We start from the raw sequence: 67,127 nt of genomic DNA on the forward strand, positions 1-67,127 counted from the left end.
GGCAGCAGCCATGGAAACTCCGAGACATTTTCACTTCACCATAGTACCAGGTACACTACATCGGGGCAGATCTAGCAGGTCACGGACTTCACGGACTTCTGCCACATTCAGTCACCGAGCCCTTCAGCGCGACCCGCTCTGCGGCCGGTGTTTGTCTATAGAGATGGCCGTCTGTGCGATTCATTTTATACACCTGTGAGCAATGAGTGCGGCTGAAACACCTGAAGCCAATCACTAGGAGGGGCGTCCACATACTACAAGCGCCCGCCGTCCGTGTGAGGGAAGGAGAACGTCCTTCCTGTCTGTAAGAATTTGAAATATACTCTGGGGCTTGGAATCTTGAGTTTTATTGCAGTCACCAATAAATCCTCTTCTTCGTGGCCATTTTAATTAATTAAAACACCTTACGACTGCTGTCACGAAACACGCCAAGCACACATTGCAGCAAATAGCTCATGCGTGATGTAGGCAAGGCTGGATCCAGACACAGATCTGCTCCCACATCCGAAACATGGCATGTATTTTAGGTAACATTTTATTTATTAACCCATTCCCTGCTGTTTCTATACACATTATCGGGGCTTTTAGGGGCCGTAGAACCCTGCAATACCCTCATACCCAGCAAACATTCCAAGTGCCTAGAAAAGAGGGACATCAGGGGAGGAAAGAGGAGGCATCAGGGGAGGAGAGGGGGTGTAGAGTTATTGACTGCTCGTTCTAACGAGACACTTGGTAGCTATGGTATTGCAGTATTATGTGAAACAAATAACGTGTGCAGTTACGCAATACCCTGAGGCCGATACATAAATAGGAAGGAATTCCACGCAGAGCTTCATACTCAGCAACATGCCGGTCGCTCAGCCCGCCAGCTCGTGGTCTGGTGAGTAATCCGTTATTAAATACTCATTATCTATATACTTATTATATATTATATATTAGTGTGCATGTTTTATTATATGTATTATTATTGACGCATTATATATGGTGAATTCCTTTATGTCGTTTGCCAGCAACATAGAAGAATAATTGCAGTCTATTCTCTAGTTACAAATCAGTTCAGTTAAAAAGTATTTAATAACCACGTTTTAAGATTTCTCTTTTATTTATAAGCATTCCGGGCGATATAAAGGGCAGTATACAGCAGTTCTATACGCTCATCGTGATATTCAGGTTTATTTTGTTTGTTGACGTCAACATGTGATGTTTAGAGAGGTTATTGGGGACAAACGGTGCTGAAGTCCCTCAATTTATCTTATATCTACATTGTGCAAGACACGGCGACAGCATTTATACCATATATATACACCATATATACCATATATATTTATACCATATATATTTATACCATATATTTATACCACATATAATTATACCACAAATATATACCATATATTAATACTATATATTTATACCATATATTAATACCATATATACCATATATATTTATACCATATTTTAATACTATATATTTATACCATATATTTATACCATATATACCATATATATTTATACCATATATTTTTATACCATATATTTATACCATTTATACCATATATATATTTATACCATATATTTATACCATATATATTTATACCATATATTAATACTATATAATTTATACCATATATTTATAGTATATATGTATAACATATATTTTGGGTTCAGTCCCTTCCTATATCTAACATCCAAATGGAAAATATGGATATTGTGGATATTTTGAATAGTAATTCTTGTACATTTGGGCAAAATCACACTTAAATGTTGGAACCTCGTATGTACTCGCCCCTTTTGCGAGGGCCTGTAGCATCGAGCGAGGGTTTTCTGGCGATCCGGCAGAACGGATAATTTATGCTCAGCATCTGTTGTTTCAGGTCAGGGGAGATTAGGTAATTTTTACCTATACGTTCTGCTCATCGCCTACAGCTGTATTGGCCCTCATGTGGAAGGTAAGGAGGTCCACTACAGAGGCCCCCTACTAATCCTCGCCCTCACTCGGGAAATGGTTTCCATACCATGACCGAGTTTAAAGAAAAAGTCCCGACAACCAGGCTCGGGAATTGTCTCACTTTTTCGGGACCCCTGGCATCTTCGCGTGGCTGAGATGTGACGGAAACAGCATGTTCCATGGGGATAATATCCTGTAACCATACATGGGAACTCTACAGGGTTCGCCTCTACCACTGCTGCTGGAAGGCTGTTTCACTTATCTACCACCCACTCAGTAAAGAAAAACTTCCTTTTTTTGCCATCTAAACATCTGACCCTCTATTTTTAGATGATGGCCGCTAACCTTTCTCCTTCTTTGAACACAGCGTAGATGTTCAAGCAGATCAGAAAGAGGACATTGAATTATTCTTGATATCAGGTGCTGCCTGGCAATATCTAAAACTCACACACAGTATTAATGTAACCAAACAAGGCAATTCCTTGTATTCATGAATAAACCGGGGCAGGCAGTCTTTCTGAATGATCTACCCATGCCAATAAACAAGTATGCGTGAAGCCTACCCTAAAGGCCGAAGCCTAATCTAGGAGACTAAACTCCACTTTGGAAAATAAACAGTGGAACTTCCTCTTTAACTTTGGTAACTGAGGGTAGAGCGCTCACAGATGTAGTAGATACAAAGAATGGATTTCTTGCTGTTCCGTGCAAAGTTTAGTTGCCTAACACTTGCAGATTCATCTATTCCTGAGCAGAGTGGAAGTTGTGTCCTCTGGGTGGGCAAATCATGGTTAAAATGTGTGATTTAAGAAAAATTTGCTAATAAAAAAAGACAATTTTGTTTAACCACTGTGGGACATGGGATTTTTTCCATCACTTTGCTGAAATTATTTTTATCAGACTTCCTTTTGGGGGTTTTAGTGGCAGATGGGGTGCTGCGGAGCGTGGCTGAATACGCTATGTGAGCATAAAAAACATAGCTTGCGCCCGCTGGCCTTAAAGTGCCAAGGCCACTCTTTCATTGCCAGTCCAGCCCCGGTACAATACTTTTTAAAAACAAAATGGCTAAAATATATGTTTTTTAGGGCAGAGCACAACTTGATACTTAATTTTTTTTCTCTTTCAGCTCTCAAGGACCAACCTAAAATTCTTTACCCCGAAAACCATACAACGATCACCGTAGACAGAGGTAAAATATTTTTAATCACGTGGAACTTTGTGAAGATTTATGATTGTTATTATACTGGTTACAGTTAACACAACCTCTAAAGTAAACAAAAATTGGAATGCACTAAAATATATATAAAAAAAATATATGGCAAATGTGGCCCACCCTATCAATCAGGACTTCGTAACCCCCCCCCCTTTTGGAAGTGTTTTCAGCTCTTGCAGAACGGTGCATTCTAAAAACCCTTTTTACCCCCTTACCACTCGTATTTGCAGGAAGCATACAGGGGAATGCTTCCTGGTTTCGATAGAGGCAGTTGGGGGCGGAGTTAAATGAGACAAAAGCCTCACTTTCTAACCCCAATAACTAAAGAATGCCTCCGTCGATTTGCATGCAATAAAATCCACTGGAGTCCGCGCTAAAAGGGGCTCCGACGTGCATAAAATATATAAAATAATTCGGGATTCTAGACTAGACCTTTGATAATCCCGTCGCCAGAGTCATTTGTAACAAACAAAAATGTTTCCGCACGATGGGGGAAGCTCTTGTGATTTGCAACGAGTGCAAAGAAGAGCGACTTCCCTTTCTGTAGTGGGGATTTTTGCCCTCGCATTAATTTAACCCCTTAAGGACAATGGGCGGTCCTTAAACCCATTGAAAACAATGCATTTTGAGCCCGTACATGTACAGGCTTTGTCATTAAGGGGCTAATACACAAATAGAGGAACAAGCTTTTATTTCCTATCAGAACAACCCGTCTCGGGGTAATAAAAACCGTTCCACGGCATTGTTAGGTTAGAAAGGGGTTCCAAATAATTAGATTTTTGTGCAAAGGCAATATATAATATTTTAGTTCATTATTTTACATTTTTATCTTCATTATTTTTAAGTCCAAGCATCCCCAACTACGTTAAAGCAGCTCTTTAAGATATTAGCCAATACCCAGCATTGATATTTGCGGCCGGTCCAAATCGGGATACTTGGCAGCTATGGTATATACGCAAAGCTTTTGTATAAAAGCACCCATAGCCCTGAAATTGATAATCCCTCGTTAGACGAGATGACGGATGAAACAGACGGCGGCGATGGAACCTCTCAGACAATACGGTGATCTCTTAATCGATACAGAATATGATTTTTCTTTTTCCTTCCCGATAGAGAAAGATTTCAAGCTGTCTTGCATCGCCGAGAGCACGTGGCCTCGCTTCAACATCGTCTACTGGTTGGCAGATAACAACTTCATAGAGAACGCGTTCCCTGATGAGAGAGTCCGAGAAGTCCCTGAAACGTGAGCACCATGCATAGTCTTTGTAATCTAAAAGAGAGAGGGCTACACCCGAAACACAATAGAGACCGTAGATCATCGGTGACCCTGATCTCTTAGCTGATCCCAATAGGAAGAGGGTATAAGCCAGCCCCCCCCACACACACACTCTGGGACCCTAAATCTGGGGTCGGATCGCTTAATAGCGCACAATAGTCACCTCCTGGCTTCGCACAGAGATCCGCCGCCGTCAGTCTTGCCAGATGTTTTACGATTCATTAAAGGGACGGGTTTTTTCCCTTGGCTACGTTGTATCCGTACAATAATTCCAGCTCGCTACAATTTCCTATACGTAACACCACAAGCTGCGCTTGAACGGGAAGCTGCTAATGGTGTTAACGGCAGAGACGGGGTCCAATCTGCCGCCCTCCAGCTGCTGCAGGACTACATCTCCCACAATGCTAAGGGGCTGGCTGAGGAGTATGGGAGATGTAGTCCTGCAGCAGCTGGACGGCCGCAGGTTGGACACCCCTGACTTGGATGGATGCAGAGATAAAGATGGGGGGCATTTAATATGAATCGGCGGATACTCATACAAAAATAAAAATAGATTCCTGTACCTTTAAGATAACAGAACCATTAACCCCCGAGAGATCCCCTTACTGGCATTTTTGGACAATGAAACAGCAAATCGTTTGCAATAAATATTTGTCCCCAATAGTTTTTAAATTAATTACGGTAGTAAGGAACAGGCTAATTTTTTTATTTTTAACCATTTGTTATCCGTAGCTATGATATTATGTAGAATAATAGTAGGTTGTGACTTGTGTTGTGTAGAAAGTGCTAACAGAGTGTGTTGCTTTCCCAGGAGAAACAATTCGCACAGCACTACGGCCCGCGTGGCCACCAGCCTCGTCTTCTCAGAAATCAAACCGGCGGATCTGAACACAAACTTTACCTGCGTCATCGCGGACCCGTCCGGCGTGGATATAACGCACGTTACTTTAAAGAAACCATGTCCGGCAGAGGAGGTCGCCGAATGAACCGGTGTGACCCGAGCAACGGTACCAGCAACGCTGCTGTTTGAACGAGTATGACTTAGTAGACAATGGCCCGATTTACCCAAACGGAAAAGGGGCTACATTCACATCGTAGCCTCGCAGCAGAGGTGTTAAGGCGTAAGACTCACTTTTAGGAGGACACTCTGCGATTAGGACTCTAGCGGCAATGGGACATTTACTCTAAATCAGCCTGATCACCACGGCTAACGGCTGTAGACGCAGCGAAGACCATCAGGACCTCGGACAGACCTTACAGTTCCAACACACACGTTTCTGGAAGACGCAGATAATTGTGTAAGGTGGATCACACATTCGCGGTTGCTTCTTTCTATGTGGATAAACATTTATGTGTGGGTGCCGTTCAATATGTAGTTTTTTGCCCCATAATATAATGTTATCCTTATCATAGCGGCTGTGGGGAACAACCGAATGGCTCGGTCTTAATCACCCAGACACTCAAAATAAAAGTCTATGAAGAAACACACAATTGGCATTTATCCACATTAATTATCAATCCACATTCTTATAACTTTTCCCATTCCTGATTTTTTTTTTTTTTATGGGAAGTGATGGGCGATATAAACCCGGGAAGAGGAAATTCACTTTATTTAACCTCCACGCTTGCCTTGCATTCCCGTTCACCCTCAGTTTGTTTTATAGGATCCATCATTTAGAAACCTGCTTATTTCATGTACTGACGCATATTATATTGCAGATATCTATAGGTTGACAGGCAGCGCATGCCCTAGTAGCAGGATTCAAGATATATGAATATATAATAAACATTACAACGGCACCGTATTCCTTAAAAAAGCAGATTTAAAAGGGGGAAGAGACACTGAACTCCAGATACAATGTAAACCCTCATAGAGACTAATAGGGGGGGCGAAAAGAGAAGATTTTGAGACCATGATGTTTTTCGGGAAGGTAGCAGCGACAATGCGTATTTTTTTAATGCACAGAATATCGAATAATCCCCAGTTCTAGCCCCATAAATCCAGAGCATCCTCACGCCTTTCAGAGGTCTTTTCCCCAGCGGCTGTCGGAAAAGAAGTTCGTTATCCCAGATCGAATCCAATGCGTGGGTCGTAAAACCCAGCATTGAGAGAGAAAAAGGTTAAATCACCTAAATTATCAGATCAAAACTTTCAAACACCGTCACAAACGTAATCATTTGGAAAGACAATAGTCCGGCTGTCACAACATGCCTTTCATTTATTTAAAAACAACGTATTCACTGAGCAGCGGCTATGGATTGCACAAAGATCTCCTCCGCAACATGCGGTCGCTGACAGCTTCAACATTAACACTAAAATAAAAATGTAAAAAAAAAAAAAAACCTTAACCCTTTCCTGTTTGCGGAACCCTGTATAGACTTATATTCTTTCCAATGCCTGTGAACGAATAAAGAGATTTTCAAAAACTTAACCCTTAGTGCACCTAATAGTTAAAGCATACGCTTCAGAGCGATACTATATCGTTAACACGAGCCAAGAACTATCGCCCTCGGGACACTCATTTTCTTTCAGTAGCGATGGGTTTAATTACACACCAAAAACCGGTAGACGTGGGATTATTTGGGACAGTAAATTGCCGTTTTGCTTATCGCTATCGCCTGCACAATAATGTACAATTCTTCTGGTTAAACCAATACCTCGATGGGATAAATATCTTTTTTTCAGCGTTAACTATAACTATATACCAGTAAATAGCGCATGGAGAGCAATCACTGCGCCATCTAGTGGCTGCTTAATAAACTACAACTGAACAAACATCAGGGAATTGCCAGTTCACCGTTACATAGATAATGCCCTTTAGACAAAAGCCGGGCCGGTTTTTGGTAATTAGCCTAATATTACAATAAGATGACCCAATTGATTGGTACGAGAGGATAACTTTATTTACAAAGCAGGAGAGAGACAGCTTTACACATTCAGTTTATTTTACAGAAGGATGAAACAACGTCTGAGGGTTCGTAGCAGGGCGCCGAGTAAATGTACATTCCAAGGTACGCGGTAACCGACGGCCGGCTACTCCATAACGCCAAGCTGTTGGGTACGATGAGAGACGGGCGGCCGGCGGTTTAGCAAAACGGGGGGGGGTTGGAATGAAGTTAACGATCAGATGCAAACAGCATTAGGAGAACGGCAAATGTTTACATGACGATGCGGCTGAAAATGAATGCATATGATGTAACGCTTATAATAAAGAGATTAGCAGCGGTCCGTCCCGTTGCCTTATGGGTATTTCCTGCACAGAAAAAAATGGTTTCATTTTTGGGGGGACTTAGTGAATTTACCAGTAAACCGGAAGTCCGTTTCTTTCTAGTATTTCACATAATATGATATAGGAAGCAGGAGAGCTGCATTTCTCTCAGATCAGGTCCTGTAAAAACCAACGACCCGGATCCCGCCAGTTACTGTAAGTGGAGTGCAGACAGGTTTTAGGAGTACAGCGCGTACGGAGATGAAGAGCAGTGTTTAAAATATAAGATCAACGTAAAGACGCAATAAAAACGAATATAGGAGAAAAAGACGGTAAAAACAAGGCATGGAGCGGAGGCGCGGGGGAGAGATTAAAGAGTAACCTCACACGCATGCGCGAGGATAAAAAAAAAAACAAAAACACAAAAAACAATCGATAGTATTTGGGTCTAAACTATGGGCCAGACGGCATCAGAATGCACAAAAGCTTTAGATGCTAAACGGCTGTGAAAAAAAATTAAGAGGGAGGTTTTGGTGCGAGGAGGAAAAAAGCCCGAGACTGAAAAAGAAAAGTGAGTTTAAGCCGGGATGGGCAAAGTCCGGTGCACCAGAGATTTGTGGACTACGTATCCCATCATCCGCCATAGCTGGTTTATGGCAATGAGAGGGGAAGCCTCCATAGCTTCCACTAACTGGAGTGAGGAATCCTATCTCAGAGCGTGACGGGGTATGAAAGCGAAATCGATCGGGGAATTAAACGAACACGGATCGTGTGTGTGTGACGTGCGGTGTTGGGGGGGTTATTAAAAGAACATGGATTAAAAGGGCGCAGCATGAGGAATACACGGCGAGGGTAGATTACCACACTGTACTGAGAGGGGCTGTTAGTGGGGGGTATTGACACATTCGCACGGACAATATTGAAGTCCTGACCATTGAATATCAGTTGCTTTTGCAGATGGGACGGATTCCCTGGGGAGCGAGATTAGCAAGAAGGACCCAAGACGCCGCCGCGTGGCCTTACAGGTGCCCCGGCACAGACTAGCAAGCATTGGAAAAAATTGGGAGAATATCCAAAAGGCAGAGTTATTGTGAAATAATCGGTTTACCTTTTATGACATTACACCAGAGCTCCTTCGCAGCGATTACTCCGAGGAACAGAACCCGAGGCAGAGGCCAAGAGGAGCCAGAATTCTGCTACAGATACAGAGCGTGGGAACGGGTATGATTTTTAATAAATAAAAGGCTGCCACACTGGTATCGCCACATCAATAAGGCACTAAAAGAGTTAGCGGACTATCAGGCAAACAAAAAAACACAATCAAAACAACTTTAAACATGTCAGGCAGGCATGAAATGCAGTTGGCGGCTACAAGTTTTGAGGACAGACTGTCCGACTCTTCCTCCCCATAAAATTCAGCTTGTGCAGTTCATATTTTCTCCTTAAACTTTAAAACCTTGCTTGTATTATCGTTTGCGGTTGTTTAAACCCATACTTCTCACACACTGTCAGGCAGAATGAAGAAAAAATATTTAAAAAAAAAAACAAAAAAACAATCGGTTCCCGGAGATCAGTCACATCGACTGTGAAGCTCGCCGACGATTCACCATTCGAAAGGCAGAATAATACGAAATTAAATTTGGAAAATTTACAAAGTTTTCAAAAATTTCTGCGGGTTTTGCCACCATCTGGCTTTTTAAGCTTGGTTAACTCTGTGGCAGCAAACATGTTAAACTGGTATAAAAAGCAGTCCCATACATGGAAAAAAAAATGGATCGGGATCCCCGTTATTTATTCCTGGTCTGCTTGCGTTCGAAAAACTGCAAGAAAAAAAAAAAAGAAAAAAAAAGTCAATATATTATGATTTAGAAAAAGCTATAGTCAGGACAAACGCCAAAGCAAGCATTATGATCAGCAGCTGACTTTTTCTTACTATCCATTTAAACACCGATTTCAGAATAAATCATATTTCAGAGGTAAACTAGACAGCGATTCATCACTCCCAGAACCAGAAAGCCCAATTATGAGTGATTTGTGCAAAAGCCTGGGCCAAGTGTGATAATTTGTGATTCACACCCATAAACGCAATCCAGTTACCTGCGAATGGTCATCCTGCCCCGCCTGGTCAAAAGAGAAGCCATGTAAAAAATCATTTCATCAGAAACAGTAAAAAGAAAATAAAAATAAAAAAAGATTCACACCAACAACTCAATTATTCTACAAAACTGTTGTATTACGACGGCATTGAGGGATAAGAAGTAGATCATCAAAGATCCTGTTTACTAAACCAGACCTCTTGAGGTTACGATGTCCGTATAGTCGTAGGATTTCAACATAAAGGAGGATAATTTACACGATCGCCCGTGATCAACTCCACAAGAACACATTGACACACACGGAGAAGTGCAGAAATCACAGAACGCGTGCTCTGCTACCCACCTTGCTTGACGTGCGGGGGGATTTTGTTTTGGAGACCCTGGGCGACTTCCTGCTTGGCGATTTGCGGATAGTATGAAGAGGGGATTTGGTAGAAGTGCTGCCGGTGTTCCCCCTGCCCCCCTGCGCGCGGGGACTGTTCTTGGGTGTTGGAGTCTTCTTGCCAAGACCCCTTCTTAGCAGGCTGCTTCCCAGCTTTTTCGGCGTGTTGAGAATATTAAAGGACATGGTCTGTCGCCGGCTGGACTGCGTCAGCTGGGAGGGAGAAGGAAGAAGTCGGCGAGGAGTTATCAGAGGTTCAGGGAAATTTTTATTTCAGGACATACTTCTCATCTCTCCGTTATAAACAGTCTAGAAAGTCTAACGTTCAGCACACGCGGCAGCGACCCACCTGCGGGTTGACATTTGATTTGCTTTCAGCCGTGGACAGTTTCCGTGCGTCATGTTTGTCCTTGGGGGTCATGGGTCGTGGAAAGCAGCTGGCGGACTTTTTAGACTGCAAAAGAAAGGGAATTTGCAATATAATAATTTCTAAAATAAAGTCTCCGTGCAGCTCCCTGCGACCAAGAGGGAGAACTGGATCTCAATCGCTTGTGAAAAATAGCACAAAAACGAAAGGTTTAATCAAAACGTAGACTAAACACTTGTATCCAAACCCCCCTATAAACCTAGTGACAGCGCTGCTGTGTTGTCCTCTCACCTCCGGTGTGTCCGGCCCCTGATGGGATTCCTCGGACACTCTCTTTCTTTGCTGCTGTCTAGTGAGGACATTGCTTCCCCACGAATGGTCGATCCCCGAGGAAGCCAAGGTCATCCTGCGCGTCGTGGACTCCTGGATCTGTGACGGCAGCAGGGTAGCCCGCCGTAAAGTCTCCTTCGGGTCTCCCATCTTCACCTCGTCATCCGTGATTGTGGCAGAAAGCAGCGACGGCTGTTGGGGAAGATTCAGCAGATTCAATGGAAGAACTACATTTTCGTTACACGAGTTGCCGTTGCATGCGTAATATAACCGATGTAGAGAGGGATCTTTGTCTCCTGAAAGTCTATGGTATAATTATCGTATCTGACCCACTGACCTGACGCCACTTTTAAACAGGCGCTCCGTATACACGAACACAACATCTGCAATATAGCACTCTACGCACATTTTAATATCTAACTTAATTACCCCAAATCCATTGTTTCCCAAAAGGTATGGAAAGATTTGGGGAACAAAAGGAAAATGAAACCTTAGACCTGAACCGAGGCGCAGCACATGAGACCAAATTATACGGGTGGAAGGAACCTGCAATTCACCAATACTTTTCTTTATAATAAAGCATACAAAAGGTCAAATTTAGACAGTCAGGGCCACAACCGGCACCAAACCTAAGCTTAAGCCTCTGACCCTCTAGTCTTAGACTGACCTCTTATTCTAATATTTCTCCTCCTTTGAAATAAACTTCCCCCCAGCATTTGCTAAATGTATAAAGTATTTAAAGGTTTCTATCAAATCTTCCCTCTCTTACCCGAGACTCGAGCGGGTAGGAGGTCTTGAGGTGCGGAGGACAAGCCCGGTTCCTTAACTGCAGCTCTGCTATCCGGTTCCAGTCTTCTTGGGGGTCTGGCTCATCCTGGCACGTACCCATGTAGAAGCTGTTCCGTCCTGAAAAACAAAGATCGTAGGGTCTTGGAAATGGTCTATTAGGGACATCAAGGTGACAGCAGGGGCCTTCAAAAGTGTTAACCGAACAATCCTGCAAATGCATTTTATTCTAAATCAAGGGGCTCCTTTAAACTGAAGTAGAACGCTTGGCAGGGGGAAGCAGTGGGTATTACACTAGTTCACCATTGTATACCTAGATTTGAAGTTGTACACACACACACAGCGCCAGGTTTTATTTACCTCCGGCCTGAGAGAGCCGCGTGGAGCTTCGCGTCGTCGGGCGATACCCCGGGAGGTTCATTAACACAGAGTTATTGAGGCTATCATCCGAGGACGTGTGTTCGGGCCGCAGCAGTGACTCCTGGGACGGGAGGCTGGAGAGCGCCGGCGCAGAGACCGCGGGCTGCGGCCGGCCGCTCCGCTGCAGCTTCTCCGGATGCAGGCTCTGATGAGAGAGAGCCGAGCGCAGGCTGTAGAAAGAGGTGTTGGCGCTCTCTGGTTCCTCTTTCGTTTTCTACGGAGGGAGACACGTTTAAAAACATTAATTTCTGTAACACGCGGTGAAGGATCTGCCGAGGGGGTTCACAAATACACAATTGTAAAAGGGCCGGCTTAAGTGTGAAGCATTCGTATCCCTAACACGGCAGGGCTGGAAACATTTTGTCGTACCGGTAACAGCCAAAGCGCCCCGGTAGCGGAGGATATTCCACGTTCGCCTACCTTTGTCATGGTTATGTTGATGATCTGGGTGGTACGTCGACGAGCAGATCGAGTCTTCTTGCTGGAATCCAAGGACAAGTCGCCAATAGAGCCAATGCTGCTGTCTAGCTTAGACTGAGCCCGAGTAGGGATCGGGGTGAAGTAAAGACTCTCAAGAGACTCCACTTTCCGTGGCAGGCGACCGGAAGCCAGAGATTCCAGACTTCCCGAGGATGCCGCGGGTCCTTGGTGGGAACGACCATTCTTTCTGAGACGTAAAGCACATAGTGGGGATCAAATATAACGCATGCTTAAAAAGCGATCCATGGATAACGTGTGGGATTATTAATAGATACAACAGGACCAAGATATTTTACAACGCAAGTAACCCAGTCATGAATTTAATCCAGTTTCTTTGCTATATTGAATGGAAGACAATATTTCCAAAAAAAAAGCAAGATGGTGCATCTTGTGCCATTATGTGTGCCTTATTGCCACAAACCTCAGTCACAAAACAGCCTAACAGGAGATGCCAAGATAAATCTCTACAACGAGAGAAAACATTTAATCTCCCAAAAACATCTATGCATTATTATTATTGCACCAACGTGGCAACGTGTCTACTGTGAGAATTTGCGTTGACTCTCGAGGGAGCGTTGCAATAAGTCTTATGCAAGACACCTAAGCTCTCACTGTTTAGTGAGTAAGCCCCTACGTACTGCACAGAAAGCGGGAACTGTTGGCATGATGTACAGATAAAGGGGTCTTTCCAAATGCAGAATAAAGGCAAGAGACCTCTATGGCTTCCCGAACACGGAGACTTCATACCCTGTGGAGTTCATTGGATGCTCCTCCTCATCACTCATGTCCAGGCTGTCTATGCTGACATCCGCGTGGCTTTGCCGTATTACCCGCGAGGGGCAAAGGGTTTCTCGGCTTTTCATAGCATCTGTGGCTACCTGGAACTTGCCCAGCTCTCTAAGCTGCCTGTCTGCATACTCCACCTGAAGAAAAGAATAGGTTGATATCAGAAGCGGCCACTTTGAGATCAGAACGGCTATACGCAGTGCAAAATACATTTTCCTAGCATCCAGACATCTTGTTGTAAGTTGAGTCAGAATACTGGAGTAGACACTCGCCTGGGCCTCCAAAGTCCTCACTTGAGCGGTCAGGTTCTTACAGCTCTGTTCCGTCTCCTTGTTCTGGAGCAGAGAATGCTGCAGCTCCTTGCCGAGGCGCTCACACTCCGTCTTGAGCTCCGCATGCTCTTTCCGAAGCGGTTCCTGCTCCCTGAGGACTTTCTGAAGCTCATCACTCAATTCTTGGTTCTGTGCTTTCTTGGCATCGTAGTGAACCCGGGCCTTCTCCATCTGATGGTGCGAGACACACGGTCAGTTAAACCCTACTTTGGTTTTATGGTTTGGAAGCCCAAAGATACCTGGAAGCCTGGGTGGTTTACCATCAAGACTTCAAACCTTCCATACAAAAAGAGGTTCAACCAAGCCATAATTCCAACTGTGAAATATTACTCTATGGCATAATTAGATTCCCCGTCTATTTAAAAGGTGACAGTGTTCCAAAACATTTTAAATAGAATATTTTAATTTAATAGACTGATTTGAAACAGCTTCAATGCTTTGGGCACGTCAGAGCCGAACACACAACACAACCACGGGGTAACGACGGCGAGTCCTACCTGGGATTTATAATGCTCCACAGCTTGCATCTGCTGCTCCAGCTGAGTCTCCAGCTCTGCAACCCTCTTCTGCTTCCCGTCGACCTCTTCACGAACTTCGCTTTCTCTTAGCTGTACAGAGACAAGAACGCAATGTCAAAAGAGGAACATGCGCGCTATAACCAGGGAAACTAAATGAAGTGGGGGGGGAGACTATTGGGGGGGGCAGAAGCTTGCTGGGTTAGACTGAAAGATTATAGAACCAAAGAAAAAAAAAAGTGGCACGGTCCAGCGTCATGACTTGAAGGCACACCAGAAGATGTACAGTGACGAGTATCCACACGGTGTGCACATACAGTCAAACTTATATAAAGCTAACTGGTATCCAACTTCTTACTGCATATAGACAGCACGGCTTGCGCATTGGTCTTAAAATAATAGTTATCGTAAAATATCTGGCGTTACGCGTCCGATTCACTCCATTTTCAACACTACTGAAAAGGGGGGTTTATTACACCAGATTACAAAAATGTATTAATGCTGGCCAAGCACTCGCATGGAGCGATCATGCAGCATAAATCCTTTATGTTGCGGTCCGTTCCATTCAGCAGCTTATGAGCCCTTCCCCTCCCAGAGACAGGGGTCACGCAGGTCATAAGGTTTAAAACATTTTTATTATTTCTAATTTTTTATAACAAAACAGATTACTATCTGACCATTGATTATTGTTCCGGATTCTAAATAGGATTAAATGATCATGGTCAGTGGCCAAAAAGCGTAATTTACAAGTGATCTGGTTAAATATTGAAAAAATAAAAAAATAAAATGTAAACAGCATTTAACATAATTTATCTGATCAGAGACTAAGGCACTGATCAGTAACACAGATCGTCAGGCACCGATCCTACAGATGTGCCTAACTTTTTCCTACAAAATTTCCTACAAAATTGAGTGCGTATTATACACACGTATCTATTATACCCGAGAACCATGTTAACCATTTCTAATCTGACAGCCCAGTCACTGGCAATGGACAATGGAGCAGAGTCTTGGGCCGGCTCTGCCGACAACCTTTTGTTTTCAAGCTGGTTACTGTAGAGAAATCTCTCCGGCTTTGCGACTTTAGGAACCCAGTGTGGTTTTGGAGAGTGGAACTTAATTAGCCGTTCTGCCAAACTTTAACTATATCGTCCCGCGAGATGTTCAGACCAACGTTCGGTGAAGGAGCAGAGTAAGGATGCAGCGGTCACCCTCTCTATAGCGCCAGGTACCTTGAGCTTCTGCTGCTGAGTTCTTATGGTCTTCTCCTGCTGATTCAGCTTTTGGCTCAACTCCTGTACCTGGAAAACAGTGCAGCACAGCATATGTGGGAACCCGCAATAGTCCTTCAACGTCCGCATAACAATATATTCACAACGCTACTAAATGTATGTTGCCCAAGAAGGAAGATGCATGGATACGATTATATTACCCCCGATGTAAAAAAAAATCTAGAGATTCTTTCAATTACATGACGACACCACGCACAGGGGGCACACCGGCAGGTATTTTACGTTTTAGGGGAGAGGCTGCATGGGCTACAGATACTAAAAGGCTTCATGGAAAACATACATTTACAAGCAGGAGTCGGAAGAGCATGCGGAAAACGTAGGTAATAAACATGCGGTCAAAGATCACATGCAAAGCATGCCCAGAGCAGGCATCCGCGTTGATTGTCGCTGTGTATATCGGTGTATAAGGCATCAAGCCAGTTAGTAATCCGAAAATATATTCTCAGAGAACCAATTTATACCCACGTAGGCGATGAATTACATTAAAAAAGGTATCACCCCTATGCCAGTGCCAACGGCTTCCCCCTAGCGGCATGGTAGGTTGCGGTGTTCATTGGAAACTGTTTGCCTTAAACTAGAAAGGAATGGCGGATTAAAAGATCGCTGCTGCGTCTGAAGGCTCAATTAATTCAACTCAGAAATGTGTGAAAAAAATTAACGAAGCCACCTTCCCAAGACACTTTCACGATGATCAATCACTCTCTGGGCTGTCGTAGTTTACCAAAAGTCAACGAGGAGGGCTTGGTGCATGGCTTGGCCTTAAAAGAAATCTCTCTAAAGGAAGCATTCCTAGGCATGGATTAAACATTATTCTGTGCGCAAGCCGAGTGCCGGAGCAGCGCCGCACAGGAACAAATTAGGAGGAATCACAGGGAGAGCTTAACATCGGATGGTTTGGTTGGAAGCAGAGGATGCCAAACGAGTAAAAAGTCTAACCTGCGTGGAGGCCGTAAAGGGACATGGGTCCGCTCAGAGCCGAAGCTACCACCCTAATGGCGTACGAAGGAACCCAAGCTCCGAGCGCGTTTGGAACGGAAAGCGCACGTCCGAGATCCCGCATGCTGACGCTTCCCTTTTTTTTTTTGCAAACAGTTCTCAACGAAAACCAGAGACGGCGTTGTACATAGAAGATGTGTTAGCAGCATGCACCATCACCGTTTAAGAAGCTGCAGCCGAGTGTTGGTTATGCTCGTTACCTGCTCGGATTGGTCCTTCTTAGCCGTCTCCAACTGTTCCACCTGTTTGATGGAAAAAAAACCCCCCAAAGATTACACATAATAAAACAATGACTTCATTTCCCCTAAAAACTGGACCCCTCAGCTTTACTTGGACCTTAACAGGACTTCCGATAGAAGCATAGATTTCACAAAAGTGAGGAGCGGAGCTTAAAAAGCGATGAAGGATTTGCTACAAATCTAAGAGGTGAATTTAAATATCAGAATCTACAGACTGTTCTTACCTGAAGCAGTAACTTCTGCTTCTCTTCTTGAAACTTCTGTCTTTCATCCAGGACTCTGGTCTTCGCGTGGTCATACTTGCTGGTCACAGCTTGCAGTTTCTGGCCGAGCTCTTGAGCTTCTTCTTTGCCTTCGCTGATCGCTTTCTCATACTGCCGGCGCAGAGCCTGGACCTCTTGGGTATGCTGGTTTGTGATTTTGGAAAGCTCGGCTTCGAGTTTCTTTGCCCCCTGATCCGAGAGATGGGACAAAGCGCCGTTTGCCTGCTGGAGCTCGGCGATCTGCGTCAGATAGCCAGCCTTCTCCGCCTGCAGGGTCTGTAATAGCAGCTCTCGCCGCCCCAAAGTGTCTTTCAGCTCCATGAGCTCAGAGATTTCTCCTTTAGCCTTTTCAAGCTCAGCCCGTAAACACTCTGCCCTCTTCTGGTGTTCCTCAAGCTCTTCGCCGTGTTTCTCTTCCATGACAAGCCGCTGCGCTTTGAGCTCCTGGTAACTGTTTTTAAGAGAGGCCAGCTCCTCCAGGACATTCTGGGAGCCGCTAAGCTGGTTTTGGAGACGAGACATCTGCTCTTCTCTCTGGTCAAATTTTTCCTTCCAAGCTCGAATTTCGCTCTCAAGACCCTCTTTCACTTCGTTCTGAGAAGTCAGTTTCTTTTGCAGTTCCTCTACAGAAACGCTTTGCTTTTCAGCGGTCTCCTTGAAGCTCAGCGCTTCAGACTGCACACGTTGTAAAGCACCTTGCTTCTCAGCCAGTTCTTTAGAGGAGGCGTCCAACTGTGCCTGGAGCTTCTTCAGACCGTCCTCCAACATCGCGCTTTTATTTCTCTCGCTCGCAAGCTGGTCTTTGAACTCCACGCAAGACTTCTCGTTCGAGGCTAGTCTTTCCGTTAAGCTCTTCACTTCTGCTTGCAAGACGGACATCTCTCCGGTCTTCCTTTCGATCTCCGCGCGACAGACGGCTATTTGCTCTTCAGCTTCCGTTAAAGATTTACCTTTCTGCTGAGTTTCGGACAGCGCCGAGGACAGCTCCCGGCTAGAATCGTTCAGAGCTTTCTGACTTTGTTCCAATTCCTGCACTTTGTGAAACAATTCTTTCTTCAAGGCCTCCAGAGACGACTCCCTCTCGGTTTCGCACGATCTAGAATCCTCAAGCTGCTTCAGCAGCTCGCGCGTCTTCTGCTGTTCTTGCTGGATTTTTGCCTCCAAACCCTCGATGCCCTCTCTCTGCCGCTCTGAAACCGAAGCCTTCTCTGAAGCCAGGGCCTTTGCGTCGGCGGCTTCTTTATGCGCGAGAACTATCAATTCATCCTGTTCGCTGCACTTCTTCATAAGATCTGCTACGCTGGGCCGAAGAGCTTGCACCTCACCTAGCGCGGTCTGGTACTGCTCTCTGATGGAAGAGTTCTCTCTCTCTTTGACCGCGAGATCATTCTGCGAACGCTCAACTTCTCTCTCTTTTTCACAAATGGACGTCTTTAGAGCCGTTATCTCGACCTCCATGGATTTAACGTTTTGCGTGTACCGTTTGATTTCTTCTTCTTGCGTGGAAGATTTTACTTCCAATGCCTTCAACGCAGTAACTTCATTGGCGAGTACGGACACTTTTTGCTGCTGCTGCTGTAGTTGGTCTTCCCTCAAAGAGACTTCCTTTGCGAGTCTCTCCAACTCGCTCTCTTTCACAGCAATGAGGTCAAGAGAACGAGACAATTCATTTTGCAGGGAGGTGAACTCGCTTTTGTGAGTATCCAGAGATTTCTGCAGCTGAGCCTCCACTTCAGCTTTTGCAGCTTTCTCCGCGGCGAGATCTCCCGCGGCTCTCTCCCTCTCCTCCTCCCGCTGCTTGATTACTTTATTCCTCTCGTTTAGTTCCTCCTGGTGTTTAAGGCGAGACTCCTCCAGCTGTTTCTTCAACAAACTCACCTCTTCGGAGAGCTTCCGGGCTTCACTTTCCCGCTCTCTGACGGCTGCCTGTACGGACGTCATTTCAGATTCTAGGGCTGCCGTTTTTTCAGATTTCTGATCTTCCAATTGCTTCACTTTGGCCTCCAGCTCCAGTTTCCTGTTCTTCTCTTCCGACAGTTCACGTGAAATCCTCTGCAGGTCTTGCGCTGAATTGCTTAAAGATGACTCCATGTGTGAAATCCTCTCCGTCGCCTCTTGCTGGGACAGCTTGAGCTTTTCCTCGGCAGACTGAATCGCACGGAGCAGCTTCTGTTCCTCGACTTCTTTCTCTTTGACGCAATTAAGAGCAGCGGACAGTTCTGTTTTCAGCTTGGACACGGCCTCCGAATGAGCGCTGGTGGCATTCGCTAGCTGGGCTTCCAGCTCTGACGCACGAGTCCTTTCCTTTTCTAGCTGCTGAGAAACCTCAGTGTAGTCTTTCTTCACCGTTTCAATCTGTTCCTCCATCATGCAGGAGCTTTGAGCAATGCCCTGTTTGGTCTCTTCATAAATGCCCTTCCATTTGTTCACTTCGAGCGCCAGCTCCTCTTGCTTTGCATGCTGCTGTTCTATTCCTGCAGTGGTTTCCGTGAGCTTGGCCTGAAAGCTTTCAACCCCTACCCGGTATTCCTCCTCCAAGTCCCTGAGCCGAGACTCTAGTCTTCTGCCGTTTGCTTTTTCCTCCTGGAGCTCTACGAGTGCTTGATCTCTGCTCTCACTGAGTTTCTTAAGGTCTTCTTCTAGTTTAGAAGTCGTCTTTCCCTCTCTTTCCACAGAGGTGGCATATTTAGCTCTCTCATTTTCTAAATGGCCTTTTAAGACTCTCACCGTGTCTTCCAGAGATGCCAGCTGCTCTTTAAGCAGGGTGTTCTCTTCGGTCACAGACCCCATCAAGGCCACCTTCTGCTCATAAACCCTAAGCTGGCTCTCTTGCTCGATGAGTTGAGACTTGAGAGCCTCTAAGGCACTTGCATGGGCCTTACTCTGAGTATCGTTCTCAGCGTCTAGGTTTTGACATTTCGCAATCAGATCCAGAATGGTCGCATCGAGCTCTTGGACTTTCACAGACAGCTCTGTCTTCTCCCGCTTCAGCTCTTCGATCGTTGCCACGTTTGTTTGGAGATTTTGCTCTAAAGCATGGACCGTGTTGTTTAAACTCTCTAGCTCTTCCACTTTAGCAGACTTGTACTCGTTGAACATAGTTAAGGTGGAGTCTCTTTCGTTTACATGTTTCTTGCATTCTTCTTGGAAACGAGCCATCTGCTGGGCTTCGGCCTCCAGTCTTTGCGTAAGCTCCACCACTTTGCCCTCAGACTGTTTTAATACGCTGCCAAGATGGTCCACTTGGTCGCCGAGAGCCTTCATGCTTTGTTTTGAGGACTCCTCTTGCTTTTTTAGCGTTTCCATCAGCTCTCCTTTCTGCCGTCTCTCGAGTTCGACTTCACGATGAAGCCCCAGAAGCTGCTCCTCTTTCTGCATCAGGGTCGTTTTCATCTTGGAGATTTCCAGCTTCAGGGTGGTGATCTGACACATCAGCTTCTCCTCCTGAGCTCTGGCCTCCTGATCTTGCCGCTCCTTCTGGAAAGTGATCTCAGAGAGCGAGGTTTGCAGGTTGGTCACGATTTCTTGGAGCTGAAGTTTCTCAGATTCGAATTGGGATCTCTGGAACTCGAACTCCTCGGTGGCTGCTCTCTTTTCCTCTTGTAACTGGCTGATCTGAGCTTGGAGTTCAACTAACTTTGCTGTAAGTGTTACTACCTCCTGCTGAAGGCTTTCCAACTAAATAGAGAGAGAAAACATATTAGAAGTGACATTACAGACAAAAATGTTAGTGTATTTGGCATTCATTTACATTTTTTAGTTATGCTTTTTTTCTGGATCTGCCGTTTATAGGCTCTGGACACATGCAACATCTCAGCCTCACATGGTTCACACCATTTTGTTTCAGTTATACTATCATTCCTTCAGAGACCATGCAACACAAGCCTTTTTCTCAGAGTCCCGAAAGCATCTGGAGATTCTTCCTCTGGGAAGAGGTTGAGCGCGCTCTGCGATACCTTCAGGATGTCACCCATGCTCTCCCCTTTCTCCAATGAATGGCTCTCCCCAAGCTTCTTCAGCTGCTCTTCAAGCATTGAAATCTTGCCCTGAAGAATTAAGATCTGCTCCTCGAGGTATTTCTAAAAGGACAAACAAGATAAAAATTAACAGTCGCCAAAAAAATAGACACATAATTTATAGTTCATATCAAAACATCAACTAAAGTGTTGCGGTATACATGATAAAAAATAAAAATGTCTCCCGTGGCACATGTTGGGAGGCTCGTCAGTCACACATCCAGTAAAGTCACTGGTGGTTGTGTAAAACCTTCCCCGTATCTTAGCCCTAAAAAAAAAAAAAAAACGGCGGCTCTACCTTTTCGTTAATGGCCACGTTGAGCTCGTTTTCCAGCAGGCTCTGTCTCTGCTGCCAGGCGGCCAGGGACAGTTCGTGCTCCTCCGATGTTTCGTTCAACGCTTCCTGCAGCTGCACCAGGCGACTCGACAAGTCCCGCACCTGGATAGACGAGGGAACGCGGGCACGAGCCCAAACGGAATTTACGTTAGTGTGATTGTGAATCAGGTAGCGCTTTTTGGCTGAGCTCTGATCTTTTGAAAGCTCTAAGTGAGCAAAGCATGGTAACTCTTAAGCATAATTAAGCTTTCTGTAATTGTATTACCTAACATTTCCTATAAGCCAGGAACATGGCATACTGGAATACAGGTGGAGTTAGGTTAGAGTACCTTGTAGGAGAGGTCCCCGTTTTCCTCAGACAGCTGGTCATTCTTCCTCTCTAATTGCGTTTTGTCAGTCTTCATGTCCTGGCACTGTTTGAGGGTGTCCCGAAGTCGTATCATCAGACTATAAAGTTTAATGGTGAGAGATGGGGGGAAAAAAAACATTAATAGGAGGTCAGAAACAGTGTTGCCTGCATTACACAGCTGACACCCTATTAATCTGAAAACAGTCTGCTTTGGCACACAGTACAGCTAAAATTGCAAGAATATTTACACCCTGAAACTAGGTAAGTGTTTTGATGGCGTCTTCGGTGATACTATCAAAGCTGAACCATTTAGATGTAATGTAAAAGTTTTACTTTACAGAGGGGGTAGTAGAGGAACAGCCCAACAGCAGAAGTGGTAGATCTTACTACAGCGAGGGGATTTAAACATGCATGGGATAGGCGTATGGCTTCTGAATCTAAGACGAGACCAACGACGGATTAAGGTTAAGGGCCTTTAGCGCATGGGGGGGGGGGAATATGGTTCTGCATCCTTAGTAATAAAAGTTGAGTAATAGAGAGTATTAAGGGCCGGTCACAGATCTCTTGCTGCTCTTCTGAAACGGTACCTCTCGTTTTTCTCTCTCAGCTCCTCCAGCTCTTTGGGCTCCTGCTGCTCAGCCTGCTTCTCATTCAGCACCACGAGACGCTCAATACGCTGCTGCATCAAGAACAGCTGTGCGTCTGCAACACAAAGCGGGGGTCAACGAGGGCCACATTCAGTCTGCCTCACCCCAAATGGGCAACGTAACATTCTATTCACAAGGGTATTAAAAACAAAATATTTAAAAAGGACTACCTCTTGTATTTAAAGTACAGCTCAAACTTTTAGGCAAATGTGCTAGATAAACATGGTGATGCCGTGTTGCTGCTTTGTTGTACACTGAGTTCCTGAAAGCCTTTTTCTCTATGCCGGCCCAAGATATCGCATCTAATAAAGTCTCCATTTTAGACACTGAATAAAGCAGCTATAATGAGAACGCCCTTAAGGTTTTATAACTTCGTGGGGACGTTATATTTATCATTTTTACTATAATACATACGAGGGCTGAATGTTAATCTCACGGATCGTGGCAACTTTGTTACCACAATCTTATTTTTATGAAAATGTAAACAAAACAAAAAAAAATTCACATTATCTCCTCAGCAGAACCTAACTTTGTCCCAGTGCAGTCCTGATGCTGCCAAGAAAGTCAGCAAGAAAGACCGCTCAGATGTACAAGCGTGCAGCAAACCATTGTACTCATTTCAAGAAACTTAAGGCAGACTTGAGCTCAGGGGGGTCCCAGCAACATGGGCCTCAGCACCGAAGAAAACCTGGCTGGAAACGCGCATGCTCGCTTCCACGATATCCTAAACGTGACGGCCAAGTATTCCTTTGTCTCACCTTTCTCGGCGAGACGTTTCTTGTTCTCGGAGAGCTCCAGTTCCAGCTCATCCCTGAACTCTCTCTCCTCCGTTAGCTGCTTCTTCAGACGCCTCATTTGGAACTGAGGCATGTGCAAGACTTCAATCATCGGGGACGAGGGAGCATCTGCTAAGCTGCCGGAAGACAGAACACACTAGGGATAGGCGATCTTAACCACAAAGGCTTTGTAACATCATATATACTGTGGCGCTGTGTTATTCTATATAGTGAAATGTTTGTACTCGGATCATTATGTGAATGTTCCCTTTAGCCGTTCATTCATCAGCACATGCAAACCTGCTGTGTACAGAAGCCAAACCTTGGAGTGTATTTTTTTGTTTTCTGGATCATTTCTATTTGTAGTTTTATTTAGTTTTATATACTGCTTTTTTTTCTTGTATAATTAGATTTTTTTTTCAATCCTTTTGCTTGTTACATTGCCAAAATGTAGATTATATAGAAATAAATCGTGTGCTTCTCTTTTCACGGGTTGCTTTGGGAGTAAAATGGCTTACGGTTTATCAGGTCCGGAAGGTACCCATGCCTGCTATGTCTGCTACACAGCAGGCGTATTCTGTAGGTTACACCAATGGACAGCAATGGTTTCCAATACAACCCCCTGCATGTACCTTTTCATGGCCGACGAGGAAGCCACACGATGCAGCTCCAGAAAGCGCACCTCTGTCCTCCTCTTTGTGGGCACGTTAGGAGACATGGATTCATCGGAGCTAGAAGCAAGGTCACTGGAGGACGGAAAGCGAGCTGCAGCGGAGGAAAACAGATTGCCGGAGACGAGCTTAGAACACCAATACCCACCATTTGTATAAAGGCCACACAATGCTAGCGTAGATGTGTGTTTAACACGTACCGTTCGGCGTGCGGGTTTCAGCCGTACCTTTCCTCTGCAAGAAGTGGATGAGCTTGTCATTCTGAGACAGATCTTCTTCATTGTCCAGAACAAATCTAAGGATCGAGGCCAACTCTGTCTGCACAAATAAAAGCGAGGAGAGCGTTGTGGGACATGTACTGAAAATGTTACAGGAAAAAGACAGATCTAAACATATGCCTCACCTGAGTCTTGTGGTCAAAATCGTCAAGCTCTTTGAGATTTCTGGATTTCATGTTGGAATAATATAAAAGTAGGACAATAACCTAGGAAAAAACAAACAAGATGTACATACGCACACATAGAATTCTCAGGTAACGCCTTCGGATGGTTTTGAACGAAATATTTGCATAAATTATGATTGCAAAGACATTGATACAAAGACTTTTATATGGAGCAATCAGACTGTGGAGCAAAACATCCTTAACTTATGTTATTCCAGGTTTTCTATCCGCCCCCCCCAAGAGAAAATTAATATGTTTAGGAGGTAAAAATGTTTACATTTTTTATTATTACCTTTATTGGCAGTTTTTAATTGGTTTACATAGCAGAACATTTAACCATCACATTTAAAGTGGCACCTATGGCACTGTTTGTGGTTGGGGGAGCCTTTACATTAAGGGCATCTTCAAATATCTGATACAATATACTCTGGACACAGCGCCCACGAGTCAATATAGTAAGCCGACACAGAATATATATATAGTGTAAATGTATTTGCCATAATACAAGCCACCAGTTCACCTAAACCCAGACAGTGTGTGTGGTCCCCATGGTCGCTTTTATGACAAAAAAAACATGCATAGATGCTTGTAAGCGGGACATGAACTGTGCCAATAAGCTTGAGAACAGAGAGGATTTCGTGGGGTAACTATAACTCTACCTTGGAAATTTCCACCTCCACATTCTCTCCGTGAAGAATCTTCTGCCACTGAACCAGGTTCTCCGCAGAGGAGCCATACCGACAATATCCTGCAGGTGGAGACAGAGAGGCTGGAGGGTTAGTATCACTCCACGACACCCAAATCCCACCAAAGCAAGAAGAGAAATGAGATATATCTAGATCTATATCAAACAATATATATAGCTCCTTGGGCTTGACCTTACTTTGTAAGAAGTTGCAGAGAAACTTAAGTCTGTCTTCTAGAGGTTGCTGAAGAACTCGGGTGGTTTCCTCTGCATTTCCATTACTAGGAGAGAAAACAAGAGATCATCACACAATATACACACATGAAACATGCAAGCCGTGTTACACTGTAGCTCTCCAGCCAGAAAAAATATATATATATATGATAAGCGATGTGTCTGAAGCATGGTAAATAGGCATCTACGGTTCTACAGCGCTTAACTCCGTAAAGAGTTAAAGTGGAATGAATATAGACGTGGCCACGTGATAATGCAAGCATTCAAAGTCTACGATCACGTAAACCTGCCTTTTGGCTTTATCTGGGTTTGTGAGCATTGTGATCGCTTGCCCTGGACAGACGATGGAGGGTGAATGTTTTCTAGATGTGAAGCGGGCGATTGCTGCGTCAGGAGCAGAAGCCCCGACAGGCCAGTCCTAGCCTCGACGGCTACATCGGGGTCTAGCGGAAAACACCTTATAGCACATGTCCCAATCAATGCACTTAAGCTTGCGGAGTCTTAGCGTACCCCATAACGCAGGGGTAGAGAAGGTGGGACCCCCCCCCATAAATCTGAGACGTGATGGTTAATGGATAGGAAAAAAAAGATAGTTCTAGTTTTGTCATGACCTTTGAATGCGTCTAATGTAAGAAACGCTGCGCCTTATAAATACATTTAAAAAAAGTACACAAAAAAAAAAAATACACGCACACACAAACAGATATAAAATGAAGTCATGCCCGGCGTTCGAGGATTTTTACCTCTTGCTGCGGTTTCTATATTTCCCTGGTAAATATACATGTCTGTGATGTAAAAGACACAAAGTTACTTCTTATTTTTCACAGCAGTTTGTAGAGATTTAAAAAGGAAACGGCACTAGAGATCGGGGCCGAAGAGCTAACCATCTACGGGAGGACGGGATGCAGAAGGGGTCACAAAGGAAGGCGATGAAGCAGGGAATACAAGGAAGCCACAAGAAAAAACAGTTAGCACCCAACACTCGGGGTGACAAAGCGCTAATAAAAAATTAAAATAATACAACCTAAAGAAAATGAAGGATAAAAAGGCTGGAGGGTAACGCTCAGTACTAATAAACTAGTATGGGATAAGGAAGATCGCTTGTATGCTCGTTACCAAGAACGGTTAAACCCCCCTCCCCGAGAATGCCCCAATAATCCCGCCCCGTTATGCAGCTATATGAACAGCGTTACGCGTATGGACGCTATGAAGTGGAAAAAAGGGCCCTATGAACTAAACGAGATGGGGGGGGAGCATGGAATACTTTAAAATCTAACCTAGTCTGTAGAAGACCGAGGATCTCTAAATGACATTTAAGAAGTATTATGTCTGTGCTGCTCATGCTAATGGTTTATTATTTACATTTATGATTTTTAGTAATATACATTTATTGTAATGAACGAGCCTGCAAGTAATTCATAATTTATTAATTATGTGTTTTATATAACGCCACCAAATTCCGCAGGGCTGTACAGAGGGTATCAATGCCAACCCCAGCTTTTGCTGACAGTAGAAAAATCTGAGGATCACTAGTAGCTAATAAATCAAATAAAATGCTAATCCAACACTCTTAATACAGGACAGAATGGAGGAGGGACAACCATTACAAGCCGTGTTAACAGTGAGAAAGGCGGATAAAAAGCATGAGCAGGTTTACAGCTAGAAGCTGGATTAAGATGACCGAGCCCTACCTGCCCCCAAACCTTAATAACAGCAACATACTAAAAAGGCGTGTAAATAATAACACAACATGTTTTAAGCGATAGGTTTCTGGACAATGTGCGGACAGCTGCCCTTCTGAGGAAATCGGCATGCATGGGGGCGAACATCACACCAAAGACGAAGCAGGCAATTTGTTGCGGTGACATTGAGCTCGGTGACTTGGCTTCATGCCTATTGCCAATAAACGGCCCGGCGGTAGCCCCTCCGCGCCGCAGAGCCGTTGTGGTTGTTACTCACAGTTTAGAGACAACTTTAATCAAAATGCTGAGATCCTGAAGCTGAGATAACCTCTCCACGGGCTCATCGACCTTCAGGCTGTTCACCTACAGATACAGAGGATTGGCATTAGAGCAGAGACCGCGCATGTGCAAGGATATTCAATAATCTCTCCCCAAGCCCCACAAGATGAGTTAGCATGCCTTCCCATGTGATTATCCCATTAAAGCAACCTTTCGCTGCAATGGCTGTGTTCTGGCATCCATGTGGATACAGCAGGGGTGAGAGTCTGGGATTATCGGAAGACTTTCTGCTAAATATATTTCATGTATAAATAAATAGGTGCCATTTCTAAACCCAGAACGCATATATCTGCAGTTTTTGTATTAGAATCACGTCTGGACTTTCGTCTGCAGCATTTCAGACGAAGTCACTGGAGCCCAGAGGACCCAACTCCAAACCGGTCCATCGATGGTAGCTTGTCAAACTGAATTATTCAGATCCAATATGACGCAAAGCAGCCAAATTCTGTTAGGGGCGAGTGAAGCACGTGAGCTGCCTGTACCAGTAACGTCCGGGGGAAACCAGCAGCCAGCTCTGTTAGAACAATATAATAACTGGAAAGTACTGCGAGATAAGTGAATGGGGACGGACCAGGCGGGCGCCCAGGGCTCACAGGTACTTTACACGACAGCTGAGCAAAATCTTGGCATTAATATGTTTGCATGCCGGTGCATAGAGGGAGTTCTTTATCCCTCCCCATGTATCACCTGTGCAGGAGTGCGCATGCACAGAATACGTACTGCCCGCCAGCTCCAGTACTCGTGCAAGAGTTCCGGAGGGTCTTATGAGAGCCCTGGTGGCTATGATTTTCGTACTTTTACAAGCATCGATGAATCGTGAGGTGGTTTGTGGTATCAACGTCCTTTTAACAGGAAATCTGCCAGGTTTCTGAGTAAGTTTATCTGAATTTGCTAGAACTTTAGCCTCGCTGCACAGATGGCTCCAGGTTGCGTTGTAAATGTAAAAGCCGGTCTCCGATACGACAGAGTAGCCGGTACTTTAAACCTCATCCCCAGCAGCCATTTACCCAGGAGAGAAGAGCGTCCATAGTGCTGCCGTGTAGCGCCATTCCTGCCGCCTTCCCCGCTACTCACACAGCATGCAGGCTCCTAGAATGTAAAACACAGATATGTCATATTAAACCAAGAATATATATACACTCATATATAATATATATATATATACATATATAAACATATACATACACACACGTGTGAAGCTAAAGCAGATATAGCTTAAAGAAGGTTATAAACACACAAGCCAATTTCCACTAATCCTTATACATACAGCCTGCGGAATGACAGCGGCCAGCACGGTATTTTGGCGATGAAGCCGTTGTATAGCGTTACATTGTATGACCAGTACCAGGCATAAACCAATACCAAAAGCACACAATAACCACGGCCTGAAGTCTTCAGCCATTCAGCGGCCCCCCTGACCACTTACAGACTATTAATGCCATTCCTTTAACGCAGGTGATAGCTGCCTGGCCGCGGCGCGGTAAAAGACAAGAGGAAAGCCTACTGATAATTCTATGAGATGAAGAATATGAACGGAGCGAAGCGATGTATCAGAATGTTGTGTTAAAGAACTGACTAACCCGGCGAGACAGGCGACTGCCGGCTTGTGTTACTTTAAGACACAGCCGCTAGCAGGACGCAAGTCATTTATTTGGTTATTCATTGCGCAAGTCAAACCGACTCCAGAAGAATAAACTACTTACACACCAAATACCTCTGGGCTGCTGACACTAAACTAAAGGGACACCCCAGTATCCCAGGAAGCCGCGGCAACACAGAACGCTTATTAAACTAAGTCTTTTAATACTCCGCGGTCCTGCTTCTGCACCACTGATTGGCTGCATAGAGCACCCAATCAGCGGGAGGATAGAAAAGAGGCAAATTCATACAGGGGGGGGATTCTGCCGAATGTCTTAATGCGTTTGCAGAGCCGACCACACGGAAATTTAAAGGGGGCAACTCGGAGGTCATTAGCATCAATGTGATGCGCACGATGGCTTCAGGGATCCTTTAGGAATCGCAGCAAGGACCTTCTGGTCTCTTCATGTTCTAGCGGTGTTTTAGGGGTTTAACTACATAGACCATGTCAAAAAAAAGGAGCTTGAGGGAGAGGGGAATAACATATTTTATAATTCTATTATAATATAGGCATGTATTTAGAAGACAAAAAAGCAAGATGCTATTGGCTACCCTCAGAGCATATTCAGAAGGCACTTTGTTACCAAGCTGGTGGAACAAAAACAGAACGTCACGTGGCTTCAAATCAATACAAAAAAGCAAGCAGACGCGATCGACGGGTTTAGTTATTCAACCAATATTTAGAATCGGGGAAAACATGCGACCTAAGCGAGGTATTTTAGAACGCATTTCTTGTGTACATTTCAGATAGCTGGGGCATTTTTTGAGGGGTGGGGCAAATAGTTTTCCAAAGAATCAGGTGTATTATGCACAGACCGGACGTGTTATTTGCTACAGTAACAGAAGCTGGCGTCTGCTACCAGGACGTCACCGGTAAAGGCACAGACCGGGAACGCTGTACACGATAGGACACGAGCCTCCCTACGGTCACCGGCAGGTCTCGGAGACAGTCAGGACACAGCGAGCGTCGCACATTCCCAGCTCCTCGGAGCTCACAAACATTTACCCTGCCACAAGCCAAACTAAACTACTTCTGATAGGTTATTAAGCAATTCAAAGCAAATACTCCACCTTGTATTAAAGATGTCGTCCACTGCTGAATTCAACACGTATATAAACAGATCATAGAGCATACCTGCTACCTGGTGCAAACCCCCCCAACAAACCGTAAGACTTACAAGAATCGGGGGGCTCATCTGACAAAATAAGCAAGCGATGCAAGCTTACAGAATGATATAAACACATCCTGCTTTAGAATTATTCGACATGACCGATACCCTCACCAGAACCAATTGTGCGTATGACCCGCTAACATGCTCCGAGCCACAGCGTAATTTGTCCTCCGAAGTAATAAAACTCTGAAGTATATAACAATACAGAGCCGGAGAAAGTCTGGTCACCATGGCCGCCACGTTCCCGGTGATCGGTAGACAAGCTGCCTGAGACTTAAGACCACAGGGTATCCCTGCAACAGACGGCGGTGACAGGAGGACAGAGGCTGCCCTCAGCCGTACAGACAGGGCCGTGCCCGACATCCAGAGTCCCACAAACGGTTCATGAAGCAAACCATTCATTTTATTAGCACAAGCAGTTTCACACGGGGGGGGGGGACATAATTTTAGAATAGCATGGCCAAACCTAAACATCTTTACATGGCTCCGGTCCAGTTACACATCACGAGGGTCCAAATATAAAAGGACGGAGCAGAACGCAGCTGGGTAAATATCGCCATTGTGTAAGTGTATAAACTCCTTAAGAAGCTGCATACAAGGGGCCGCGCAAGAAGCAGGTGAGTTTTCAATTCAATAACCCGCTAGGTAACTTAGTGACATCACAAGCTTAAAAGAACAGTTTACTGCCCATCGCAATCAGAGCGGGAAAAGCCACCTTACAGAGAAGCTGCAGCTCACCACCCTCTCCATTGTACTGTTTTCCCAATTTTGGTGGCTTTAATGTTTTTTGGGAGGGCCAGAGATATTTTCATGCTAGTAGCGGTAAGTATACAGCATATGCGTGTGAATAAATACATCCCACGCAAGCCAGGTGCATTTGAAGGGTGGAGAGTCCCTTTAAAGAATGACACAGGTATCTATGCCAACGCCAAAGGCAAGTATACCATCAGCAGCTTGTATGCAAGGCACATGAATGGCAGGGCTACTACCTATCACCGGACTCATCGCAGCCAGAGGCACATGCATACACAACACCGATAGATCTAAAAAGGCTTAGGAGCCATGGCAACCTGGGGTTCATCAACTCCTGGCCTAGCAGTTATTGAACAAAAAAAAAAAAAACTACTTCCTGTCTGGTGTGTAAGCAGGGAGTGCTTCCTGTGACAGGCTTCTCATAGGCCTTAGAGAGAGGAGCGCTTCCTGCGACAGGCTTCTCATAGGCCTTACAGAGAGGAGCGCTTCCTGTGACAGGCTTCCCATAGGCCTTACAGAGAGGAGCGCTTCCTGTGACAGGCTTCCCATAGGCCTTACAGAGAGGAGCGCTTCCTGTGACAGGCTTCCCATAGGCCTTACAGAGAGGAGCGCTTCCTGTGACAGGCCTCTCATAGGCCTTACAGAGAGGAGCGCTTCCTGTGACAGGCTTCCCATAGGCCTTACAGAGAGGAGCGCTTCCTGTGACAGGCTTCCCATAGGCCTTACAGAGAGGAGCGCTTCCTGTGACAGGCTTCCCATAGGCCTTACAGAGAGGAGCGCTTCCTGTGATAGGCTTCTCATAGGCCTTACAGCGAGGAGCGCTTCCTGTGACAGGCCTCTCATAGGCCTTAGAGAGACTGTACGGAAAAAGAAAAAAGTTGGTATTGTCAATGATGATGTCATTACCCTGTTTGCTAAAGTAAATAAATCTGTAGATAATTAAAAACAAGTAAAGCTTTAACGGCTATTTTCTGTGTTTGCGAGAATTAGTACTGCGACTCCACAGAAAATGCACTAATTACAAAAAAAAGGGGTTAAAAACAGACAGATATCCTTTCTACGCAGGTGCAGACACCGCATGCATTACTGTAACATTTAGTGAACTTCAGCCACAGCGTACGAAATATCGCACTTCGACGCTGACTTTCTGGCTCAGCGTGCCACGGACACAGCCACGGTCCTCGTAACAAGCAGACGGGGATTCCAGCCCACGTTTTATTAACAGCAGAGATAGCCGGGGGCACCGGAGTACAAAAAGTTACAATGTGTTCTCCGGAAGAGTCCCGAAAAGCAGAAATGGTTAAAAGTGATTTTTGGAAGCGGACCCCTGGTGGGTGGGTGGGGGGGGGGATACGAGAGTCTCCTCGCTCCACAGTGTTTATTTACATCCCACCCCTAAGGCAGAGCAGGACATCCGGAAGTCAGAATCCAGGCCCCTGATTAACCCATTGAAGAACAAATTGCCACATTATTATCCCTAACGAGCTGTATTATTCCAGCGCTTTATCACCATAGCAACCGACAGAATGATCCGATAAGCAGAAACAAAATGCCCTTTTGACACATGGGGGGGGGGTGTAGTCTATAGTCCGCTTTGCCGGGCAATCATTTGCTCCCTGAAACCTCATGTGCGGAATCAGAACCCTTTACGGTCCGGGATCTTATGGGACCGACATCAAAGACCACGGAGGCAACCGCTTCACACCCGCAGCCATGGCAGCAATCCAGCCGTTACCAAACTGCAAAGCTCACTAATCTCAGACACGGAGGCTGTAAAGGGCGCTTTCCAATCTCAGAGGGAAGCGTTCAGTTATATCGCATGCAGTGGGGTTTATAGAACTGTATAAAGTATAACCATCAGAGCAAGGCCAGTGTTACACACAGAACAGGGAAGGAATAAGTGAACCACTACCATAGTAACAGATGCTGAAGCTTCCTTCTCACCTGTATAAGCCTCCGTACATTACCCCATTTGCCCTGTTTCAGTAACGCCCAGACTACAAGCCAAACCTGCGCTTCTATAGTCAACCTGCAACTCTCCCTTCAGATTGATGGGAGTTGTAGTCCTGCATATAGGAAGCAAGCTCGTTCTACAAAACCCTTTACTGCCCCGATCAAAACGAAATACCTACGCAAACAAATATGTTGATTTATAAAAGATACCCAGCTCCTGTTAAGGGGAGATCCTAAAATACAAACATGCCCCCCCCCCAAAAAAAGTAAACCTTGACAGGGTTTGCCTGTCACCAAAAGGGTTAATTTGTCAGCTCATTTAATACCCAAAGCATTTTCCCAGGAATTCTGCACATGGCGGGCATAAGGATTAACGAGACGCAGGCGGCAGATGGATAATAAAGGCTGCCAAACCCGAACCGCTGCAGGGAAAGGTTATAAGTGGTCGTCCGCCAGGCAGCCAGTAAACACGGATCCCACCACAAACTTTCGGGACCCCCTGCCCAGTATCCCACCTCCTGCTTACACGGGAACGCTGGGCTCCTCACTTTAATAATCATTCCTCAGCGACGACAAGAAGTCACGAAAAATCAATATTTACATGGGGGGGGTCACAAAAACGAGCTGAAAGTTTTCATCCGTAAAAAGCCAGCAATCCCACCCGGTGACGGGGAGGGAACATTTACCACCGAATGCAAACGAGAACCCAGCCGAGTTCAGCCCGCTAGGTGTGCGGGGCTCTGACATCGAAGGGCTCGCTGAGCTCCCGGGGCTGCTTCCATAGCACTTCGGCTTGTATTTGCATGCCAATTCCCACAGTGCTCCGGGGCCGTGACGTAGCAGTGACGTGGCCGCGACGAGCCAATGCACGGAGGAGGAGGAAGCAGGCCGTTTGGTCGCGCTGCGAGAGGACAGATAAGGTCTGTTCACACCGAGCTACAAGGACACGGACTTCTGCGGACTCCATGCACAGAAGCATGCGAGCGATCGCTGGGCGCACGGCCGGGGCCCCGCAGCAAAGCCTCGGGAGGAACAGTCACGTGATCTGCAAACGGGATAACGTTAACTCTTCGAGTACCAGAGTGTCAAGTGACAGCCTGCATGCGCTCACATTCTTCCAAACTGCTAAATAGCCAGGGAACGGCAAATTAATGTAACTCGCAGAGAATATCGACAGAGAACACAACACACAAACACACGATGTGCATTAGAGGGCATCGGTCACCATAATTCTCTATGAGCTCATCTGAAAGAACATGCTTTAATCTAAATCCAGCAGGAGTTTGGAGGATTATGGGATTTGTAGTTTGTAAACACAGACATCTGTAGGTTGGCACTTGCTTTATGCAAGACACTCCTCTTTTGGTGAAAAGAGCACCCCTGCCCCCCAGCCCAATGGCACAAACCGGTGGCCACCGGATTCAGTCCTATACAAAGCCGCCGGTGGAACACATGTTGTTACCCCGATTGACAGGGTTCACTTATCAAACTAAGGGAGCATTTCTCCGGAGACGCTGCTCGGCTCCGCCAGGATTAGGTTATTAAGCGAGCCGGGAGTCTGCGGATAAATCCAGATGAAAACATTTAAACCCACGACACTGTATGCAGGGTCAGCGCCAGCATCATGTGGCCCCTATGTGATGTGCATCTAGAACATTTTAATCAAAATTATTTCCCCCAAGACCCATCCGGCGCATCCAGTCTGCCCATATTGCCTGGTGTGGAGACTCGGCCCTTGATCGTACCAATTTATATGCCTATCCCATACATGTGAAAGCTCCGTGACTGCATTGGGCTCTTAAACTTCTGATGGGAGGCTGTTCCATGTATCTACCACCCAAAGATACCAGGTTATGAGATCATATAAATGAGTTGGCCCAAGTAATGAGAAGAGAAGTCGAGCAAGTCGGTACAGGTGGGGGTACACGGTGTTCTTTAATCCCAAACAGCTGGTGACCCGGTTATCCAACACTATATTCACCAGCTGGCAGAATCACTGAATTCTACCCGCGCTATTAGAAGCTTCACGCAGCGCTGTCACATGACCTTCAGGTCTCTCATTCTCTGCCCCTTAGGACCAAAAATGACACCCGTTTAGAAAGTCCAGCGGATCCATTACTTTCTTAATTCCTTGATACACAATACATCTCGAGACTTTGTTTGACCAAAAAATAACAGTTTAAAGCCCTAGACCCGGCCACAGTCTCACCTAGAGCTCTTTCCTACAAAACTAGCCTGGCCACTGACTCTGAACAAACACATTGCCCACTAAAAATATACACATTGACACCTTTGTCACGGCGGCAAATATTTCACATCTGCCAGAAATTAGTAAAAAACGGTCTATATATAAAAACATTCACGCCGACTACTGTGCAGATCGCACGGGAAGACGGCGCAAACGAAATACACTGGCAAGCGGCTCCCATGTGCTTTCAACACACTTGGCTGGCACTTGGGAGCTCGAGATCAGTTGAAGTAGCTTAGCAGACCAGCGATTATCCAGAGACAGAAGTCATCATGGCGGAACTCGCCCAAGGCGAACATTACCCCGAGTCAACTAGATGTTTACTCAATTACAAAAATTACTACCGGGCTCGGGGAATATTATAATAAAATTGAAGTAATAATCGTTAAGGTGGTCTGTATGAAAACTCAACAACTTCAATATTGAAAAATTCGTGTATAAAGCTGCATGATGAGATAACAGGTAGCAGATTCAGATTCCAAGGCATCCCGCCAGCCACAGACACTGTATAAATGACACAACACCTTAACTGCACACCGTGGGGCTTATTCACTAAATGGACGGCTGTTACGGGGGCTTTGGTTTTAACGCTTGCTTCACTATCACTGGCAAGTTTCTCCAACTTCCATGGCATAGCTGGCCCTGAATAATGTACATCAGTGATTTAACGATACATTATACAGGGCCAGACAAGCTCTTCTAGCAGCAGTTCACTGGGTATTCATAATGCATGGCGAAGTCAAGGAGCTGAAAGACAACTGCCTTTAGTAAATAAAGCCCGGTATCGGCTATACATTATACGTGTAGATATATATAGATATATATATTTATACATATATATATATATCGTAAATATATTTTTCCTTAAAACAAGTAATTCGACCACTTTCACAATTTATATGGACGGGAAAAGCCAGTCAGCTAACAGAGAAACTAAAAATCAAAGCGAGATATTCGCAACTGCAAGTTTTGGTTTTTTTTTTTAAGTATATATTTAGTCACTGCTATAAACAAAAAGAATTAAAATAAGCCTACATTGTTGGATGTTATTAGCATTGATTTTTAATGCCTCCAGTAGTTATGTTACATACTAATAACCCGTTGTACAGCACCACGGAATACGACGGCGATATATGAAACAAATCCATCCCATGTAAGAGCGTCTGTATTTTTTTTTTTTTTTTTTATGCACTTTAGAGGATACCGCAGCTCACCATACATACCATGGGCCGGCCACTAGTGTACTCCTCACCTACCTTGTTGGCCAACCCCCGCTAAGACTACTCCAACAAATCACCCTGTCAAACCAACAATCTCTTTTATTATACCCAGCAAGTGGTAAAAACACCCAGTATCCTCAGCCACTTCCCAGTCGTAAAGCTGACAGCATCAGACAACTAATCCCAACAACACTAAAGCAGAGTCCAGGAGCAACTCCCTCAGCCAGCGCCTCCTCAGAATAAAATCTCATTACCCTCAGCCAGCCCCTCATACCGCAGGTTACATAAAACCCAAATGCAGCCATTCACCATTGCCTCAAGAACCCCCCACTCCGTTTAGTACTGCGACTCCCAGAACCCCCAGGCAGCCTTTAGGCCTCTAGCAGCAACTAAAGCCTGCAGCCATATTTTAGTAATCACACCCACCGTCAGCACGCTAGGTGGAACAGGGCAACGCCACCTTGATCCAAATTACCCGGGAGAAAACACTTGCCTTCCCACGGCCCGCCCCTCACCTCTCCCCCAATACCTTAGCCCCCGGCACGGCACTCACCGGACACCCGGACCTCTCCTTTACACTCTCTCGCCCGCTCCCGCGCTCTCCTCTGCAAATAAATCCACCTAAAAATCCGACCTGGGAACTATTCAAACTCCAGAACCACCCGCGGGCCCGGCCGCCATTGGCTGCCGTAAATCTGCGCGGGTCCGGCCAGCGCCTGTGTCGTCAGATGGACCGCAACCTTGCGTTCCAAGCCTCTCACTGAAGCCACACGCCCACGATATTTTCTTATTGGTCTACACTACACAGGACAGCCAATAGCAGCCTGTTACTCCGTCCGGAGTGGCAGAATTGACTTCGCGGTCGGCCATTTGTTTGGAGTCCCCAGAACAGCAGAATCCGTTTTCAACAGGCTCCAAAAAAATGGCTCCCATGTCTTTTACCTTTGTGTGTACATTCCTTACACGGTTCTAAACACAAGAGATTTACAAGAACTAAACATCATCCTCTTTTTCACCAGCTCTTAGCACACTGGACTTAGTTATTGTGTTACCGAAAAATGTGTATGCAAAAAGATGTTACATAAGCTTAGGCACCTTTTGCGGCGCTGGCCCAATAAAATGTATCCACTTCGTTGAAAGACTCCATCTTTGTTGGTTCAATACCCATAAACCATTTACTATAATTAAGGGTACTTTATTCTCCAAGTGTGTCATTGTAGAGCTGCCACGCAAGATGTAGGCTGGGTTTGCCTTGTGTTGCCAATCAGACAGGCCAGAGCTGCAGAACTCCAGTCCTTGGGGGCCACAAATCATGCAGGAATTTTATGAATCCTCTTAAGACACATAGTTTACCTAAAAATTGTGGCCCTCGAGTACTGATGTTGTGCAGCCTCGGGATAGACTCTGAAATTCTGTCGACTCAGGGCTGTACGCGCCTGATTTGTCCGAGGACCTCCATGTACAGGGACATTGTATGTTTTCTGCATGGGTGACACCTGGCAGCTGTCCCAAAATACTGTTGATGGCTGTAGGTGGTCATGCTATAATAATATATGAGGACTTTCCGGGTTCGGCCCGGAGACTCCTGGGGAAGAGGCTCTTCTGCGGGTCACTACGCCGCACTCCCCAACAATAGCATGTCTCCCCCTCGCTCCGCATGACCTCCTACCCGCATCCCAAAAGTTTCCAGGAATGGCCATAATGTGTCAGGCACATCATTCACAAAAAAGGACATTATTTGACACACAATGGCATTATAGTCTGCTTTCTGTTAAAAAAGCACCGTGTTAACGGACAAAAACAGCCCACCGTGGCCTGCTTGCTGCCTTCCCTGAAGGGCACAGAGCGACTACACCTTAACCCCAAACCTGTTCATCCCATGACCCCAAAACGTTATTCGCTGCCATCACCAAGTTCTCTTTAAGGTTCTGCAAATACCTAAGGAGGCTCCAGTAATCCGCTGAACTGTTCACAATCCAAATTCATTGAAAAAGATAAAAATGTTTAAATCAGAAAAACTGCAATGTGATAACACAGGCTTTCCCCCCAAAAACATCAGAGCACAAAACGGAACTGATTCATTCATATTTAATCACAGAAACAGTCACAGTGCTTACACAAAAATAATGGTATAAAAGGCATACAAAACAGTATAAACATTAAAAAGTATCAAACACAGAAAAAGAAAACAAAATAATCTTTGGGAATCTCCGGATGGTAAGCTACCATTTCTGAATGAAGTTACAGGAAATTCAAAGTTTTGCATTCTTATGGGAATCTTCTTTCTTTGTCTCTGGGACACGCCCACTTGCTGTCACATGGGGCAGGGACCATGTAGCCAGGCGCTTTATGACACCTTTAATCAGTTAGGTTGTAAAACTCCTGCCTGAGTTTTGAAATGTCACATTTTGTTATTATGGTCCATTGTACGTTTATAACTCCGGGCTGATCACGTCCTCAATGTTATTACAAACCAAACATCCCCTTGTCTGGCGGATTGCTAGATGACCCATTGTTATTTCTGAGTCCCTGTTGAACCCCCTCTTGCAGTTATTATTATTTATTTACAAAGCACCATTATATTCCACAGCTCTGTATCATGAGTATACAGGCTGAGTATCACCCAGTGTAAACACTACATGAATAGATAATATTACTGGACGAAAGTGCAGCCCTACTGCGGGACACGAATCGGAAAATGTGAGCTACAGGTAGGTATCGGTTAGGCTTCCATAAAGAAGGGATTTTGTGAAGGACCAAAGAAGCGGGAAGGGCCTTCCAGGGGATGGAGGCAGCCCTTGAGAAATCTTGTAGGTGCGCATGAGAAGTGGAAATAAGAGCAGAGGACAGATCCTCAGTAAGATGAGCGGAGAGACCTGTTAGGCATGTATTTGGAGATCGGTGAGGAGATGGAAATAGGGGAACCGCTGTGAAGAGCTCTGGAAGTAAGAATCAGGATACAATCATATGGGTAACCAACGGAGACTGACTGAGAGGAGAGGTGTTGGTAGAGCGATGGGTGAAGAAGATAAGTCTGGCAGCAGCATTCGTGATGGATAGCACGGGGGCAAGCAGGTAGACCAGCTAAGACAAGAGTAACAGTAGGCAAGACGGGATTTAACGAGAACATGAGTAAGGGCTTTAGTTGCATTGTACGTTAGGAATGGGCAATCGTGGGCAACGCCAAGGGTAACCCCAAGGCAAGGAGCGCATGGGGACGAGGTGGTAATTTCTCCATTAACATTGAGAGAAGCTGTTGAGGGAACGTTAGCATTGGATGGAGAGACCGTTTCTTATCATTCTGGAGGTCTCGCTGTCAGCACACAGAACATCTTCGTGTTCTGATTCTATTAAGGAAACGTAACCATATTTCTCAACTCAAAAGATGCTTTCTCATGTAAGATTTTATGGCACGCAGGACAGGACATCTGGCGTCCTTTGGTTGGCCAGACCCATCATAAAATCAGTGGAACATGAAGAGCATCCAAGAAGGGCAACTTGCCCTGCTTGGATGCTCTTCATGTTCCACTGATTTTATGGTGGGGTCTGGCCAGGTTTCCAGATAACATTTATGGCTACATTTTCTCATACAAGATACCCTGTTAACCCTTAAATATGGGCATTTTTCTACCTTATCCATGGCAAGTATGCAAGTTACTAGGTGGATAAACCATGCTGCCTAGATTCACGACACTGACCTTTGGCTCACTTACTTAAAATTAAACATTTTAATGTTACATAAGGTTAGTTTACACTGAATTAATCCATGAAATGTGTAAAATAAGGGTCTGAAAGGCTGTGCTGCCCCCTACTGGCATACATGAAAAAATTACCAGTGTAGTAAATCCACTAAAATAGTAAAGACTCCCATTTACCTTTCTTTCCAACCAAAGACCTATCTCACAGAATACTGTTTTTTTAATAAATGAATGAAGTTGTAGGATGAACTACAGTTTACTATGTTACGGGAAACAATGACTTGAATATAAAATAATTATGTTGAATTATTTTCTTTGATCTTCTAATCCCATAAAATCTATAAATAAATGTAAAGGAGAGTTTAAGAATCCATAACTATTTTCTCAGTCCCTTCACACAGAAAGCGGTTAAAAGGATCAGTCCTGTGATCTGCGATCATGCCGTACACCTTTACACACATGAAATATTTTACTTAATTGACTTCATAATAACGGCTACAATAGGTTTATTCACTAAAGTTGCAGGGAAACAATCTCGCCATCTGCACCGTGCATTGTGAAGGGTCCTCTCAGTCTTTATACATCCAACATACCGCAGGGCAGCTCTTTAAAAGAGCTGTGGAATACATATTGTAAATTCACTTAAAGGCACACACCTCATATTATATGCATTTAAAGGCACACACCTCATATTATATGCATTTAGAGGCATATGATCAATGTGTGCCCTTTAAACGAACATTTTCCCTCTAACAAACGCATAGAGGGATTCATAGAATGACATGTGATGCTTTGCTGTTATGTCCCGGATGCCCATTGTACAACGTTGCAGAATATGACGGTGCCATATAACTCAATATAGCTATTAACAATAATAAAAAAAAATCTCAGTGGCTGAGCAACTTGGCCTGCGGGAAAATATTGGGACTTGTCTGTGTCTACAGGGGTAATAATAATACTAATAATAATAATGCTCTGGTTTTAAAAAAAATAGCTATCTTTTTACAACTTTAATGGCTTCTGACGTCACCTTGCACAGATCACTGTCATGTGTTTGTACATTGTTACTCAACCACCGTGTGATCACAAGATAAACACATTCCCCCTCTACCGCTCCGTGCCAAATGTTTACTTAGCTTCCGGTTACCTAGCTCCACCCCCAGGCGATCACTGGTGCGGGGGTGACTGGGGCGGTCACGTGATGCGTGTGTCGTTACTATGGAGACACAAGGACGCGGGAATGCTCGTATGAAATGTATGGGACCTCAAGGTGTAAGTGAAGGGGGGACACATGTCATATGATCATATTAGGGGGTCTTCAGCCTTTGTAGTCCAGTCACAGTTTCAACCCTGCGAGTAATGGGAGTCGTTCACAGCGCTCGCTGCAAACCTGTCTGTAACCACTGAGGGTAGTGGGAGTTGTAGTCCTGTCCTGATGCAGCCGTGCTGAGCATCAAGGAGATTATCTCAGATCGTGTTATTCATTATGTGGGGTAGGATTATCGCTAAAACGTGTGATCAATACCCAAATAACATGGCACCAGTCAGGGGTACATTTCCTGGGGTAGAATGGGGTATGCAGGCTGGCAGGTATACATTTATATTCATTATGCTTTAGTATATAGCCTATGCAGATGTTTTATATTATAATTCATCGTATACAACATTACAGAATGACTATATATATATATATATATATATATATATATATATACCGTATATAATATATATATATAAAGTATATATATAGTATATATATATATATATATATAAAGTATATATATAGTATATATATATATGTATATATATATATTTGTGTGTGTAAATTCTGCAGTAAATTATTAAATTACTACAGAGTCTGCTGGCGCTATATAAATACATTTATTTTAGAACATTGCACTAAAATTGTTCTTTGTAGAATGCCCTTTGGAAATTTTCGATTTAAAATAAAAGCATTTCTAGTAGTTTGTTGTTCCGTCGCAGGTAGCACGTCGCACAGAACTGCTATATATTTTTTTGTTCATTGTGGTATCATTCTAATGAATTTAGAAGTTACCGAGTATAACGTTCATTGTCTGCAGATTCTCCGGAAATAACATAAAATAATCTCTCTTGTCTATTTTTCAAGGTTTTGAAATAATCTTCGAACGATGAGTAGAAAAAAAGGCAACGATTTGATTCCAGGACCCCCAGTAGATTTATCATTCAAATGCATCAATTCTATGGCAGGTAATGTGAAAAACCTCCCCTGTATCGGGCTCTACCGCTTGTATCCGTTTAGTGAATAGAGCCCACTGACTGCGGTCTGTTTCAAAGTTTTATTCTCGTGTGGATCTGTTGCATTGTAGTATTGATTCATCACTCGGAAAACACCATGTGGATATTAATGTCTCGGAAGTAACCTACATCTAGCTGACGTGTCTTCTCCATACAGATGTGCTGCTGGAAGATCCCCGCGAGGGCCTGAAACCCTTAAAACGCTGCGAAAACGGGACGCTGCGGAGTCAGGCGGTGCGTCTCAACAACAACACCCTGACAGACCTTCAGGGCTTCGGGGAGACGGTCGGGAAGCTTCTCAGTGACCCGCAGCAGCTCTCTTGGATAGATCTGTCCTTCAACGACCTACCCAACATTGACCCAGTAAGGCCACACAAAACATTATTTAGTACACAATACATACTTAGTACACACCTATTTTTACGACCCCCCACCTTCTCTAATACCATCACTTGTTTAAAGTTCTAACATCTATCATGTTGATTAGTATTGCTTCGGACCTGATGAAGGGAGGATAACTCTCGAAAGCTTGTCTTTTAAATATTATGTTAGTCCAATAAAAAAAGGTATCACCGCATACTCTGCAATACTCTGTTTTTTGACATCTTGTCTACTGGACTAATACGGCTTCACCCATTTACATATATATATATATATATTGTATTTTTGTTCAGAGATACCTTTTCTCAGATATAAGTCATGGCAGCCACCGTGTTTTGCCGAATAGAGGGCACTGTTCACTGTTTTCAGGCGAAACAATTATTATTATAACTAAATATTATAAATTATCGCATTTGTAATTTTTTCCGCAGGTCCTGACAACTTACCCCCTGCTCTCTGTCCTCAACCTTCACGGTAACAGCATTAGCCAGCTCTCAGAGGTCGATAAACTGGCATCTCTGCCCAACCTGAAGAGCCTCACCCTGCACGGTAACCCCATAGAGTCGGAGAAAGGGTACAGGTGAGCGAACGCCCTGCTGAGTTTGCTCCCTCAGTCTGAATGCTCTCAGAAGGGGTCGCATCGTAGAGCTCAGTGACTTTAAATGTGGCGCTGTCACATGATGTCATAACTTTACCAGTCAGAATGCAACATTTCTCCCCTTTTAGATCTGGTATTATTGTATATTACAAGTATCTAGGAGTAACAACAGCTGGTAGACCGCACACACACTTACAGAGTGGGCCCCTGAGTGCTGTCCTCCGTATCATCACTCACTTCCTATCAGCAGAAATGCTGCGTCGCGATCTGCAAGAAATCTGCAATATATGTCCATTTTTTACACAACCTGTTATATATATATATATGTGTGTGTGTATGTGTAACTTATCATGTCCCCATCATCGACCAGCTCTTCTTAACCTCAGCTCTTCCTCCCTTACAGGAACTATATCTTATCGGTTCTGCCGCAGCTCAAATCCTTGGATTTCAGCGGAGTCACCAAACAAGAACGGGCGACGGCAGACGTATGGAGACGCATGAACACCAAGCCAAAGCGGCCGAAGACAACCAAAGACGAATAGCCTCACCCTACAGCCGTGGCAGATGGTGAAGACCGTGCAACACTCGTGTTTTAGGTTACCATACGCTAAACAGCCATATTTACTGTTTCGCCTCCATTCCGGGATTTATTCTACCCAAAAGAATTGTTAACCCTTTCCAAGGGAGTGGTTTAGCTATATAACAATAGTGCAATGTAATTAATTCTGATCTGTGTTTAAAGGCGCTGTTCCATCTGCTTGGCTGAAACATCATCCTTTCCCAGATATAGTTCTTCATTCGTGTAAAATGTTATATCTCATAATTGTTTATGGGAACACTTGTCTTGTGATACGGATGAGCAAACACCTGAGAGGGTTGTTGCCATAGAAACAAGGATGTTTCTTGAACGTTTCTGTGTTGTTTTTATTTTATTGAACCTTCAGGGAAAGAATAAAATGGGAAATCTGCTAAGGTCTATTTGCGTAAAATACTAGAGAGCGCATTTGAGGTTTAATCTGAGTGTCTCACTTCACTATTCATTGTGAAGGGCCAGTAGGTTCCTCCAAGAAAGGGATGAACTGGCCCTGTATAATGCATAATTCAACATGGAAGGAGCCTCTGACACACTCGCTGATTCAACTATGCATTATACAGGGCCAGTCCTTCAGCAGAAGTTTACCGCGGTCAGACCTTCATGATGTATAGTGAAGCGACGGAGCTAGAACCCACAACAGGCCGATAAAGCCTGATCAGTCTGTGCAATATATTTATATAAAACCAAATACATTCTATTCCATAATTTAATTAGTTCTGCGGGGCTCTGGAGAGTTCGCTCCGGCGTGCATTAAAGCCGATTCAACACAATTTGAAGGCTTTGGCAATATTTTTAAGGGTCTCTTTTATCTTATTATATTCATTTAGACCAAAGATGAAATAGGGTTATTGCTTGGCTTTCCAGGGTGTCTTAGAAGTTTGTATATTCGGTTACATTATATCATCAATCTAATAGCCCCAGGAAAATAGTAGCCCCGTCACATTAAAGCTGCTTTAGACCATCTGCACGTTCTAAGTAGCGAGAACCTCATATTTACTCTATTAAGCCCCGCCGTCACGTCTGTTGCCCTGTTTGACCCGGAATACAGATTTTTTTAGATGCAGTTCTGCTTCCCAGTACATGCATTTTACCAAATCAGCTCACCTGATTCCCAGTTGTTGGGCCAAAACATGGGTTCTTTATAATGTCATTCCTCTGCTATAACGTTCCTGTTATAAAGCAGAGCGGTGGCGGCAGCGATTGGTAAGCGGGACTCACACAGCCCGAGAATGCATCACCTACTCGAGATGGGAGCTCATCCAAAAGCTTTCTCTAAAGATCTGACGGAAGTGGATTGGGGAGAAAACCATCCGGGACGCCTAGTCTCATTGCGTTAATACAAACTGAACGTTGTGGTTAACAAGCATTTTAAAAACGCAGCCAAATTCTGGAAACCCAGCTGTCGGCAGATCACCGGCGGTGTCATTTGGTGAAGTTCACTCCATAAACAGAGCTGTTCGGTAAACCGCCAAGCGCACGGGATAGTAAGTAAATACCGTATATATAAAAACAAATAAAAGCTTTGGCTTTACTGGTTACCGCTCCAGTAATTTCACCAGACGCTGCTTCCTCTTCTCCGCAGCCTTGTGACGAGTACAGATGGCCGTTAGCTTAACAGGAAACTTACTTCACGTGTAAAGATTTACTCAACGGTAATATATCCTAATGTGGGAAACACTGACTTTTGGTAGGTATTTCTTTAATTTGCTTATACATATATGAAACCGGGGAACCTTATTCACACAAAGGGAATGGAGGCCAAGCCAGGAGCATCCGCATAGGGGGGTGGCCAAGTGTTAAAGGAAATCTGCCAGCGTTCTAGGAGTTACCAGGGTCCAAATCCCGCACCCCTGCCAACACCTTAGCCCCTTTTAATCCCCCATACTTCAACTTTAAAGCCACTCTGCCGCGTTTAAGGCTTTTCTAACTAAACGCGGTGTTATGAGCATCAATCCTCGTATTGTCGAATGCCCAAGCTCACTGGGTTAAGCCCTTTGTAATGCATCCTAATATCAGGGTGTTGAAACCCCTCCGGCCATCCCCCCCGTTTAGTGAATACACCCTCTTTGCCCTGCCTTCAGCCCAAACCCATTTATTCTCCCTTCACACGCAGGAAAAGCTTGTGGGCTCTTAATAATAATGATGATAATGATAATAATAAAGAAGAAGACAGCACAGTGTGAATACTGAGGAATAAATTTAATCTAGTGTGAGCAAATAATAAAAAATGGTAAAATAAAGGGTGAAAATGCATATTTCCCAAAGGGTTAACAATTTTACATTGATTTGCCACAACTGTTGATATATATGTATAAAAAAAACATGATTGCCTAATAAATGCAGTTCATTAGTTAAATTAGTAGGATTACAGTGTGTACGATTATGACAGGCGCACTCCAGACGCAATAAAAGGGTCGGGGTATCGTTTGCGTGTTAGAAAGCCGCGGCAAGAAGCAACTGCTCCAACGGCCTATCGCGCCACGGAGACGCCGCTCCTTGCCGTCGAGCAGCCGTGGCGGCTGTGAACCTGTACTTGTGGAAGTCGCAGGGTTCGCACGGAGCTGCCGAGTCCCCGACCACAAGCTCTTCAAGCGTCCAGATGTACGCCGAAATCCCAATAAGTTAAATACCTCCGTACGTTGTGATCCGACCACAGCACCGCCACGCAAACATCTGTATCAGAACGCTGGGTGTGAAATATATAGATCATTTTATTCATAAATTCTTTATACAGACCTCAATCAAGAACCTCAAAACTACGTCCCAAATATTGCCCCGTCTCTGTGTGGCTCGTTAAAATCTGTTCCTGGAAGTGCTTTAAATAAACCTTTATTTTAATTATTTTTTTTTTTAACCCAAAAATTTTTCCTCAAACAATACTTTCTTTTTTTCAGCAGATACATTCCCTACAGCACTCAAAAATCTGCACATGAAACAACTGCCGTATTTCCAGGATGAAATATTGTGATCTGCGTGAGGTCCTGACTGCTACAATAGTAATGATCAGTGCAATAGACAAGGAGAGTAGTTAGGGGTGATTCAGTAGGAAGAGAGAGAGAGGACCAAGTTACTCTGCGAGGCTTGGAAAAACTTGTGCTGCAAAAGTTTACCTAATAATGTTAAAAAAAAGAAACACAGAAACCCTTTATGATAAAGAGAGGGAAAAAAAACAGAAAGAAAGAAAAATATAACGGCGTGAGGGCCAGAGGGAGACGGAAAGTGTAAATGTGCTACGGGATTACGGAATCCCGAACTGTACAACAAGATCCTCTTTTGCGTCCACTCGGATCTGTGAAAGTGCACTGAAGGCGTAAGCAGCTATCTTTGAAACCTGAAACGAGAGGGGACGGTCAGCTAGTCAACTATCAAAAAAAATCCCATTCCCAGCAGAATATTCTTTACTTGTTTATCTTAAACTTAAGACTACTACTGGATGACAGGCCTTGGCATAATAAACATAACGCCCCATCTAAAAAAATATCTAATAATGCATCATATGCTGATATGTTGTGTTCAAACAGATACAGTGGATTTTATTATTAAATGCCTGCTGTGGGCACCCCTTATGTGACTGAGAACCGGAGACAAAAGCAACCCTAACACTGTGATCTAGAGAACGTGAAACGCTCATCTTGGTTACCTGTTGTATGTCTGAGTAGGGAACGGGGTCACTGGCGAGTATTTGGTGAGGCTGAGCAGTGAGAGAGGGCAGTGGCGGCAGCTTCTTCCAGTGCGTCAGGTTGTTGCTTAATTTTGCGAGGCGTGTGCTGCGGGGGAGACAGAGCGAGCGGTTAGCGTCCCGGCGATCAGCGGCCTGGGGTGTTTACACCGGTCTGTGGCTCCACATCCATTCAGCTCCTCACAACGTTATAGATAAATGTATAGTCATCCACCTAAATCTCACATCACTATTCATTTCTGTTAATAGGACCATACATACGGTCTTATTTACTTATTTACAGTGAATTTAAAGATTAAACAAGCATTGAAGTAAATAAATACTGAAAAAAAAAAAAAAGATGTGCGTCCTCGCTTACTCTCAGTTATTACACTTAAAACAACCGTCTGGCACCCACCTGTACTGTCTCGCTCTGTCCATGCACTCATGTTGTTCCATACCCTGGGATTCCACGGCCGATACATCGATGATGTTTCTGTGGAAAAAGCCAAGTGAGTCAAAGGTAATGCTGACGTAAATGTGAATCTGACACGTGAAGAAATATCACTATTTGTTAAATAGCTCCCTTAGTGCTGTCCTGTGGAGATATGGAGTTTGCGGTTTAAGGTGGAAGACATCACCAGAAACAACTATAAGTGTAAAATTGTTCCACATTGAGCAACATAATGTGCAAATGGTCCTGGCACGTTAGCCATTTTTCTGAGTTCTGTTATCTTTGCTGAGTATACTAGACAAACACGCTGACTCTTTATCGTGCTGCCTGTGGGAAACAAGAGAATGGCTCAGTCTTAATCACCCAGCAGGACACAGACTAATGAAAGACTTCATTAGCATCGCCATAAAGCATCAGCTCAGTGTGGTGTTTGAGCCGGGAAAGTCACCCCAAATATCAGATGACTGACAGCAACGGTGGCTCCAGGTCTGCAGATAAAGGGAGTTTATTGGAACAAAATGAGATTACGCTAGATTTTGTCCATGCCGACTGTGTATACAGCACTGGGGTTTATGGAAGAAGAGTTTCCACGGGACTTCCCCTTTTAAGGAAAATGTAGTCTGCATTGTCATCTTAAGTCAAACGTTGCCATTTTACTTACTGAGCCGTCCTTGCAAGGATCCGTGACAGTAGGGCCTGCTCATCTGTTCGAGCCGCCGGGTTGTTGATAGAACTAGGTTCCGATCCATTTGGCGTCCTGTTGGGAAGCGTCTGGTTTGGGGGTAATAGGTGCTCTCTCTCCCCCTGGTCCTAGGAAGAAGAGACAATGAAGAAAACATCTAAAATACTCCTCTTTAGGCTGGGTGTCCTAATTTTTATTTGGAATCTCCTCTGATAAAGTGACAGCACCTAAGCATCCCCATATTGTTCTCACATGTACACTGTTGGCTTTTCAGACAATACCAACAAGCGATTATGGGGTCGGGGGCAATTACAAGCAATAAAGCCAGGGCAATAAAGTGTCATAGGGCCTACAAAACATTTTGGACAGTAACGCAAGCTTTTTTCTGCCTCCTGAGCCTGTCGTGGGCTTGTAGCACCTACACAAATCCCCATCAGTAGAGACAGGAAGCATAAAATGATAACTCATTTTTAATGGACGATATCTTAACATTTTAGCCCGGTAGCCACAGCCGCTAGATTTTTAGATCTGACTGTCATTTTATTTTGATGTTTACGGGCGCAGCTTTTTTTGGCAATTCAAAATATCACGCTGGATCCCAGATTTGTCCGGATGGCTCCTAACTTAACAAAAACATGTAGCCCCATGTTATAAGATTAACAGATTCATGTCTTTTTTTTTAGATTTTTAGACGGAGCTACTTTAGATCTCTGATCACCTGGAAAGAAATCTGGTATGTAGCTCAATTTTGTGTTTACAGATTTTATTACGGAGTTTACTCAATGAGTGCTCCATACACCCGAGAAGCGCGCAGTTTAGTTCTCCTGCTGTATCAAATACTTATTGGGCTGGCGCTGTTCCAAAGAGCGTTAAAATACATGTGATGTCATTCTATACTGATACTAAAGTTATAGAATGTGTCATATATATATATATATATAAGGCTCTCGTATAAACCAATTTACTTTATAGATTCGGTGTCATAACTTAATGTCATACCGCGAAAGGGGCGGCCGGGGCGCGCCGCCTGGGCATGGGGCGGCCGGGGCGCGCCGCCTGGGCATGGGGCGGCCGGGGCGCGCCGCCTGGGCATGGGGCGGCCGGGGCGCGCAGCTTGGGCATGGGGCGGCCGGGGCGCGCACCCTGGGCATGGGGCGGCCGGGGCGCGCAGCCTGGGCATGGGGCGGCCGGGGCGCGCAGCCTGGGCATGGGGCGGCCGGGGCGCGCAGCCTGGGCATGGGGCGGCCGGGGCGCGCAGCCTGGGCATGGGGCGGCCGGGGCGCGCAGGGGCACATCATTGGTAGGAGTGCAGACACAGCCTGGGAAAAAGTACTCAAAGGCAACTAGAGTATGAGCACAGAAGTACCCCCAGAGTGAGTGTGCAGGTACACGGAGGGTAATGAGGGGGCATAGACGGACAGATTAGGGGGTATAACTAACTGCAAGAAAGAGGTTCAGTGTCTAACTTTCAACTCACAGGATTAATGCCCCCCCCCTTCAAATCCCAGGGCAAGACCAGTAAACCCGAACACCCAGTGCGCCCCCTCCAGCGGTGTCCGGCACCGTGTCCCAGCCCCAGGTCCTCACACTCCCCCTCACCCCCTTTCCGGTGTCGGTCTCCCCGCTGTAACAGCAGCCCATGTCCGCTCGGGGCTCCCTGACTGAGACCAACAGCCTAACTCCGTCACATGACAGAGGAAACCTGGGCCCAAGCGGCACTTCCGCTTCCGGGACCCATAACCGGAAACAGGAATAAACCAGAACTCCCGTCGCCATGGAAACGGTGCGCTTGTCCGCTCCAAATATTTACAATACAAAGATACATAATATATACACCTATACATCATATATATAGATATCCACATAATATACCGATATACATCATTATATAGATATACACATTATATACAGATATACATTATATACAGATATACACATAATATACTGATATACATCATTATATAGATATACTATATAGATATATACACATAATATACCGATATACATCATTATATAGATATCCATAATTATATACATAGATACATCGTTATATACAGATATACATCATTATATACGGATATACACATTATATACAGATATACATTATATACAGATATACATCATTATATACGGATATAGACATAATATACCGATATACATCATTATATAGATATCCATAATTATATACATAGATACATCGTTATATACAGATATACATCATTATATACGGATATACACATTATATACAGATATACATTATATACAGATATACATCATTATATACGGATATAGACATAATATACCGATATACATCATTATATAGATATCCATAATTATATACATAGATACATCGTTATATACAGATATACATCATTATATACGGATATACACATTATATACAGATATACATTATATACAGATATACATCATTATATACAGATATACACATAATATACTGATATACATCATTATATAGATATACTATATAGATATATACACATAATATACCGATATACATCATTATATAGATATCCATAATTATATACATAGATACATCGTTATATACAGATATACATCATTATATACGGATATACACATTATATACAGATATACATTATATACAGATATACATCATTATATACGGATATACACATAATATACCGATATACATAGATATCCATAATTATATACATAGATACATCATTATGTACACATATCCACATAATACACAGATATACATCATTATGTACCAATATACATCATTATACAGAACAGATATACATCATTATATACAGATATGCACATTATATACAGAAATACAAAATATATCAGTAGGTCACAAACTCAAATAAAACGACTTGTAAAGCCGGTCACCTTTAATCCCCTAAGAAGTTTGTTATTTGAAATGTAGACAGGGATCTATAGGGTTTCCAAGGGATGCATTCGCTGTTCTATATAGTGCGATACCAACTTTTTATTGGCGTCTCAGAGGTAATAGTACCGTTGTGATATACTAACACGTGTACCACATCAGCTGGGGAACTGCCCACCAATGTGAGCGGCACCTCCTACCCACATCCCGCAAGGGGGTTCCGGATAGCCGGAGAGTTCCCAGGTATGCCCCCTAACATTTCTGGAGGGTCTGGTTGTAAGAAATCATTTTTATACTTTTATTTTGTTCTGCACATTTTAGGCCTGAATGCAACTTGAGTGCTAGGAACATATGGTATCAATTATGTGACGTAGCTTAGAGGGTCTTCTGTGAAATGCCAGTGTATCATATGACTGTTCCAATAGGATTCCTTAACGTATACCCTAACCAAATGTAAAGGGTATAAATAGGCACGATTACAAGGACAAGGTCTCTTTCTTTCTACGCTCTCACCTTCATCTCACCAAGAATATTGAGCCTACAGTACCTTTTATCACCATTTGTTCCAGCATCGGTACTCTATGAATTGATAATTTGTTATCGAATAAAGCTGATTAATAAGACATAGAAGCTGTGGTCTTGATTGCTGTTTGATCACTGGAGAAGTTTAGATATTCAAGACAAAGAATATTCTAACACTGGTGCTGTCAGTGTATGAGGCCACATGCATGACCACCATACCTGGGGACATCCAGGCTTAGACATTCTCTGCGGTCTGGCAAAACCAGAGAGTTCCCAGGCATGATGGCTACCAACCCACCTTAACTGCAAAGGCATGGTGGAGCTACCTTACAGCTTTCTGGACTAGTCAGGGGAAACTGGAGGAGCTCCCCAATTGCCATGTGATCCCCACTTACTACAGAAACAGGACAATGCCTGAAAATTAGGACTGTCCTTTGGAAACTGGACTGTTGGGAAGTATACACATGACATCACACATGCTCCGATGTCCTAATATAGGACCCCTGCAAGCATCTGAATACCAATACAGTAATGACATCACATTTTGATGACATATTTCCCAGGACGTATATAATACGCGTGTGGCTGACTGGATGTACGACTGAGTAATTGAATCCATACTGCGATTGAATACATCCAACGTGCTCCAGGGGGCAGCACTTTACATGTGCTGGTCAGCAACACGTGTTTCACACGGCTTTGGTCATGCATGTGTGATTTAATTAGCGCTTCGGTGTGATGTTTGCCCTTCTGTACAAGTGCATTTCTGATCTATAGCAATAATACATGTGCCGAGACTCACGCTGGGCTCATATGGGTAATTGCCCCGTCGACACATTTTGTGTGGCAGACACGAGCGTAATGCCATAGTATTCTTTAAATTATTAAATACATTAATTGTAAATGTTTGCCGCCTTGATGGCATTTAAAGGGTTCAACAGTGAACATATTTATTTTAGGTTTACAGCACTATGTGGAATTATTAGGTATTAGTGGCTTGTTCTTTGTATAGCATACTTTCCAAACATCCTGGTTTTTGGCTGGACAGTCCTTATTTGTTGGCACGGTCTGGTATTTTGCATTCAGTAGGGATCATAGACCATTCGGGGGGGGGGGGGCCCTTGCCCCAAGGAGGTTTAAAATCGATGGAGTTCTGTGCTGTTGGATACCTGAAATATTGGTAGGTATGGCAGAAAAGTTCTGTACTCGTGTGCTATACTCACTGCCAGATCACAAGAGCACGCATTTGCACAAAACAGCCCCACGGTTTCCTGCCGTTGATTGGTTCCCCCATGGGTAGAGAATGCATATTGCATGCATATATTGGTGAGGCTGAATGGGACATTTTACCCCTTTGTACAGGAACATCCTCAAACAGTGTCAGAAGATTACCTTTAGGACATACCTGTACGTCCCGTGTTTTTAGTATGCTTGTGCATATGTATTTGGGAGAGCATGAAAACGAACACGAATACCGAAAAAACTAATATGGCGGCGGGTAAACGTACACGAATATCTCCTAGCTTATCTCCCTGGCCCCTTCCTTCAATACAAGTCACTGCCTCTGGCCTATGTTAAGTCTTTGTAGCATTGCAGGGGTTAATGGGAATCCTTAGGATCCCCAGGCCAAGTTGCTCCGAGGTGTACCTTGCCCTGCCCTTTGCCATGGGGACTCCCTCCCCGTTCCTCCCAGGCTAAGTTGCTAAGCGACTGGGAGGAGCTAGGCCTGGGAGGTACGTGGAGCTACCTTTCATTGGGTGATGCCAGAGGAACCCCCTGCTGGCAACCAATAGAGTCTCTCTTACAGACCTTTAAAATCCTGGCACCAAAGCTACTGTTACAGCATTAACCCCTGCTAGCAAACCAGCAAAAAGTAAGAGAAAAACGAATACAGAAATACAAATATATTCATATATATATATATATATATATATATATGTATACAAATATTCGCCCGAAACGAACACGGGAACAAAGGAATTAAAAGGTTTTTTTTCCCTGAACACGAAGACTTGGCCGGCGCCCAAGCCGCAGCAGCCCCTGCACGGGAGAACCGGCTGTCTATTGACAGCAAGCACCGGTATATGGTTACAAAAAGAATGCCCAATCCCGGAATCTAAAAAACTATACTAGTTTTTTAACATTGGTAAGCAAGGGGTTAACCTGTTATCTCTCCCCTGCTGTTAACTTGTTGATTGTTGTTGATTGGTTCAGGCAGCATTTGTAAGTGTTGGGGGGCAGAAGACAATGTCAGGACATGGATGAGATGCTGGCCCCGGGAGACACGCATCTCAGCGTATGGGAAGTAGAATCTGACACTTTAGCTAAACAATTCCATGTGATGAAAACGGGCGACATGAAGCCCTAACAAACTCAACTACCCACAAAGCCGCGGCGGTGATAGTCTCCGTCCGAATAATCTGGTTATCGCCACTGAGAAAGTGCATCAATGTGATTATGAGATTCCTGGCGGGGGTGGGTGCAGCTACTCTGTCTCTGATCGCCCTGCCCCCATAGGCTTTTTTTGTTCTTGTTACTTGTTCCAGAGTATTGTGGCGAGGTGTGGGATTTTTCCAGTACGCGGTCAGCAGACTGGACGATCGCAGGTTATACGTCATGTTCCATGTATAGAATGAATGCTCCCGGTAAACAACCTAACAAAGCGATTCTTCCTGCAGCTCCTGTACTGGTTCTCTATAAACCTGCCAGTTCCAGAAGAGTGGGAATCACCCAAACCTGTGCCACTCCTATGCTTGCACAAAGGGTACAGGGGATGTCTCTTATTGGCCGGCTATGGATTAGATAGGGGGGGTTCAGAGAGAGCGTCAGGCTTGTATTAGAGTGAAGTGATGCTTTATGGTAGGTCAGTTCAGGACACAGTTATGGCCATCTCCCGTAACACTGTCACAACAAGGAGAAAATACACAGGTATAATAAGTATAAACATAATATATGCCGCGACAGGAGGAAATGATCGCGCTGCTCTTGCAGTGTTGGGATGTATGCTGAGGTCTTCTAGTGTTGGGATGTATGCTGGGGTCTTCTAGTGTTGGGATGTATGCTGAGGTCTTCTAGTGTTGGGATGTATGCTGAGGTCTTCTAGTGTTGGGATGTATGCTGGGGTCTTTTAGTGTTGGGATGTATGCTGGGGTCTTTTACTGTTGGGATGTATGCTGGGGTCTTCTAGTGTTGGGATGTATGCTGAGGTCTTCTAGTGTTGGGATGTATGCTGGGGTCTTCTAGTGTTGGGATGTATGCTGGGGTCTTCTAGTGTTGGGATGTATGCTGGGGTCTTCTAGTGTTGGGATGTATGCTGGGGTCTTCTAGTGTTGGGATGTAGGCTGAGGTCTTCTGCTGGTTTTCCTTAAGCGCTGTCAAGTTTTTCGGAGACGATGGCTTATCTAAGATGTGATCATTTCCTAAAACGCATGCTGTAGGTGGGCTCACAAAATGTAATTAAAAAGTCCTTCCACAAGACAGGAAACCACCATAATTTGGCACCGGACATAATCTTCCACAACCCCCGGGCAAAGCACAATGCCTTATTGTAACCTCAGGCCAGAGGCGGCCTTTGTCAAGATAATAGATAATATTAGACAATAGTCTTAAGGTGTTACAATAGACTCTTAATTACGCGGCTCTTTGATGTGACTTGATTAATAAACATAAGGCTGGCTTTATAGCCGGGGGCCGGCATGGCTTGTGTGGACATTTAGCATTTTACGGGCAAGGACGAGAATTACAGTCCTTGCTCCAGTAGAATAGACTAAGTCAAGGAACCTGGACTTTTAACCAATTAGTGATTTAATCCTCGGTATTATGGATTTTTTTCAGTACTCTATAGATTTATGTGTGATGTTGTTTCAGCTTCATTGATACCTCCCAACTGTCCCACCTTGCACAAGACAGCCCCGATTGTGTCACCGAATCCTTCTGTCCCACCGAGCTCTACCTCATTTCCGCTTTTCAGGACAGTGGTAGAGCTCTGTGGGACAGCATTCCTGTGGTCCCCATTTAATTCTCAGGGGCATGGGACACGATCCTTGATCCATGATCATTTGGACCTCTCCAGCTTCCTTCCTGACCGGGAGGCCTCCTGGTAGCTTGCAAAATCATTGTGTGAGTACAGAGCCCACAAATGGCATCCAACGTCCCGTATGAAAGCTGCATGATGCCAAAAGGCGACAAATTCACTTATTTCCAGCCATACGCAGCTTCATCCAAGTGGCGTCTGATGTCATCAGAGGAGGTCACCATGCCTGTTAGCTCTGTGGTCCAGCTGGAAGTCCAGCTCTGGAGCGCTCTAAAGACCGAAGAAACAGAAACCTGTATGCATGGGGGACGGGGGTGGGTGCAAGGAATCAAGGATACCCGCGAAAAACACCTAAAATTAACTAGCTAAGCACACAACACTAGGTATTGTACCGAGTACACAACTATACAACCTACAAAAAAACTCATGGGAGTTCCCCTCTGACTGACCCAATAGAAGAAGTCTATAGAGAGACTCATCAGCGCCTCCTGGTAGTGGGAGCTCAGAAGATCGGAGCGCTTGGGTAATACGACTGACGCACCAGGTGTTATGGGTCTGACCCAACAGAAGCAGGTGGAGACATTTCACCTTCTTCACCTGCCTTTGGAGTACTTTGAAAGGATAGTAAGCTATAAAGTTGCTTGTAAAAGATGGACTTCAAACTATATAAGAGTCTCTTTAGTCTTGAACCCTTTTGCGTCTGCTATAGCAAGGGAACGTATGAAAGCCCAATATAGGCATGCCTGGACTGTATGGGAAATAATGAAGTATTAAGACAATCGACACCCATTGGTTCAGTTTTCTTTTCTCTGCTAAAGTACCGAACATAATGGAGTAATATTAATACTTTGTGTTCTTCCTACGAGTTCTTTTTCTTTTCCGTGGCAGGAGAGACTTGGTAAGATGATAGGGCCAGCAGATGGTGGGTGCTTCAGTGTGAGCCACCACGCAGCGCTCCGTGTCCTTCTGTGAAAGTCACAGATGTTCTATTCATCGTAGGTCATGCACGGAATGATCAGTTCCAATTCCAACTCCAAAATTCATCTGAATGGGCACTCGTTTTATTACTCTTTATTACCTCTGTGTTAAGCGCCACTTCACCAGGTCACCGTGGGGAAACCCCAGGTCACGGGAGTGGTGTTGCGGCAGCTCCATTTCCTGCCCACTTCCACACCAAAAACAGTGATTTTCCTGTGGCATCAGCCTGGACCACCCACTGATGTCCACTGGACTACTAACCGAGATCAGCAGGACCTCCTACCCGTATTCCCATAATGGGGCTCTTGGTAGCCAGAGCCAAAGAGTTCCTAGGTGTACCGGTTTGGCTTGTGGCCCCCAGGAATCTGAGCTGATTACCGGACCTCTGGGGAAGTGTTTGATCTATGGGGAGGAGTGATGGGACAACTCTTTGTGTTCTGTCCGCTCCACCACCATTCACAGAGCTAGCGCTGACCCCCACATGACTACTCGCTCCTTCCAAACTCAGCTCGGCCCCTTCCTATAGGGAGACCTCTGGATGACCAGCATTGGAGAGGTATACTAAATGCTCAGTGTATAGATGAAAACGCTTCACAGTATGAAGCAATCCAAACTATCCCATTTTAAGGGGGGCAGTCCTGATTTTTAGGGACTATCCAGCCATCCTAGCAAACTGCCCCACTGATCATGAGCCAACAAACGGAGCTTTAGAATCAATCAGGGTCGGTGATTTGCAGCGTAGATCTCAATCACAGCTCCCACGCTGGCACCTCGCGAACTATCGAAGTGGGGCGCCATGATATGACATCAGCAGCAACCGCTCAGTTCCTCGATGCCGTGCATGTGCTACACAGATACTGAATAGTTTACTGCACACGCTCTCTCTCGCACTGGAGGGGTTAATGACATTTTTATTTTAGAATGAAACAGCGTCCAAAAATCAGAACACTATCTCGTCTTATCAGCCCCGTCGCAAAAACAATTTCAAAGTGGACCTGTGATAAAAAAAATAAAATAATAAGAATATAATATACCAGCAAACTGATTGTGTAGATATTGTATGTTTTTTAAATATATTTATCTGATTCCAGACCCCATCTCCGCTGGAAAGCAAACATAGAACAAGGTACACATTGTATTCCAGATATGTTTTGGGGGTCGTGGGGCTCATGATTGGTCAGTTTTAATATAACGATTACTAAGAAAATAGTCATTTCTGCACCCTGAAGGACGGGGGTGGATTTAGTGAATTGCGAGTTGGTTCATTTCTTCTCACCAAAGTAAAAGTGCCGTATTCCACGAGAAACAGCAAATTCCCGGAATCTTCAGCTCAGGTGAGTCCCGTTAAAACTAAAGACTCACAGAAGCTCTCAATTCAACATCATCTTCCTGCAAGTCACAGGTTAGTAAACCCACCCCATATTGGTTTATAAAATCTGCCTTTGATTCTTTTTCTGTACTTTTTTTAAGTCATAATTTCCAGTAAAACTGGTTACGCACTCACACAAACAGTTTAAAAATGTTTACATATTTAAAAAAAACTATATATATTTCTTTTTTAAACAACGTATGACATTTATTGTATGTTACATGCACGCAAGACATGCAGGTTCTTGTCCTAAGCGTAAAACATCGGTTAACCTCTTCACGGCAGTAAAAACTTCCATGACACTGCAGATAAAACCAAATAAACATGTTGCATATGGTCTCTCCTTTTGGCGGACCTAAAAGTTTATTGGCAACTTTATATCAAATAAAACAAAGTTAAAAAAAACTATAAAAAAATATATACAAATGTAGCAAAGCCAGGTGGAACTTATATATATATATATATAATGTATATTTATTATATATATAATATATATATATTATATATATAATGTATATATATTATATATATAATGTATATATATTATATGTATAATGTATATATATTATATATATATAATGTATATATATTATATATATCATATATTTATATAATGTATATATATCATATATATATATATATAATGTATATATTATATATATAATGTATATATATATTACATACATATATAATGTATATATATTATATATGTATATATAATGTATATATATATATATTATATATATATATATATATATATGCTTCAACAAAAAAAAAACTTTTTAGGTTCTCAAATTTCTGCTTATTTTGTTGTTTTATTTAATTTCCACCCCGCCTGAAAATTTATGACACTAATCCAGGGGCGTTTATGTATACAGCCTGCAGGCAACGAGCCCCAGACCAGCCAGTGTGTGTGAGTTTGGGAGAGAAGCCCGTAGTAATTACTGGCTAACGCTCACATTCCCAGTTGTATAAACTTGCCCCCCTCCCCAGCTGTACGATCAAGACCCAACACATCCCCGCCGATCACTCTTTCAGCCTGTGCTTTCTTTGGGCTCAGCGTCTTCTCCTAAAAGGAGCCGAGGTATGTCTTCTGCTGTCCTGCTCTGGATTTTGGGTTGATTTTTTGGTATATTTGGTTCGGTCTTTAAAGTAGAGATGTACAATTGTAACGTGTTAGTTGCGGAGAGAGAAAGAAAAAAAAAATTGGTAAAGATGCTACCTTTTTATTGGCACTAGATTGCAAGCTTTTAAGGCTACTTCGGTCTCTATGCGTAAAGTGGAGGTAGTGATGCCCACCACACAACTTTGGGTACCGATAATTGAGGACCGCTGATCCCATTGACACCCAGAACCATCTTTCACAGATTTCAAGCACTGGTGGTCTTATAGGACGGTGGAATGATCTGGTAGAGAAGAGGTTAAAGGAGGGAACATCCACTTGGAATTCATCGGTTCCTCTACAGGCAATAAAGTGAGTATCTGCATAGTAATGGAGAAGTGCGGGGAGGAAAAAGCTCTGGATTGGCTTCACATGTTGCTTGTTAATGGCATATGCGACTCCCCAAGGGTATTCTTTGCACGTTTATGTATAGTTTATAGTTGGAAGGAGAGGAGCGAGCCATTCATTCCATAACACAGATACGGCATCTGACTGAGAGATCCCCTATACATCGGTGTGGTCAGACTCCCAGTCCTGTTACTTTGAGGCAGTCTGCTGATATTGGAGAGGACTGGTGTCTCGCGTAACTGGATGCCTTTATCTTTAATGAGTGTCCCCTTTAAATGACTTTGATTGTCGCCTTGTAAATCCACGCACAACTCTCACAACCAGCCAGCACTGGCTCGCGTGAGAGTTACAGGGGGTCCAATGCGCCCCCTCCATGCTCGTATACAGAAAGCGTTCCCATTGCTTTCAATAAATTGGCTGCTTCAAGCAACCAAACGCTGCGTGAAACTCAAACTGTAGCAGTGTAGCTTGGGAGCTGCAGCTTCTCCTAAAGGTAAGTGGCTTTTTTCATTCTACAGCTAAATAATGCATGTTATAAAGTACTTCTCATATACATCCTATTATACATTATATCCTCTGATGAGGCTACCTGGTGTAGATTCTTGTATTTCACGCTGTTGGGCTTATTAACTAAAAGGAGGGTTGACAGGAGAGCTTTATGATTTCAGAACCTTCACTTCACTATACACTATGAAGGTACAACCCCAGTGAGCCTGACCAGCCCTGTATAATGTATAGTATAAAATAAAGGGATCCTTACACTTTGAATTATACATTATACAGGGCCGGCTCCGCACTCCTTGCTGCGTTGGTCCTACATAATGAATAGTGAATGGAGGGAGAGAAATGTTCATGCGTATGAGTTTTGCCACCCCAGAAGCTCATATTGCCCCAAGAATATTCACAGTGACATGCCGCTGGAGCATTTGGCCAGGGGGCCAGTCCAGGCCTGATAAGCGGGTCAGAAACTCCTCTCCTTAAACTATAGTGTCCCTCTGGCCATGCGGAATACTGAGAGGAACATCAGACTTCACTGGCCTTTTTTTTATCCTGTGTTATATGACTATTTAGATCATAAGCTCTTGGGTGCCAGAACCTAAAACCATTTATTATGTAACGGAATGACTGTGCGCCAGCCTGGAGCCCAACTATACCACATAAAACGTTTAGGAAACAAATCTGAAAGTCTAATTGCAGTTTTGCCGACAATTATCAGATTTGTAGACCAAGAGCGGCTGACTGCCCCGAGTACCTCATTCCAGTCCAGTTAACTGATGTTCTTCTCTTTACCGCAGCTGGGACTTTTGTCGTTTGGTGACACCTCGCTTGCCTTTGTGTTGATGATGAAGTCCTTCATGTCCACGCTCTTCTGGTGGGGCTTTGCGTGCCTTCTATGTCCTGCCGGCTCATTCCCCTTCATCCTCACCCAGCTCAGCACCCGCAAAAGCAGCTGTAAGTCCATCCCAAGCAGCATGACCCTGTGCCACAATGTAGGGTACAGCGAAATGCGTCTACCCAACCTTCTTGGACACGACACCATGAAGGAGGCGTTGCAGCAGGCTGGCTCGTGGGTGCCCCTTCTCACCAAGCAGTGCCACGCGGACACCAAGAAGTTCCTGTGTTCCTTATTTGCACCGGTGTGTCTGAGCGACATGGAGGAAGCGGTGTATCCGTGCAGGTCGCTCTGCGAGGCAGTTCGGGATGGCTGTACCCCTGTCATGGCTGCGTTTGGATTTCCCTGGCCTGAGATGTTCAACTGCACCCAGTTTCCACAGGGGAATGAACTTTGTGTGCCCCCTGCTGGTACAGATGAGAAGCCCCAGATGGCAAAGGAAGGTAAGTGCGTGTGTCCGTGCTGGTGTGAGGAGATCCCGAAAACCTTAACGAGGGACATTGAGTCTCTAGGTACCAAAGCTAATACCGAGCCAAGCTCCTTTCTTAAATCACTTTAATCCAGAAAAGATCATACAGGTGGTTATATTTTGACCGTATGCAAAAAGCCCAATTGCCTCGTTGTTGGGGTTTTGGTTTATTCCATTTAAGAATATTTTTTTACAGAGCTCAAGTTTCTGAGAAACTCTGAAATAAAAAAAAAAAAAACATTGGAGCTTTCAATGAACCTCGTGATACAAACCGATCTGTTTCCTGCATTGTATTGGGAATATGTAACTTTTTTTTGTTGCTAAAATAGTTTTCTTTCCCAGAGGTCCCATGTGCCGCCTGCCATAGCCTTGGAGATGCCGATAAAGAATTCCTGCAGGAGTTCTGTTCTAGGGATTTTGGTGAGTAACTAAAAGGCAAAAACCAGCCGCCTCTAGGTTCCCAAATAAAAGAGAACATAATAAAGACTACACATAGAAACAAACACATAGAAAGGAGTAAATACAACTGACGTTAAATACAATACCATAATAAGTTCATGGAAGATAAGATTTTTGGCTTTCACTTACGCTGTCCACGTGGTTGTGTTTTCCAGCTATGAAGATGAACGTCCGCTCGGTGTCCACCATGGAAGGGGATGTCATGGTGATTCCAGAAGTTAAAAGCAGGACAGTGTACAAGTCCAAAGGCTGGACCGACGAAGAGATAAAAAAGACAGTTCTCTGGCTGAATGACGGCGACAACTGCCTCTGCCCCGATATCCAGGAGCCGGGGGTAACCGTGCTGGTTTTGGGGCACAGGGTAGATGACAAACTGGTCATCTCCTGGGTCAGGAAGTGGGATAAAAGTGAGAAGGAAACGAAGAGGTTTTCAAGAACAGTACGCAAGCTACAGTGCTAGAAACGAGCGACAAGTAGACCTTAGTGTGGAAGGTGTCTCCTACGTGTAAGTAGACTGAGAGCTGTTAAAAGCCCAATGTTCTTCTGCGACCCCCAGGAGTAAACTCTAGGGCCTTCAACCTTCAAAACTTTAAGGGTTCTTGGGATTTTTTTTATGGTCTCTGACAGCTTCTGTTCTCCCTGCTCCTTGAACATAAATGTCTTTTTTTTGAATACACCAAGCGGACCGTCTATCTAATTACAACAAAGTCCCCAAATTCAGACAACTTCAAGTAAAAATTACATTTGAACGCAAAATGAACGACCTCCTTCCCACAAAAGGCTGGGAATCCTTAATCGGAGATACGTTGAGTCCTATACTCTTAATGATGACATTCCCACCAAAAATAAATCTTATTTGGAAGCTTGGTGCTCACTCAGCGTGTGACTGATCTACCCCAGAACCATTCATTGTTACCCTCAGCGGATGACCTCACAGAACATCCTAAAACACTGTCCTATCTTCAAAATAACAATCTATTGTATCGGTTTTTTTTTTATGTTAATAATTCTTAAATGGAACGTAATTATTTTATGGATTTTGTAGAACATTTCAGATTTTTTTTTTTTTTTTCGCCCGATACACTAGCGTCTCAGAACACGTTTTATTTATGCAGCAATTGGTCAATGGAAGTGGCTAAATATGAGCTCCAATGCTTTCTACCAATCTGCCCCCCCCAGAATGTTGTTGTAAATGTTTTAATTTTTTTTTTTTTATTATAGATAATGACAATTGAACTGAAAACCAGTCCTGCTAAATATTCAGGGGTTGTGTTTTTGCTCCAATTATTATTATATTGATTTTTTTTTTTTTAATTGAGATTATTAAACTGCCTGTTTAAAAGCCATTAGAATAATACTTTATTTTTATTTTACTATTTCTGTATATTTTAATTACAAATTTAATTGTCTTATGGGTGATTCCAATTTTTATATAAAAACATAAGAATTTCCTTGAAGGTTACAGTAAATACATTTTACCTGGTGCAGCACAAGGGAAAAAAAATAAAATAAATGGCCTTAAACAAAGTGTAATTTTATAATGTATATTATTGTTTGATACAATAACCACCAAAAATGAACAAAAGAAATTGTAAGATGAATATGAGGGAATAATAATCACGTAGAACCCGAGGACTTGTGATTTTCACAAAATGTGGGTTTATGATACAAATAGATTGCTTATTTTGATATTTAAACTCCATAACAGAGGTTTTAGTGTTCCCAACTGATCAATGTCAAGAATTTTTATGCAACATTGTAGCTTCTTGATAGATATTAACATAACAATGGAAATAATTTAAAAGTCAAATAATGTTTTGTTTATATTTAATTTCAAGAATCTGAAATCAAGAATTTGTATGCAACATTGTCGCTTCTTGGTAGATATTAACATAACAATGGAAATAATGTAAGACAAATAATGTTTTATTTATATTTAATTTAAAAACCCATTTTTTCATTGTTCAAGGAACGGAAGGATATAGGCCTCAAAAGAGGGACCCTCCTAAAGCGGTATGGGGCAGTATATACACTTTCCATTGGTCAATATAGATCTGTAGCCAAAACTTTTTTCCTATTATATATACCCCCTGTTCAAATTCAAAAATACTGTATAACGTCTTCTTTGTTCACTCATCGAGCTGGTACGCGGTTAAATGTTACTACATACACCACCTTTCCTTTAAGCCACTTAAGAGTTAAACACGTCTGGCTTTGCTTCCCACCGCCGAGTTCCAGAAGAATTTAATCCCTGAACATGTTGATGCAGAAATACTTTTTTTGTGTAAAAAAAGGTCTGAGCTAAAACCTGTTAACGTCAAATAAAGCCGTGTTCCTTAACATTGGCCCTATTCATTAGCCCAGGCCCTCGGGGCTCGTAGCTCAGGGTTTCCCTCCCCTCCTGTTTGGATACGCAGCCATTAAGATTAACCAGATGTTTTAGACACATGTGCGTATAAAGCAAAGAGAGAATTTTTTTTTCTTGTCTGAATTGAGGAAAGTTAACTCCTAGAGATTTGTATTCCAGTTTCAATAATAGAAAATGGTCCTAATATATGTGATGTAGCTGTATCATGTCATCCCTGAATGCAATAGATTTTCATTGTGACACGCTTTTACATGCTAACACTCCACCATAGTAACGGCATAAGTAGTCGTTTAAAGAGGGATCTTCTTTAAGGGGGGCCTTCCGCATCATAAGATATATATATATATATATACATATGAGTATAAAATAATGGGCACACGTTCATAAACTTTATATTTAAACTTTAAGAAAGAAAAGTAATTATAACCCTAGGCTATTGCTGGATTATAAAAAATGATCCCCCACCAGGAAGAAAATAAAGAAATAAAAAGTGCAAGGAATGATCCTCGGGGCTATTGGTGCACCAGCAATGTCCACGAAAGGTGCGTCCCTCGCCCCGAACACATGAAGCGACCAGAGGACGGCACCTTCCAGCGCTAAATAAACATAATGTAATGATGGCACCGTCCCCTCTCCCAGGTACTCTCTTGATCTCGGCCGAAAGGCTAGGTTTTAAACATAACCCTATTAAATGAGGGTGGGAAAGTACAAGTCGTTTCAACATACTGAGAAACCAGGTGGATAAACCGTTAACATCAAAAATGTCTTTAAAATACCCAAAAATGTAGATTTGACCGCTTAACGTCAAGTTTCATCATATGTGTTTCTGCAGCGACCGGTAGCGTGTACTGTCTGTCATGGCTTTAGCATCTGAAGAGTAACATGACCCAGTGTTCTCAGGTGTCATTCTCTGTTCATTCATCTACATCAGACTCCAACGAGCCAAGGAGTTCGCATTAATTATAGATGCAGAGTCCATCTCACTTAAGGGTGATCACCGATGATTCTTCTGGAGAGGAGGACGGGACGGTCGGCCAGAAAGCTCTTTCGGCAACGTCTACCAAGGTAACAACTTAACTGGGGCGATGTACCTTACATAGGACCCCAAAAAGCCGTAGAATGGGGTTATTTAATTGAGGCATGGGGCATATGGGGTGAGCCATGTCAACGGTGTTTAGGGAAGGGGGCATTATGATTAAGGACAATGTAGAAAAGGGAATCTGGAACGTTAGATGCAATAACTCTCAGATAGAATGAGCAAAGGGCAGCTGAGATCTGTGGCAAAACTAGCTTATCAATGGATTGCCTACCCTGAGGTCCTCTTCCTCCCCCAACGCTTACAAAGGCTGTCTGAACTAGGCAATTAAACAACAGGACTGTGCTGGCAATGAGGAGGAATAATCACGCAGACAGGTATCTGATATAGAGCTTACTTTCCTCTTTGCAAATATTACATAGGCTTATCTATGAATGCAAACCTGTAAAATATAAGATATGGGACGGTTATCTGCTGGTCTGCTAATAAATAATCCCGAATTAATTGTGTAGCCGTTACGGGTAATTATAAATATTAATTTAGAGGTGGGAGGTGATACATTTCGACGTGAAGAATATCCGTCTGCAAAGTTGTATAAAGTAAGTTGCAAAGTTACGTTCCTCAAAACCACAAATGATCTACGTTGAAGGCACGCTGTGTTTCAAGGCTAAATGGCAATTATAAGGGAAGCGAACAACTAAGATGTGAGGTCGCTTTATTTTGTGACTCCTGTTTGTGTCCCTACAGACCCCACTTCTCAGCATGGTCTCACCAGCAATCGCCTTGGCCTTCATCCCATTTCTCATGACCGTGATAATCCGTTATCGCCATTACTTCCTCCTCTTCTACCGGGCTGTGCTGCTGCGTAAGATCAGGGACTACATGACCGGCATCCCGCGGGAGGAGAGAGCTTTCCAGTACGTCATTACGCACGCCATTCCCGGAGACCCCCAGCACCTTCTCAACACCTTTGACCACTACAGTTACCACTGTGAGCACCTGGCGAACGTCGGACCTCACAAAGGTGAGAGCTGTGGGGCATCCTCGCGAGATAACGAATTTGGTGAATTTATATTCCTAATATAAATCTGGAGATGGAATGGATTCGATGAGAAGAGTTTAACGTTCTTCTTTTATGAAGGGACACTCAGGTGTTCCACGCGGCGTCACCTCTATGACATCACAAAGCTTTTGTGTCACATGACAATTAAACATTCCCTGCAAAAGCGTGAATAAGGCAAAAGTATAGAAGAAAAATAGTGGTAAGGATTTGAGTACCAGGAACGATGTCATGAAATGAAGGTGGAACTGCACCTTTAAAGAGTTCTCTCAATTCAGATTATCTCCAACATTAATTCGTACCACTATATACAATATGGTATATTAATCATACAAAAAAAATAATATATATATATCTTTTTAAGTAATGGAAAATTACTAGAAGCCGGGAAATGCAAATATTAATAAACATAAAACATAAAAAAAAAACTTAATATTTAGTATTTTTTTCATACTGGATTTAATTCTCTGTCTATTTACTTTTGAATTGCCTTTTTTTTTTTAAAGTTGAAATAAAGGTTAAGGTTTCTTTTTATATAAAATATACTGCAAGTGCTGAATGTGGAGCAGTTCCCATAGAAACCAAACGAACTGCCCCTACATTTAGCACTTATAGCCCTTGATCTGCTG

The 67,127-nt window shown here is 43.9% G+C and overlaps 6 protein-coding genes across 11 annotated transcripts in view; 4 read left to right on the top strand and 2 right to left on the bottom strand.

Annotated features, from left to right (window-relative positions):
• Positions 1-831: 831 nt before the first annotated feature.
• Positions 832-5,922, top strand: IL18BP (interleukin 18 binding protein). 2 transcript variants are annotated; one of them, XM_053456600.1, is made up of 5 exons: positions 832-880; positions 1,872-1,946; positions 3,069-3,131; positions 4,269-4,398; positions 5,243-5,922. In XM_053456600.1, exons 1-5 carry the CDS (start codon positions 847-849, stop codon positions 5,415-5,417), a joined length of 477 nt encoding a protein of 158 aa, XP_053312575.1. In that variant the 5' UTR covers positions 832-846; the 3' UTR covers positions 5,418-5,922. The 2 variants fall into 2 exon arrangements, with proteins under 2 accessions (XP_053312575.1, XP_053312576.1); XM_053456601.1 differs by lacking the exon at positions 1,872-1,946 and having other exon boundaries at positions 845-880.
• A 3,337-nt stretch (positions 5,923-9,259) lies between these two features.
• Positions 9,260-36,787, bottom strand: NUMA1 (nuclear mitotic apparatus protein 1). 4 transcript variants are annotated; one of them, XM_053456578.1, is made up of 27 exons: positions 36,640-36,787; positions 28,110-28,191; positions 27,041-27,126; positions 25,825-25,866; positions 25,046-25,128; positions 24,822-24,910; positions 24,124-24,204; positions 23,921-24,038; positions 23,682-23,814; positions 23,032-23,186; positions 22,214-22,328; positions 21,607-21,724; positions 21,239-21,379; positions 20,881-21,003; positions 16,886-20,602; positions 16,623-16,664; positions 15,367-15,435; positions 14,117-14,227; positions 13,560-13,790; positions 13,249-13,424; positions 12,442-12,688; positions 11,962-12,235; positions 11,585-11,721; positions 10,777-11,007; positions 10,468-10,572; positions 10,080-10,331; positions 9,260-9,460 (listed from the first exon to the last, which is right to left on the bottom strand). In XM_053456578.1, the coding sequence occupies exons 2-27, from the start codon at positions 28,149-28,151 to the stop codon at positions 9,428-9,430; spliced, it is 6,951 nt and encodes a 2,316-aa protein (XP_053312553.1). In that variant the 5' UTR covers positions 28,152-28,191; positions 36,640-36,787; the 3' UTR covers positions 9,260-9,427. The 4 variants fall into 4 exon arrangements, with proteins under 4 accessions (XP_053312553.1, XP_053312554.1, XP_053312556.1 ...); XM_053456579.1 differs by having other exon boundaries at positions 13,249-13,418; positions 13,554-13,790; XM_053456581.1 differs by lacking the exon at positions 25,825-25,866 and having other exon boundaries at positions 13,249-13,418; positions 13,554-13,790.
• Positions 36,788-40,986: 4,199 nt separating this feature from the next.
• Positions 40,987-44,016, top strand: LRRC51 (leucine rich repeat containing 51). Its single transcript, XM_053456598.1, has 5 exons — positions 40,987-41,056; positions 41,913-42,013; positions 42,219-42,424; positions 42,874-43,022; positions 43,444-44,016. The coding sequence occupies exons 2-5, from the start codon at positions 41,935-41,937 to the stop codon at positions 43,580-43,582; spliced, it is 573 nt and encodes a 190-aa protein (XP_053312573.1). The 5' UTR covers positions 40,987-41,056; positions 41,913-41,934; the 3' UTR covers positions 43,583-44,016.
• A 1,803-nt stretch (positions 44,017-45,819) lies between these two features.
• On the bottom strand, positions 45,820-50,158 carry LAMTOR1 (late endosomal/lysosomal adaptor, MAPK and MTOR activator 1). The gene is made up of 5 exons (XM_053456599.1): positions 50,029-50,158; positions 48,409-48,557; positions 47,712-47,789; positions 47,276-47,402; positions 45,820-46,966 (listed from the first exon to the last, which is right to left on the bottom strand). Exons 1-5 carry the CDS (start codon positions 50,068-50,070, stop codon positions 46,874-46,876), a joined length of 489 nt encoding a protein of 162 aa, XP_053312574.1. The 5' UTR covers positions 50,071-50,158; the 3' UTR covers positions 45,820-46,873.
• A 9,010-nt stretch (positions 50,159-59,168) lies between these two features.
• Positions 59,169-62,731, top strand: LOC128474291 (secreted frizzled-related protein 2-like). 2 transcript variants are annotated; one of them, XM_053456595.1, is made up of 4 exons: positions 59,169-59,287; positions 61,009-61,549; positions 61,918-61,995; positions 62,190-62,731. In XM_053456595.1, the coding sequence occupies exons 2-4, from the start codon at positions 61,054-61,056 to the stop codon at positions 62,492-62,494; spliced, it is 879 nt and encodes a 292-aa protein (XP_053312570.1). In that variant the 5' UTR covers positions 59,169-59,287; positions 61,009-61,053; the 3' UTR covers positions 62,495-62,731. The 2 variants fall into 2 exon arrangements, with proteins under 2 accessions (XP_053312570.1, XP_053312569.1); XM_053456594.1 differs by lacking the exon at positions 59,169-59,287 and adding an exon at positions 59,642-59,677.
• Positions 62,732-65,329: 2,598 nt separating this feature from the next.
• Positions 65,330-67,127, top strand: part of LOC128474289 (transmembrane O-methyltransferase homolog) — a 3,527-nt gene continuing 1,729 nt past the window's right edge. Inside the window, exons 1-2 of the mRNA XM_053456592.1 lie at positions 65,330-65,467; positions 66,186-66,462. Coding sequence (XP_053312567.1) covers positions 65,369-65,467; positions 66,186-66,462 — 376 coding nt within the window. The 5' untranslated portion in view covers positions 65,330-65,368. The remainder of the gene's footprint in view (positions 65,468-66,185; positions 66,463-67,127) is intronic.

The sequence above is a fragment of the Spea bombifrons genome, chromosome 2 (assembly GCF_027358695.1).
Source record: "Spea bombifrons isolate aSpeBom1 chromosome 2, aSpeBom1.2.pri, whole genome shotgun sequence".
NCBI lineage: Eukaryota > Metazoa > Chordata > Amphibia > Anura > Pelobatidae > Spea > Spea bombifrons.

Bases quoted from the DNA above. Each gene is read 5' to 3' on its own strand.
- IL18BP (XM_053456600.1), top strand. From the start codon at position 847: ATGCCGGTCGCTCAGCCCGCCAGCTCGTGGTCTG. The intron at 1,947-3,068 runs GTAAGGAGGTCC...TTTCTCTTTCAG, and splicing joins TATTGGCCCTCATGTGGAAG to CTCTCAAGGACCAACCTAAA. The intron at 3,132-4,268 runs GTAAAATATTTT...CCTTCCCGATAG, and splicing joins AACGATCACCGTAGACAGAG to AGAAAGATTTCAAGCTGTCT.
- NUMA1 (XM_053456578.1), bottom strand. From the start codon at position 28,151: ATGGCGCTACACGGCAGCACTATGGACGCTCTTCTCTCCTGG. The intron at 23,187-23,681 runs GTACATGCAGGG...GTCTTCCGGCAG, and splicing joins TCCTCGTCGGCCATGAAAAG to CTTAGCAGATGCTCCCTCGT. The intron at 11,008-11,584 runs GTAAGAGAGGGA...CTTCCCCAACAG, and splicing joins CCTACCCGCTCGAGTCTCGG to CCGTCGCTGCTTTCTGCCAC.
- LRRC51 (XM_053456598.1), top strand. From the start codon at position 41,935: ATGAGTAGAAAAAAAGGCAACGATTTGATTCCAGGACCCCCAGTAGAT. The intron at 42,014-42,218 runs GTAATGTGAAAA...TTCTCCATACAG, and splicing joins ATGCATCAATTCTATGGCAG to ATGTGCTGCTGGAAGATCCC. The intron at 42,425-42,873 runs GTAAGGCCACAC...TTTTTTCCGCAG, and splicing joins ACCTACCCAACATTGACCCA to GTCCTGACAACTTACCCCCT.
- LAMTOR1 (XM_053456599.1), bottom strand. From the start codon at position 50,070: ATGGGCTGCTGTTACAGCGGGGAGACCGACACCGGAAAGGGG. The intron at 48,558-50,028 runs GTGAGGGGGAGT...TCTTCTTCCTAG, and splicing joins AGACCGACACCGGAAAGGGG to GACCAGGGGGAGAGAGAGCA. The intron at 46,967-47,275 runs GTAACCAAGATG...CTCTCGTTTCAG, and splicing joins CCTACTCAGACATACAACAG to GTTTCAAAGATAGCTGCTTA.
- LOC128474291 (XM_053456595.1), top strand. From the start codon at position 61,054: ATGATGAAGTCCTTCATGTCCACGCTCTTCTGGTGGGGCTTTGCGTGC. The intron at 61,550-61,917 runs GTAAGTGCGTGT...TTTCTTTCCCAG, and splicing joins GCCCCAGATGGCAAAGGAAG to AGGTCCCATGTGCCGCCTGC. The intron at 61,996-62,189 runs GTGAGTAACTAA...TGTGTTTTCCAG, and splicing joins GTTCTGTTCTAGGGATTTTG to CTATGAAGATGAACGTCCGC.